This window comes from Oryctolagus cuniculus, chromosome 13 (genome assembly GCF_964237555.1).
Source record: "Oryctolagus cuniculus chromosome 13, mOryCun1.1, whole genome shotgun sequence".
In the NCBI taxonomy this organism is placed as follows: domain Eukaryota; kingdom Metazoa; phylum Chordata; class Mammalia; order Lagomorpha; family Leporidae; genus Oryctolagus; species Oryctolagus cuniculus.
Genome location: NC_091444.1, coordinates 26,671,995 through 26,743,077, shown reverse-complemented (window position 1 = coordinate 26,743,077; position 71,083 = coordinate 26,671,995). Strand labels below are relative to the sequence as shown.

At 48.5% G+C, this 71,083-nt stretch overlaps 1 protein-coding gene and 1 long non-coding RNA gene across 4 annotated transcripts; both read left to right on the top strand.

Moving 5' to 3' along the window:
- The first annotated feature begins 25,519 nt into the window (after positions 1-25,519).
- On the top strand, positions 25,520-31,546 carry LOC138844942 (uncharacterized). The gene is made up of 3 exons (XR_011381427.1): positions 25,520-25,965; positions 26,952-27,165; positions 31,390-31,546. It is a non-coding gene; the product is annotated as an uncharacterized lncRNA (long non-coding RNA).
- Positions 31,547-39,341: 7,795 nt separating this feature from the next.
- Positions 39,342-46,776, top strand: LOC100338675 (heterogeneous nuclear ribonucleoprotein A1). Of its 3 annotated transcripts, none has more exons than XR_001794915.3 (3): positions 39,342-39,599; positions 40,698-40,901; positions 42,962-44,965. XR_001794915.3 is itself a non-coding variant. In XM_070055256.1 (2 exons), the coding sequence occupies exon 2, from the start codon at positions 45,305-45,307 to the stop codon at positions 46,418-46,420; it is 1,116 nt and encodes a 371-aa protein (XP_069911357.1). In that variant the 5' UTR covers positions 39,394-39,599; positions 44,974-45,304; the 3' UTR covers positions 46,421-46,776. The 3 variants fall into 3 exon arrangements, 1 of the variants encoding a protein (XP_069911357.1); XR_007909900.2 differs by having other exon boundaries at positions 42,736-44,965; XM_070055256.1 differs by lacking the exons at positions 40,698-40,901; positions 42,962-44,965 and adding an exon at positions 44,974-46,776 and having other exon boundaries at positions 39,394-39,599.
- Positions 46,777-71,083: the final 24,307 nt, after the last annotated feature.

Here is a 71,083-nt window from a genome sequence, read left to right as displayed (position 1 = left end):
TTTCCCAGACCTGAGAGAGGAAGGAAGCCTTCCTGGTGTGGTTCCCAGCACCACTGTCCCTGGATCCAGGTAGCTGAGGCACAACCCCCTGGAGCCAGACAGCCTGGCTTTGAGTCCTACCTCTGTCACTTCCTGCCCATTTGGTCTTTGGGTGGTGCCTTTATCACTGTGTTCCCGAGTTTCCTAACCTGAAAAAGAGGATATCAACACCCAGTACATAAGGTTGCTATGAAGGTGAAATGAAATAATATCAGCGCCTTTAAGAGTGCCTAGTAAAGGCTGGCGCCGCGGCTCACTAGGCTAATCCTCTGCCTTGCGGCGCCGGCACATCGGGTTCTAGTCCCAGTCGGGGCGCAGGATTCTGTCCAGGTTGCCCCTCTTCCAGACCAGCTCTCTGCTGTGGCCAGGGAGTGCAGTGGAGGATGGCCCAAGTGCTTGGGCCCTGCACCCCATGGGAGACCAGGATAAGTACCTGACTCCTGCCTTCGGATCAGCGTGGTGCGCCAGCCACGGCGGCCATTGGAGGGTGAACCAACAGCAAAGGAAGACCTTTCTCTCTATCTCTCTCTCTCTCCCTGTCCACTCTGCCTGTCAAAAAAAAAAAAAAAAAAAAAAAAAGATAAAAAAAGAATGCCTAGTATACAGAAGGTATTCTTATGACCCTGCTATGAAAGTTTGTGCCACCTGGAGTCTCAGGACTTTGGAGCCTTCAGGTCACTGACATCTGCAAGGACAAACCGATGACTTCAGATATCCTGCTATTATTAGTTCCCTCTGGAAGTGTTTCTGTTTCCTCCCCAGGTGAGTTCCCTGAGGCCATGGGCACTGTGCCTTGCACAGGGGAAGCCATCAGTCTGTGGCTGATTCTGCTGATTGGTGAAGGTATCTTTTCCCTGCAGGCCTGGTTTGGACCAATGTCATGGACAGCTGGGCCAGCAGCCTAGCTCCCTCCCCTGTAGCGAAATTCCCGAAGCTGTTCTCCCTGGAGAACAAAGCCCCAGCAGCCCTCCCTGGCAAGTGGAAGCCGTGTGTTTTATCCAGAGCCAAATGCTGGGGACTGGAGCCTGTTGTCTTCCACTGTGGTTTGCAGACTTAGAAAAGCATTCTGTGGTGCAGCCGGTAAAGCCACCGTCTGCAGCACCAGCAACCCATGTGGGGCTGGTTTGAGTCTCAACTGCTCCACTTCTGATCCAGCTTCCTGCTATTGCACCTGGGAAAGCAGTGGAAGATGGCCCAACTGCTTGGGCTCTTGTACCTACATAGGAAACCTGGAAGAAGCTCCTGGCTTCAGCCTGGCACAGCTGTGACCATTGTGCCATTTGGGGAGTGAACCAGGGATGGAAAATATTCTCTCTTTCCCCTGCCCCCATAACTCTGCCTTTCAAATAAATAAAACAAATCTTAAAAAAAAAGAAAAGAAAAACATTCCCATAGAAGCTAACCCAGAGCCTCCTTTATTTATACCAGAAATGACAGATGCAGAGGTGCAATCTATTTTGGGGACTCCTCCCTCCTGGAAGGCAAGACACCTGCCTATTTCCTGAGATGCCTCCAAGTGGTACACTCTGGCTTCCCTCTTGGACTTGTTGCTGAGGCTAAAACCCCAGACAAACAATGGGCAGAGAGCAGTGGAAGCTGTTGGCCCCTCTCACCCCTTCTGTCTCCTCTGGACCCTCTTGCTGACCCACCTGTGCCACCACCTATGGGCCCCGGACGTCTGACTGTTCAGCAGACCAAGACTCTGATTTATGTGAGCCAGAGAGAGCTCAGTTAAATAGGACCCTGGGCCAGGCAGAGTTCCAGGGCACCTGCAGCAAGATTAGAGCTAAAGGTGTCAGGGCACAAGGATGCAGTGTGTTTGCTGTTGTTTTCTTTTTTAGCAGTGCTGTGTACCAGGCAACATAGATGGTGTGTTCACACTAGTAATGGTAGCAGTTGAGATACAGCACATGCCAACAATTGCCACGCCAAGCATTGTACACATCATAACTTGGGTTAATTATTATCAAAACCATTGAAGTAGGTACTACTGTTATCTCCTCCTTACAAATGGGGCAATTGAGGCATGGGAACTCTACTGAAGTTCTTGTATTGACATGCTTCAACATTCACATAACCTCTGCTCAAAAGCTTTTCAATTGAGAGTTTATTTTTTAAATATTTATTTATTTGAAAGGAAGTGAGAGAGAGAAAGGGAGAGAGAGAGAGAGAGAGAGAGAGAGAGAGAGAGATAAGACAGAGAGATCTTCTATTGGCTGGTTCACTCGCCAAATGTCCACAACAGCTGTGGCTAGCCCAGGTCAAAGCTGTGAGCTAGGTACTCCACCTTGGTCTCTAACATGGGAGGCAGGAATCTAGGTACTTGGGCCGTCATCTACTGTTTCCCAGGATGCATCAGCAGGACACTGGATCAGAAGCAGTGTAGCACTCCGATATGGGATATGGCTGTCCCAAGCGGTGTCTTAACCTGCTGAGCCACAACATCTACCCCTCATTGAAGTTTAAATACAATCATGTGTGCAGGAACATCTTTAATTCTCACAGTAAGTACAAGCTAGGTTAATGTGGTCCCATTTTATGGATGAGGGCACCGAAACTCAAAGACATTAAGTTCTCTTATGTTCAAGTTGCATAACTGGCAAGTGGTAGGTTTTGTGCCAGGCCCTCTGTTCCACCACACCCTGACACAGAGAGAAGCCCTTGCAAAGGGATGGGAAACACTTAGTGGACTTAGAAAAGGAGGCCCTTGGAAGGCCACACAACTGGGGAATGGGCAAATCAGGTTTGCCAGAGGTAGCACCTGGGCACTGCAGGGGGCAGAGGCTTAGGAGTCAAACCTCTGCTTACCTGCCCCATTGCTGCTCTCAAATCACACCATTTAGCCAGGCTGGTGAACTGACTGAAATCTGTGTGGAAAGTTTCAATATGCCTTTTAGAAAGGTGAGCCCTGCAATGCTTTTCAATGCCTCTAAATGCAGCCAAATCTCAAACAGAAACCTCTCAAGGCAGCTCTCTTCCTCTCTGCTCAGCTTCCCAAGTTTTGTTTGTTCTTTCCTCCTCTCCTCTGGTGCCCTAGCCCAGGGGATTTTCAGGCCAGCTTGAAACAATCTTCAGCTCAGGACAGTTAAGATCTTAGAATTACAGATCTGGAAGGGATCTCTGAGATGATCCAGTGCCCCTCTGTCTGCTTTTAAGTTACCTCTCTTTGAATATTTAAACTTTTGCTCCCTGACTAAAGGAAGCTTTCCCTTGCTAGTGGGACCACGTGATCAGATAGTGGCTGAGCTATTTTAGACACAGCCTGGAATCACACAATGGAAGCTGATGATACCTCCTTAAAGATGGATTTGGGGGTGGGTATTTGGCGCTGTGGCTAAGACACTGCTTGGAATGCCTGTATACCATATTGGAATGCCTGGGTTCGAATCCTGGCTCCACTTCCAATTCCAACTTTCTGCTAATGTTCACCCTGGGAGGCAGGAGATGATGGCTCAAGTTCTTGGGTCCCTGCCACCTACATGGAAGACCTAGGTTGAGTTCCAGGCTCCTGGCTTTGGCTGGGCCAAGCCCTGATTGTTGTAGGTGCTTGAAGGAGTGAATGGTGGATAGATCTGTTTCTCCATCTTTCAAATAGTAATACTTTTAAAAAGATAGATTTAGGAGGGCCAGCCCTGTGGCATAGTAGTTTAAACCACCTGTGATGCCAGTATCCCATATGGGTGCTGGTTTGAGTCTTGGCTGTTCAACTTCCAAACCAGCTCCCTGCTGATGTGCCTGAGAAAGCAGGGGAATGGAGGATGGTCCAAGTGCTTGGGCCCCTGTCAGCCATGTGGGAGACCCAGAGGAAGCTCCTAGCTCTTGGCTTCAGGCTGGCCCAGTTCCAGCAGCTGAAGCCATTTGGGGAGTGAGCCACCAGATGGAAGATCTTTCTCTGTGTCTCTCCCTCTCTCTGTGTAACTCTGCCTTTCAAATAAACAAATAAATCCTTAAAAAAGAGAAACCCCTTAAATAAGAAAGATGGAGAGGTAGATATAGATTTGTCTGCCAACTCACTCATGCTATCACCAGCACTCAGGTCATCATTAGGCACTGCCACAGGGTCTAGAGTCTGCCTTTTTTTTTTTTTTTTTTAAGATTTATTTATTTGCTTGAAAGGCAGAGTTACAGAGAGGCAGAGAGAGAGAAGGAGAGAGAGAATCTTCCATCTGCTGGTTCACTCCCCAAATGGTTGCAACAGCTGTAGCTGGGCAGATCCGAAGCCAGGAGCTAGGAGCCTCCTCTGGGTCTCGCAAGGACTTGGGCCATCTTCTACTGCTTTCCAAGGCTTGTATAGCAAAGATCGGGATCAGAAGTGGAGCAACTGGGACTCAAACCAGTGCCCATGTGGGATGCCGGTGCTTCAGGCCAGGGCTTTAACCCACAGCACCACAGTACAGGCCCCTAGCTTTTGCCTTTTCCAAACCTGAATGGGCTCTTGGAAGGGTCACCAGGAATACAAAACGAAGTCTTTGTGGGGAGCAACCCAGACTGGACTGAGTTACTGGAATTAAGACTTATTCTATGCATCTGCTCTCCCACAATATGGCGCTGGGAGAGCAGAAAACAGCTTCTACGCAGCTGCCTCTTGCCAACTTGAGTGCTGACCTCCAGGAGGTCAGCTGATCCTGCTCCTGATAGGAGGAGAGCAGCGTACTCGGCGTGTGGGCAGCCGAGTTGGGATTGGCGGAGGAGGACTATAAAGGAGGAGAGAGACAACATGCACCAGGAACATCTAAGGGGAACATCTGAGGGAACACCTGTGCAGCCCCCGAGAGAGCCGGCCGGTGGTGTGCCACTCCCCTGCGGAAGTGGGCAATGTGGCAGGGGGAACCGCCCTTCCACGGAGGTGGAAGGGTCAGTAGCCAACCCGGGAAGAACCAGCAGCAAACCCGGGGAGGGCCGAGCAGACGAAAGAACAATGCAGGGTCCTGTGTCGTTCCTCCACGAAGAGGGGGAGCGACAGTCTTCATTCAGGAACACACATGCAGATAATACCAGGAGAGAGGTCAACAGACACTGGTAAGGCATTTTATGTGAGCCTGTAGGGATCCAGAAACCCCATGGAGGAGGAGACCTTGGGAAGGGAAACAGGATAGGGCATCAGAAGGTTTGCAATCTGCCCCTCCCCCTGCTAGTCATGGGACTACAACTAATGACACCCCTTGGCATTCCCAATTTATTTTCATTGTACAATTGTCTAATGGGGAGGTTCCCATGCGAAAGAGGAAATGAATGTTGCCTGTGAAATTGAATTGTGCTTTAGACAGCTCTTTATCGTCATCACCACCACCCTGAAGCAGTAATTGATTACACAGCGCCTCGCAGATCGGGCGAGTGGGATTTCCCCAGTGGAGTGGAGGCCCATGCAGAGCGCAGCAGCTCCAGACCAATCCTGCTGTAGCTAAGCGTCCAGCTGTGGTGTTGTGGAGACCCTAGGCTCCCAGGGTGAAGACTCGACAGTCACACCAATGATTTTAGTGCCACACCAATTGTTTTCCACAGAATCTAACAGCTAACATTAACTATTGACTAGGAGCTAGGCACCCTGATGAGTGCTGGCTGTACATTAGCCAATGAATCAGGTGCACTGTTTTCTGTACCTTTAAAAAGAGGAAATGGCTCGATAAGAGATTAAATCAGGCACCAAGTTCCCCCTGTGGAGCTGTGAACTCCGTGGGAGTAGGGACTGTCTTATTATTATTTTAAAGATTTATTTATTTATTTGAAAGGCAGAGTTACACAGAGAGCAGGAGAGGCAGAGAGAGAAAGACAGAGAGAGGTCTTCCATCTGCTGGTTCACTTCCTAATTGGCTACAACAGCCGGAGCTGCGTTGCTCCAAAGCCAGGAGCCAGGACCTTCTTCCAGGTCTCCCAGATGGGTGCAGTGGCCCAAGGACTTGGGCCATCTTCTACTGTTTCCCAGGCCATAGCAGAAAGCTGGATCGGAAGTGGAGCAGCTGGGTCTTGAACCGGCGCCCATACGGGATGCCAGCACTGCAGGCGGCAGCTTTACTCACTAGGTCACAGCGCTGGCCCCGAACTGTCTTATTATTGAGGCCTCCCTTGGACCTGGAACAGGACGGGACACAGGAAGGTATTTCAACAAAATCTTCTTGAACGGATGAACAAACAGGTACTAAATGGCCAAGCAAAAAGGAAGTCTCCAGAAAAAGAAATGAAAATGGGAAGCAGAGGGAAATGCATGCCCAGGAAACTAGAAGAACTAACCATCTACAGCTCTTTGAACCTATCCGTCCCCTTGGATTTCTCCCATTGTGTGCTTCCAGGAAGTGTCGAGCTGGCCTGTGGGAGTACCTGGCTGCTTCCTAATCTTGGATTCCTTGTGAATCCTGGGACCAAAGTCATGACCAAGACTGGTGAGTCACCCTCCCACACAGAGCACCCTACACCCTGGTGTCAGGAGAAGCCCGAAGTCACCATCTCATTGCCGGCTCTGGCTGGTTTATTTTACCATTGAAAATGCTGGAGGAAGTGTGGGCTCGGGGAAACAGCACCTCTGGATACTCTTGGGCTTCTGGAAGCTGCAAACGACACAGGCTAGCCCAGTGGTCTCCTCTGGGGTGCTTTGCTTTCTCCTGGACGGCTCCAAGTCCCTCGTCGGAATATCACTGAGAGTCTAGCAGTAGCAGCACCTTTTTAATGGTAGGCACCAGCCACTGAACCCCACTGTGACTTTCTAGAGAGCACATAAAAGAACCTGTCACTAGGTGACCAGTAAGCCTCTTGAAAAAAAGAACAAATCTCATTCTATACCCAGAAAGAAAGGTTGAAGGATACAAGAGCCCTTCAAAGAGGAAGCACGATGATTTAAAGTCACACAGAGGTACAAAGATCTGATAGCAAACCTGCTGGAGCAGGAAGAAAGCAGAGCGTGCAGAGGGACTAACAGAGAGGTGGAAGGGGCTTGGCTCCTGTTACAGACTATGGGGCACTTAAAACACAACCTCGGACTCTCATTCACCGTGTGGGTTGTTCGTCTCCTTTGCTTGGCCACACTCCGTGGCAGAATCCTGCTTCTAAGTCTCCTGACCTGGGGACTTAGAAGAGCCCGCACCAGGTGCTGTTCCCTGTGAGCGACGCTCTGATCCCACTCTGGAAAGGCGAGTGATGATGCTAAAGGCTCCCCGGGGATTTCCCACCTCTCTCCACGTGTGCCTGTCATAATTCTGCCGCCCCTTTTATGATAGAGCAGAGAGCGATTGCACGTGGCCGTGGGAGGAGGTTCAGGTTGGTTGAACGTCCCCAACACCGATTCTTCAGCCCCAAATGTCCCAATAGCTTCATTCCTCTTGACTGAACTGGATAACACAGGCATAGGAACAGAGGGAGAAACCGTGCTTTTAACAACAGAACTGACTTGGTCGTCTTTAAGTAACCGAGGATTACGATAAGGCAGGGCGCTGTTTGGAGTCTCCTCTCCACGGAGAGCAGCACTTGACAAAAGGGCCTAAGGGCCTTGGGCTTGCCAAGTCAGAACTTCTTAAAGGGCAGACATGTGCTGAGCCGCAGGGCGTGCCCCGTGCAGCAGGAGGGCTCTGTTGGACTGCGATGGTCTCTGAGCCTTCGCCAGTTCGGATGGAGAGGGGGAGGGGACGACATCCCCATTCAACGTGTGGCCCCCAGACCAGGGGTCGGGGCCACAGCTGGGAGCTTGTTAAAAGTACAGAGCCTGGGGCTCCACCGCCACCAACTGAATCAGAATCTCCTCTTAACACGGTTCCTAGGGAAAGGACTGGGTGAAATGACCTCTGGGATTCCTCCTACTTGAGGGCCTCACAAGCCACCCCTGGCTGAGACCTGGCTGCCCAGGAAGTCTCAGGCACGCTGGTCTCTCCTCGCAGGCGGCAAGTCTCGGGTTATAGGACACCTTTCTCCCCACCCCCAAGCTTGCTGCGGCTGCAGTTCCTCTGAGCGCACACCAGGCTCCCTGTGGCAAGATCCTGGGGGCACACAGCATGTTAGACATGGCGGGAGTCTCCCTCAGAGCCCTGGGCGGCTCCCAGAGCAGGGAGGGGTCGGCAGTCCAGGGTGGGCTCTGCGAGATTCCCAGCTCCCCTCTCTGTTGTGAGAACCACCTGCAAACTTTCCTGCTCAAGCATCCAGGGGCAAGCGATGGCAGGGAGCCCCCCAACTTCTCAGCTGCTGAAGAAGCAGATATTTTTGCTAGAAGTTTTTAAAAAATCATTGTTGCATAGATTTATAAATACTGATGAGAAAAATAACACCTAAATCTAACACAGACTGAGACCTCTGAAGAGCTGCTTAGCAACCCTCTGAGGGAAGATTAGTCCACAAGCACATAGACGGGTAGAGGGCAAGTTCACCCAGCTGCTGCTGTTGCTACCATCTTGGCCAGTTTGGGCTGCTGTAACAAGACGCCATAGACTCCATGGCTGAAACAACAGATATTTAGAGGCGAGCCTTGTGGCACCGTGAGTTAAGCCACCAATCCAGATGCTCACGTTGCATATTGAAGTTCCTGGTCCAGGTTTTGCCTACACCATGCTTCCGATCCTGCTTCCTGCTAACGTGCGCCCTGGGAGCCAGCAGGTGATGGTTCAAGGACTTGTGTCTCTGCCACCCACACGGGAGACCCAGATGGAGTTTTCAGCTCCTGGCTTGGGCCTGGTCTAGCCCTGGCTGTTGGGTTCATTTAGGGGAGTGAATCAGTAGCTGGAAGATCCTTGTTATCTGCCCCCCACCCCCGTCACTCTGCCTTTCAAATCAATAAAACAACAACAGCAACAACAACAAAAAAACCATGTATTTCTCTTCTCATAGTTCTGGAGGCTAGAAATCTGAGATCAAGGTGCTGGCAAATTCACTTCTTGATGAGGGCTCTCCTCCTGGCGTGCGGATGGACATCTTCTCGCTGCCTCTTCATATGGCCTTTCTTCAGTGCATGCCCGTGGAGAGAGAAAGCGAGCTCTGGTCCCTGTGCCCTGCTCAGCAGGACACTAATTCCATCACAAGGTCTGCACCCTCAAGGTCTCCTCCCAACCTAATTACTTCCCAACATCCCTACTCCAAACACTATCACGTTGGAGATTAGGACTTGAACATATGTATTTTAAAAGAACATAAATATCTGGCTAAAAAAAAAACTATTGGGGTAATCAACTTCAGAGAGCCTGTTTTCTAGTCCATATTTTTCTCCTGAAATTGTTTGTTCTTGGCTAATGTTAATAGGAAAAGCTTTTAATTTTGCAACCTCATAACAAGTAGTAGTGCTATAGAAATTCAGTTTATATTTCTATAAAGTCTCTCCATTTTGTGGTCAGTGGGTCCAAGGGGAGCACCCCTGAATATTTATGCACCCTAAGGATGGCAGTTGAGATCAGGGGATCTAAAGTGAGAAGGATTCCACAGCTTGCCACCTGTGATCTTTTCAAAGTTTGATTTCCCCATCTATAAAAGGGGAGAATTACAGTGTCTTCTCTGATTATATATCATGGTATGAGGATACTTCAAAAAGAGCCTGGGAAAATGCAATAAAAAGATGAGTTTCTTTTGGTTCAAAAAATGTTTGAAATCCATGCACAGTTTTTTTTCATTATGCAAATTTTCCTGAAGACCCCCTCATAAGAATGTAGTCATTGTGGGGGTTCATTTGAATAAAGCATAGGAAGCTACAGAGGAGACGCTAAATACACTGTGGCTATTACTATTGTTGCAGTTGATATTATCAGACTTGCTACTTACGTCTTCACTTCCTATGTGCAATTTCTACTAGGAGGCTGGCGCCTCCAAGGAGCAGAGATTAAACTTCCCATAAGTGACGGTCTCACCTTCCTGAGATCATAATATGTCTCCTCCTCTATCCCAGGCAGCAGCCTGTGGTCAAAGAATGCCTCTGGAGCCCCGCGCTCCCAGAAAAACTTGAAGCACAAGTTAGGCCTTGTTGTTAGAGGCCAGGAGTCCTCCTCCATCTCCCCAGCCCTCACTGCTCAGCCTGGTGAGCACTAATCTTTACTCACAGCCCAGGGTCACCCCTGCCCTGGGGTCCCCTGCTCACCCCTGGGTACACACTGGCCTTCAAGGGTGATGTCTCTTTCCTTCACTTGAGCTTTCTTTTTTTTTTTTTTTTTTTTTTTTTGACAGGCAGAGTGGACAGTGAGAGAGAGAGACAGAGAGAAAGGTCTTCCTTTTTGCCGTTGGTTCACCCTCCAATGGCCGCCGCTGCAGCCGGCGCACCGCGCTGATCCGAAGGCAGGAGCCAGGATCCAGGTGCTTTTCCTGGTCTCCCATGGGGTGCAGGGCCCAAGCACCTGGGCCATCCTCCACTGCACTCCCTGGCCATAGCAGAGGGCTGGCCTGGAAGAGGGGCAACCGGGACAGAATCCGGCGCCCCAACCGGGACTAGAACCCGGTGTGCCGGCGCCGAACTTGAGCTTTCATTTGTTAGGATTATCCAGCTAAGCAGACACCTTAGAATATTCCCGGTATTTTAAGGGTGGGTCACCTGTATTTTGCCAGAGTAGAAGGAGCCTCATTCCCATCCTGCTCCTGTCATGCTAGTCATACCTAGTGACATGGAGCTCTCTTGTCATCCATCTGTGTGAGAGCCACGTCCCCAGAGTCCTTCCTTTTATTCAGTCCTCTCATACTACATGAGTAGTTAGGCCAGGTGGAGGCCTTGGCCCGGCCGCACTCCCAGCTCCACCCTCAATCAATCACCCAATTATCTCTTCTAGGAAGTTTCCTCCCTTCTCTCTCAAGCCAAGCTGGATTAGGGGCCCCTCCAATGGCTCCTGTATAGCACCTGTGCTTATCTCTATCCTTACCCAGTGTATTGGAGCAATCTGTCTCCTTCTGCCTCCCACGCTGAAGTGAGTTGCAGAGCTGAGTCCTGGGTAATTCATCTCTGTATCCCTAGGACTTAGCACTGTGCCTAATACAAAGGCACTTCAAAGAGTTCATGGAAAATGTAATTAAGAGTTTATTTGGATGCAAAAAAAAAATTCAAATCCATGCACAATTTTTTCATCGTATGTATTTTCCCATGGACTTTTTAGAAACCTACCATTCACAGGAAGTGTGCAATGCATATTGAAAGAAAGAACAAGGAGGAGAAAGGAGGGAATAGAAAGCAAGAAAAGAAGGGAGAAAAAAAGGAAGGAAGAATAAGCAAAGAACGACAGCCCTAGAAGAAAGGAAAGAGTGGGGTAGGCTGAATCTAATCCTGCAGACAGGTTCCCAAGGACCCTGGGCAGTGAAGCTGAAACCCATTCTCCTGTAGATCTAATCTTCCAATTGACTCCTCCCTGTGATAACATAAAAATAGAATGTTTATAAGGACTCATTAAAATCATTGGCTAAATAACCATGATGCTTGTTGGGGCCCTGGGTCGTCAGCAAGGCCTATGAAGTTTTCCCTGCTGACAGCAGGGTATAAAACCATCATCAAACACTAACACCGAACTTTTTCCCGGTCACGGATCCGTGCACCACTTAATGGCCAAGGGCAGTCACTTCTTCTTGTGTACATGAGCCCTCCACATCTGGCAAACATTTCCACACAGATCCAAGGAGAAGGGGAGAGTGACCAAAATGCTTTTAGGAATTCGCTGGTGATTTATCACTGACTGCATTGGTATCTCCAAAAACGGAGAGGGGCACTGGCCCAGAAAGGTGAAGAACAAAACAAAACAGCCAGGTAAGCAAGAAAGTTCCCATGTGTGGACACACACACATGCTCCACATTGTAACTTCCCTAATAATGTTTTTGCTCAGATTAATAATTAAATGGCCTTATGCACTTTGAATGTAAGCCAACTGCTCAGCAAGGAGAGGTGACACAGAGGCATATCAACAAGGCTAGCCTAGAATGAAAAGTAGCCAGTCCACCATGCAGACAATCTAGAATTTCTTGCATTCATTCCTTCTATCTTTCAAAAATATTTAACTTAAAACTTCATCAAACTTAAACTTTGAGAAATGAGGTATGGAGAAAATTCACTACACAAACTTCAATCTATTCTAGCCAATTCAGCCATTGTTCTCCCTCTACCAAATGGAAGCTGTAGTTTGATGCCTGAACCAAACTTTGTTAGCTGTGTTTGGAAGGCAGTTCCCCTTGGCTTTGAAAGCTAACCTTCAAGTCTCTTCTGCCTTCAGCCGTGTGTGCCCCCTTACAGGTACCATGCCACCTCTCTTCACAAAGAGCACATATTCTCTATGATCCACTCTGTGGTCGGGAATTTCAGTACAGAAGGTGGAAATCACTGGGAAAAGGAGTGTGGTTGCAGGAGAAGATTCCTTTTAAAATCATGTCACATGTCAGTCTTGTCTCCGGGGCAAGAGACAGAAGACTGAAGTTAGCAGAGGGGCTGCGGGAGACCATGCGATGCCCAAGCAAGCAAGGTGGGAAACAGGAAAAGGAGCCTGTGACGGAAGAAGGCATATTTTAGCAAGACGCACGCTGTAGTACGGGACATTCTCCCTGCATCAAAGGACGGTGGGTGCTTCTGAAGAGGGCAGGGTGCCCCGCTCCTGGCACCCACCAGGCCTGGAAGTAGGTGCTGGCTCCTGCCGACCTCCTCCCCACCCTTTCTCTCTCTTCCTCTTTCCCTCCCTGCCTCCTCTCCTTCCATCGACTTTCATCTACCTGTGCAGGTGATAGGAATATAAAGATCATAGAAAAGTCCTTGAATTCAAATAAGTAAGTAGGAAAGCTAGCAACCAACCAGGTCAACAAGCCACACTATGCAACCATACCACAGCACCTGTGTAATGAACGTGGCCACACCACGTAGACCTCAGTAATGGCCACAACCGTTTTTGCTTGGCATCCCATGGTGGAAGCAGCTGATTGCAGGAGCAATGTGACCCTCAAAAATCTCTCCACATCTGCTGCTTAGAGAGCCAAGAGACATGACTACTAAAGGCAATGTAAGAATTTTGATTGAGTCTTTTTTGGGGAAAATATCTGTTAGCAGATATATTAGGGAATTATTTTGGAAAATTTTATATGGATTGAGAATTAGATGATATTTATTATCATTGCTTCGCTTTTTAAAAAAGACATTTATTTGAAAGCAGAGTGAGAGGGAGAGGGGAGAGACAGATCAAAAAAATCTTCCATCTGCTGAGTCACTCTCCAAATGATCACAATGGCCAGAGCTTTGTCAGTTGAAGCTAGGAGACTGGAACTCCATCCACACCTAAGTACTTGGGCCACCATTAGTAGGGAACTGGATCAGAAGTGGAGCAGCTGGTACTCGAACTGGTGCTCATGTAGGATACCAGTGTTACAGGTGGCAGCTTAACCTGCTGTACCACAATGCCAGCCCCCATTGATTTTTTTTAAGTGTAGTAAAGTTTATTGTGGGCCCGCGCTGCGGCTCACTAAGCTAATCCTCCGCCTTGCAGCGCCGGCACACCGGGTTCTAGTCCCGGTCGGGGCGCCGGATTCTGTCCCGGTTGCCCCTCTTCCAGGCCAGCTCTCTGCTGTGGCCAGGGAGTGCAGTGGAGGATGGCCCAAGTGCTTGGACCCTGCACCCCATGGGAGACCAGGATAAGTACCTGGCTCCTGCCATCGGATCAGCGCAGTGCGCCGGCCGCAGCGCGCCAGCCACGGCGGCCATTGGAGGGTGAACCAACGGCAAAGGAAGACCTTCCTCTCTGTCTCTCTCTCTCCCTGTCCACTCTGCCTGTCAAAAAATAAAATAAAATAAAAAAATAAAAAAAAGAAGTGGAGCAGCTGGTACTCGAACTGGTGCTCATATAGGATACCAGTGTTACAGGTGGCAGCTTAACCTGCTGTACCACAATGCCAGCCCCCAATGATTTTTTTTTAAGTGTAGTAAAGGTTATTGTGAATATGTAGGATGATGTCTTATTTTGAAGATGTGTGTGTTGAAATATACAGGGATGATGCTTACATCTTACGGTGAAATCATTAAGAAAAAAACACACATGCATGTGTGCATTTGTGTGTGTGTAAATGTAAACAATTACTATACATAGTAGAACAATATTCAAACCATAGGGCAGAGATTTGAGTGTCAACTATACATTCAACTCTTTTATATGTTAGAAAATTTTTATAGTAAAATAATTGGCATAAAATCTCTCTCTTTTTTAAAGATCTATTTATTTATTTGAAAGGCAGAGTTGTAGAAAGGCTGAGGCAGAGAGAGAGAGAGGTCTTCCATCTGCTGGTTCACTCCCCAAATGGCTACAACAGCCAGAGCTGCGCTGATCCAAAGTTAGGAGCCAGAAGCTTCTTCTGGGTCTCCCACATGGGTTCAGCTTGGACCATCTTCTACTGGTTTCCCAGGCCATAGCAGAGAGCTGGATTGGAAGAGGAGCAGCAGGGACTCAAACCAGCGCCCATATGGGATACTGATACAGTAGGTGGCGGCCTTATCAGCTACACCACAGTGCCCGCCCCCAGAAAATCTCTTTACTTGTCTGTCAGCTATTGTACTAAGATCTTCAGCAGAATAAAACCTTTTGCATGCCAATTAACTAATCAATAACTATCAGGGCCGGTGTTGTGGCACTGCTGGTTAAATTGCCACCTGCAACATCAGCATCACTTAAGGGCACAGTTTGAGTACCGGTCGTCCCACTGCTGATCCAGCTTCCTGCTAATGCACCCAGGAAAGCGACAGAGGATGGCCCAAATGCCTGGGACCCTGCCACCCATGTGAGAGACCCTGATGGAGTTCCAGGCTCCTCGCTTTCGCCTGGCCCAGCCTTGGCTGTTGTAGCCCTTCGGGGAGTGAACCAGTGGATGGAAGCACTCTCTCTTTCTCCCTCTCTCTAACTCTGCCTTTCAAATACATAAATCTTCTCAAAGAAAGAAAGAATGATTGCCAACACTTATCATGCGCCAGGCAACATCAAGAGCTAACATGCATTTTCTCCTTCAGTCCTCACAGTCTCCCTGGCTTGTTCACTTTACAGAGAGGAAAATGCAGGCTTAGCAGGCCAAAGTACTTAGCCTGAGTCACACGGCTCATAACTCTCAGTCTGGCTTTGATCTGGTTCTAGACTACCTGCTCTTACCTGCCAGCCTCTGTTTTCAGCCTCCCAAGAAGAACCTGGAAATGCAAGGTCTGGTTGAAGTCATGGTGACAGAAGTAAGTCATTGCTTTGAAGGGCAGTCTGCCCAGCTGCAAATACAAGCCACGATTAGAAGAGCTTTCCTACTTTGATAGTGAGAAAAGCCGGCAGGAGCCGCCATGGGAGAAGAGGCCATTGGTGAGCACAGCAAAGCGTGCAGAAGGAGGATGCCGGGAAGGGAAACATGGCCTTGCCCCAGGGACCCACACTCGTCTGAGAGCAAATGGAAACTAAGGCTGGTGTTTTGGATGGAAGTAGCCGACGAATGTTTTCTGCTTAGGAGAAAAGTTACTACAATCAAAGCTTTCCCACTCAGGAAGACTGGAAAAAAATCACAGTGGAAAAGTGTAATGGCATTTTCCTCCCAGAGGGTTGCTTAACCAAGGTTGCTTTGTATCTGAAGCTCGTATGACCAACCCATCATTTAGGACACACAGTGCAATTGAAGACAGTGGGCTGGGTTGCACTGAACCATCCCTATCCTCTGGCCCCAACCCCTTTATGACCCTGGCCACTGAGAGCAAAGGACAAGGCGTGCCCCGTCAATCAGCCGCCATCGGAATCTCAACCTTGATCTCAACCTTATTTGTCTTCTGCTCCAGTATCCTGACCAACCAGCCTATGAACATGGCACCGCCTGAGTTCCACAGCCAGCCCACCAGGCCCGCAGTGAGATAATCCAGGGTCAAGTTGTATTTTGCTCTTGTTGTATGAAATGTTAGAGTTGAAGCAATCATGTCAGCACTGGGGAGGGTACAAACACGCCAAGCAGCAGTCCCCAGGGACCTGGCATTAGAACAAAAGGCACTTCCGTCAGTGCCCTTTCTGGAAGGTCCAGATTCCGCTGCGAGGACAGCGCTACCTCCCACACCTCCACACACCCGGCTGTGGGGAGGAAGTGAGGCCCCACCATGCCGCAGTGGGCCAGAGGGTCTGTCCCCTTGTGGGGGCTGCCCCCGGGGATGTGAGATTGTTTTGCTCTTTAAACAGCCACAGTTGTGCCCGCTGACTTCAGCACATATTTCTGGAAGACACCAAGCACTGTGACCATCAGAGACACTTGCTCCAGCCACGGGCTAGAGGCAGCCGGCTCTGAAGCTGCTCGCGGCTCACCGGAAAGTGGAAGTCAATGCTGATGACTCCTGCCAAGCAGATCCCTTTTTACCAAAAGGACGAGGGAATTGTTCCCCAAGCGTCAGAAAGCGACAGGACGGCTGTGTCAGCGATCCCCCAGTGAAAGGTGTTTTGGGGGCGGGGAGTGGAGCCATGGGAAAGTAGTTGTTAAAATATAACAGCTTCTACAAGCAGAGTCCCCTAAAGGGCTGCCTAGCCCCAAATGGAAATCCACCCTAATCTATCTTATGTACCGCGCGGCTTGGGGCGCCAGCCTCAGTGCCCCCACCCTACCCCACAACTGGTCTCCCTTCCTAAGGCTTAACAGGTAAGACCCCCTGCTCCCAGCAAGGATTCTTCTGTTTGAGAGCCAGAGTTGGCTCTCCAACTCCTATGGAAAGAAAAGTACACGCTTCTAATTTGGCACATAAGGCCCTCACGACCCTTGTCCTGCCTTGAGGCCCCAGCTCCTGCCCCCTGCACACACCCTTTGTCCAGTCAATTCTCACCGCGCTTGAGTGTGTGGTATCTGTCCACGCCTTTCCACCTGCGTTACCCGGGCTAGAACACCCTCCTCCAGGCCTGTAGAGGAAGCTGCGAGACAGCCCAAATGCTGCATCCTCAGCAGAGCCCATCCAGCACTTTCTCACTCCACACATACCATGCAACTCACACCTACTTACCTGTGCCACACACAGTCACAAGCAAACACGCCACCTCCAAACGTAACACACACCACACACACACAGCACAGCACACGTGTAGCATACCACAACATACACACAACACAACCAAGCACGCCACACATATACCACAAACACACAGTCACACCAGTTGCACAACACACAAGTATAACACACACACCATACACATACAGTACAGCACACAGCGTATACACACACACACCACACAAACACACCAAAAACATCACACGCACCATTCACATCAACCACACATATACCACATACACACACACACCACACACACATGCTACATACCACACACATCACAGACAAGTGCACCACACACACATACAATCACAACCAAACCACCCACATACCTTACCCACAACACACCTACATAACACAGCACACATATACCTCCCCCACACCACAAGCATACACAATCACAACCAAACACACCACACAAATATCATACCCATGCCATACATATACAATACGGTGCACACACCACAAACACCACATACACACTCACACAAACACACGTATACATACCACATACCACAAATCACATAGACAAACACACATACACACACCACACAATAAAGACCATACATACACATGACACAACCATGCACCACACACACACACACACACACACACACACAGAACCACAGAGGATCACATCTTTTTGCAGGACGCTGCTCTGCCCTCTGTTCCCACTGGACCGTGGGCACTGCCGTAAGCAGGGAGCCTGTGGGGTTCTCACTTTGGTCCCCAGTCCCTAGCGCAGAGCCTGGCACCCGGGATGTGTTTCATAATCTGAATTCCCCCAACCAGCAAGCCCAGGCTCAAATGCTGGATTTTGTGAGTCTTCCCTGATGCTCCATGGGAAAAACTTCCGCTAACACAGAGCAGTGTGTCCTACACGGCCTGTAAATCAGTACTCTCTCTTCCTGGATTATTTTTACTTAATGTTGTAGGGCTTTAAAACTTGTCCCTATTGTAAACTACAATACGCTTTCAGGAAGTCATACTTTCACCCTCCCCCTCCCCTCTAAGGCCTTTGGTTATTGCTTAGGAGATGGTGTTGATTGTTCATTTGTTGACTGCTCCTTTAAGATACCAACATCAATTGTTTCAAAACCTCTTAGTTTAGAGTAAATAACCTTAGCCTAAAGACTGACTCATTTGTCCCCCACTCAGGAAGTCACAGGGATGTGATAATAGGATAAAGAGTCCTGGCCTGGAGTTCTGGCCACCATCCTCTTTGTCCATCCTCCCTGGGCCTGTGCCCAGCTGGGCTCTGGTCTCTGTTCCCAGGGCCAAAGGATTCAGAGGCAACCCCGGATTTACACGTGGAGTCTTCTCCGGCATGCGTGGTGTCACCCTTGTGGGGTCTGGTGCATGGCTGTTCTGATAATACTTCATTGGGGCACCTGCTGCCTGACCCCTAACTCACCATGATTTGGTGCCCATAAGCGGGGGTGGGGGGAATGAATAAGATTGCTTGTTTAAAAGTGAGCTTGGGAAAATTGCTTCCCCCACTGTCACCATTTCAGAAGCTCTCAAGTGCAGCTCTAGGGAGGAAGAAGGATGCATAAAAAGAAGAAAAAAATAAACAAAACAACTTGGCTTCCACCTGCTACTTCGCTTGGTCACGAGGTACCTGAGTAGTCCAGCTGCCCTCAGGTCTTCTGCCGGGGAGGTGGTGTGTAGACTGTGTACAGCTACAGGGCCGCAGTCAAAATGGCCTCTGGGTTGGAGCCAGCCAAGGGGACAGCAGCTGGTGTCCATAGCCGCCACCCTCCCTGCACCTCTGTGACACTGCCTCATCCTCTCGGGGCCATCCTGCCATAAGTTACCCCCTCAAAGGCCTTGGCAGATGGCCAAGGCAGGTTTTTTTTTTTTTAGTAGAAGGGAAACAGTCTGGTTTCAATGTCAGACACATGCATGGAGGTTCCCACAGCCTCCCCGGCCTGTTTCTTTCAGCTCCCAGGCTGCCGTGTGGCTGAGGCAGGAATTTAAATCCATTTGGCTGCATAATGTCAAGCGCTGGCCAGGTGTTACAGACGTGCAGGGAGGTGAGGGATGAGTTCCTGGAGGGGTGGACGCTCGTGGGCCCAGGCCACCCTGGGAAGGTCAATGAGACGCAGCTGCTGTCGAGCAAGGGGGGGCAGGGGGCAAACCCAGCCCAAGATCCTGAAAGCGTCGCTAATAAAACTGTCGGATCGCAAGGGGGAACACTGAATTACTGAAAGGCAGGGACTTGATGAAAACAGAACATCACAAGGCACACTGACGACAGGAAGTCAGCACAGTGACGTGAAAGCATGCTCACTGGATGCAGCGCTGCCTTGCTGGTGGGCCACAGGCCCAAGATGCCCTTCTTCCTGCCTGGATCCAGGCTTGGCCGAGACCCAGGCAGGACCACACTTGCAGATGGAGCCCCCCTTGCACTAGGTGTTCAGCACCAAGAAGCTCAAGAACCATGCCAAGCTTACTCTCCCCTTCTGCAGGTACCCAGCACACAGCACTCACTGCAGAGTGACTGGCCATGGTATAAGTGGGCAGCAGGATCAGGATGCCAAGGGCAGCCTCTCTCCACTGAAGGAGCAGAGTCCGTCTCTGTTCTGCAGGTACCCACCCTCCCCAGTTATCTGTCTGAACCCTTAGAGCTCTAGCCTCTGGATTTACTTTGCTTTGACAGACCCATGTGGTGATTGCCATGTGCCACAAACATCTCAGTCACTCGAGACAGGTACATTTATCCATCCCATTTACTACATGAGAAAATAAGCACAGAGAGGTCAAGTGAGTGACCAAGGTCACACAGTAAATGAGAGAGCCTGGATTTGAAGCTGACCTTTCTGGCTCTGGAACCTGTGCTCACATAGACCAGCGCGAAGGCGAGAAGGTCCAGGCCCACTACTATCTGTGGCTGAGAACTATGGTTCTGCAGAAGCCACTGACCACCCCTAGGCACCCTGACAAATCTGAGATGCTGCTGGTGGCTACCAGAAGTGGAAGTAATTCCCTGTGCCTTTGCACGGCTCTGAGATGCAAAAGAGACACACATCAGTAAAGCTACCAGGATAACTCCCTGGGGCCGCTGGATTGAGCCACCATGGCACAGGGCCAGCTCCGTGGCTGGGCATGTCACTTGTGCAGTTACACAGGTCTCTGCACATGCTTGGGTACTGATCTGTGGTTGCCATGTTGAAATTCCTAATAATTTCTGAACCGGGCTCTGGGATTCTTATTTTGCATCGGGCCCTGCGTGTTAGACAGCTGCTCCTGCCTTGGCTTGTGTGTCGTCGTCCATCGTAGGCATCCTGCCTGCCTTTCTCTGGCCCTCCTGCTCTTGCTTACAGGAATCAGCCTCTTATAACCCCAGTAAATTCTTGTCATTCTTAGGTGTTAGGAGAGCGTGCAGGTCAACTCCAGTTCTTAAGAGCCTCTTATTCTACTCTGCTTCCCCTGCCGCCCATTAGGAATTCCTTTCTGCAAGATCTGAGGACTTTGATACCCACTCCATCCCTCCCACCCTCTCCCCTTGTTGACTTCACTCCTAATCTCTCAGCTCGCTGCCAATGGAAGGTGGAGATAAGAACCGGGAGGGCTGAGAAGCCCCAACTCAAAGACAACATCCCCAGTCCAGATTAAAAGGGATTTAAGAGCCACGTCAAGTTAATTCATGGGCGGACTTTGTTTAGATCCTAATTCAAATAAACCAACTGTAAAAAGGCAATTTTTTTTTTTTTAGACAAGCACAAATGTTGAATGTGGATTGGGCATTAGATAATATTAAGGAAGTATGCTTATCTTGTGAGTGTGAAAAAGCTATTATGGTTATGTAAGAAAATGCACTTATGTCCTTCGGAGATGCAGATGGAAATATTTAAGAGTGTTATGACATGATATCTGGGATTTACTGTAAAATGCGTTAGCAAAAAAAAGAGAGGCAGGATAGGGGAGGGAGCGAGATTAAATAAGCATGCTTGTTAAAGATAGCGATGGGCTGCTCGTACCTTTTTCTGTGTGTGCTTGGACGTTCTTGTAATAGTTAAATAGAGAGAAGGAGAGCAGCGCGAGCGAGCATCCAGACCACAGTGTTCGCAGAAGAGCAGACGCGGATGCAGGCCTCTGAATGAGCTGGTTTACGCCTGGCCTCGCCATCTCTTCCGAGACAGGGTCTTCCCGAGCTGTTTCCGGGAGGGTCAGGACGGCTCTGTGGAGCCATCGCCCGCTCAGCCTGCTGCCTGCTCTCTTGTCTGACAGGAGCTCGGCAGGAGCTACAGAGGATCAGCCCCTGACCTTGACGCATCAGCCTCCGTCCCCAGTCCCCTGGCATCCAGCTCCTGTCCCTCTCTGGACACGGCTCACACATGACCGCCTTTTGAAGCCTCCGCTGACTCCTTGGCCCAGCTCGATCCCTCCTTCCTGATCTCCTATGGCGCTCACAGTGCAGCGACTGGGATTTCAGTCTCTGTGGTCTGAGCTATTCTGGAATCATTCTGGGAACCCAGTCTTCCCTTCCCAACAAATTGCTGTTCCCCACGCCTTCTACTCTGACAGGTTTCTGAACAGGCCATTCATTCCTACGTTCATTCATTTCTCCCTCCAACACTGATGCTGGATGCTGGGAATTCAGCGACGACAAAGGTAGACCAGTCTCCACCCTGGAGCTCTTTCAACTGGGGCGGGGAGTGGGGAGGGAGAGAGAGAGAGATTGAGAGAGACCAATACGGAACAAGGAGCTGCATAACCAAGTAACCTGTGACTGGGCCGTGGGTGCCGTAGAAGCAGCATCCGTCTGTGTGTTCAACAGGAGCCCTGGCCTGGCCCCAAGAGGCAGGAAGCCTTCCCTACGGAAGTGACTTCAGGAAGGGGCTGAAAGGAAATGCAATCATTAGCCTGGCAAGGAGAGGGGAGGGGCATTCCAAGCAGAGCAAACAGCAGGGGAGAGCCCCCCCCCCAACCTCAGCAAGGGAGCTTGGCGTATCAGCAGAAGGGCAGTATAACTGGAGGCAGAGAGTGGGGCTGCAAATAAGCATACTTCTAAAATGAAGATGAATTTTGAAACTTGTAAGCCTGTTGGAAGCGGGATTCTCCTTATCGTCTGTGTGAGGCTGCTGCGCTAACCACCCTCAATTTGCTCTCGTCTCTGAATGCATGCCCCTGTGCAACGTGATTTCGTCCGTATCCCTAACAGGGGGTAGGTCTGTTTCTGTATGCAGTGAATCTGGGCTTGGCTAGATGACCGTCTTGGGTGGGTGGGATAGCAGCAAATGGGACACAGGCAGAGGCTCCTGCTGCCGGGAATCCTCCTGCCACCGCGTGAGCAAGCCTGGTCCTGTCCTCTGGATGCTGAGAGCAGTGCGGCTCCAGCCGTCCACACCTCCCCAGAATTCCACGTGGGGCCCCAGACACGTGAGTGAGGCCATCCTAGACCATCCAGCCACAACCAACCAAACCAGTTCAGACCAGAAGAGCAGCCCCAGCAGCACGCAGACTCATGGATGATAACATCAGTGTTATTGTTACGGATCAAGCGCTGTGTCTTCCTGCCCTGCCCAGTGACTGTGTTGAAACTCTGCTTCTTAATGGGGTGGTATTAGGAGGCGGGGCCTTTGGGAGTTACTTAGGAATGGATGAGGTGGTGAGGGTGGTGTCCTCACAGATGGGATTGGTGCCCTTACAAAACAGGTCCCAGGGAGCCTGTTGGTCCCTTTTACCACGTGAGCACTCAGCCAGAGGGCGCCATCCGTGAGGCAGAATACCCTTACGTCACACCAAGTCCACCAGCGTCTTGACCTGGGACCTCTCAGCCTCCACACCTGGGAGGAATCAGTGTCTGTTGTTTAGGCTACTCAGTAGATGCTATTTTTTTGTTTGTTTTGTTTTTATTTGACAGGTAGAGATATAGACAGTGAGAGAGAGAGAGAGAGAGACAGAGAAAGGTCTTCCTTCCATTGGTTCACCCCCTAAATGGCCGCCACAACTGGTGCTGCGCTGATCCAAAGCCAGGAGCCAGGTGCCTCCTCCTGGTCTCCCATACGGGTGCCGGGCCCAAGCACTTGGGCCATCCTCCACTGCCTTCCTGGGCCATAGCAGAGAGCTGGACTGGAAGGGGAGGAACTGGGACTAGAACCCGGCGCCCATATGGGATGCTGACGCCACAGGTGGAGGATTAACCAAGTGAGCCACGGCCCCCAGTAGATGCTATTCTGTTAAAGCAGTCTGAGCTGACTAAGTCTTTAAAGATTTACTTGTTTATGTGAAATGGGGAAAGAGAGAGGGAGGGAGGGATGGAGAGAGGGAGGAAGGGAGAGAGAGAGTGAAGCTTCCAACCTCTGGTTCACTTTCCAAACGCTGCAACAGTCAGGAGCCAGGAACTCCATCCTGGTCTCCCACGTGAGTGGTAGGGGCCCAAGTACTTGGGCCAGCTGCTATTGCCTTCCCATCTCATTAGCAGGAAGTTGGACTGGAAGAACACTAGCCAGGGCTCAAACTGGCACCGTGATGTGGGGTGCTGGCCTCACAAGCTGCAGCTTAACCTGCTGTGCCACAACACCAGCCCTGAGAACTGATTTTAAGCCAATAATTTTGGGGTGGTTTGTTTTGAAAAGCACACATCAGCATAGCCTTACCCATGACCTAAGTGCAAAGCACTGGTTAGGCAGTAGGGATACAATGATAAGGAAGAACTCAAAGCTTACAATCTAGTTGGGGAAATACCTTATCTGTAAAGAGATTTGTAACACTGCAGCTCACAATGATAAGATGAACTTAGTTCTACCAACAGTGCTAGGGGAACTGAGGGGAAGACAGCATCCCCAGGGCAGAGAACACTCCCCCAGGAGCTGGCAGGCCTACCAGGTCTAGAATGGCATTGATTTAATCTGTGCAAGGAGAAATGGAGGTGGAGTAGGGGGAGGTCAAGGCCATTGGGAGCAGGGGCCCTCGGGTTAGATCCACCAGGCTTCACTTCAGGAGGAAAATCCTGTACCTTGGAGTCTGAGCTCCTTGGATAACTTCCTATTCTCAGCAGCACAGCAGAAACATTTAAGGTTCATGAATTTCAAAGGAGAAGCACAGGGCACTCAGATGTTTCCTTCCACATCCCGGGGACCAGAACCTGGAGGATCTATGGACACAGAGGTAGAGCGTCCTCACGAGATCCCTGGCCACATAAGGAGAAGAAGCCACTGTTGGGAAGCAGGTTGTTCAAAAGAATTTTCTGTGACCTAAAGCAAGGCTGTCTTGTTGTGATTAAAAAAAAAAGAAACGAAAAGAATTACCAATTTTAGCAAAGAAAAATACAGAATATTTAGCAAAAACTGGAACATATTTATACTAAAAAAGTTTGTTGCTTGTATGAAATTCATATTGAACTGTACTTGTAAGTCCTGTTTTTTTATCCGGCAACTCTAGTTAGAGCAGCAAACTCCAATGCCTACAGGAGGTCAAGAGATAAAATAAATGAGTCATGGGGGCAGGGTGTAAGGCGTGCGAGAGAGGTGGGGACCAGGGCAGACCAGGACAACACTTGTTCCACCTAAAGGAGCAGCCCGACTTTGTTCCGGTCAATTGTCACCATGGGAAAATGTGGGCTGGCTTTTTCTAGCTCTTCTAATTTTTCAAGAGAAACTAGAATCTGGGTTATTATATGAAATCTCCTAGTTAGTTAATATAATTGAATATTTCAGTATTTTTAAATCCTATGTGGGCCAAAAAAAACATGTCTGTATTTAGCCTAAGGACTGCCAGCTTTCAGTCCCTATCTTGGGGTTCTAAATGCTGGATAAAACATTTTTAAACACGCTGATATATGCCTATAAAAAGAACCAAATCCCAGAGAATGAAGGTGGGCATGGAGGTTGCCCTCCCCTGGCCTCTGCTGACCTCTTTCCTGGGGGGTAGCCCTGTCCATAGCCTGGGCACACATGGTATCTGGAGGCCAGAGCAAACCCAGGATGTGCACATTCTAGATGCATATTCTACTGCACCTTTCACATCCACGCACATCCATACACACGCATATACATATACACACAGAGGTATGTGTATAAGGAAATCCGTGTGTACAAGAATTTTCTTTGCCCTGAGACATTAGAAATAGCCTAATGGTCATTTTAGAGACCTACATGAATAATGGTGGTATAATCATGTGACAAGATATTAAATAACCAACCATTCAGCTGGATGAATTACATATTTATGTATTTTCAAAAACACCAGGTGAGTGTAGGAAACATGTAAAACTATTTTGTCTGCTTCTATGTATCTGTCTAGTCCAGGCATTAAAAACATGGACTAGAGGGGAATTCACCCGTCATGGAACTGGTTGGCTACTGCTGCCGTCACACACATGTGGTCGCTGGAAACAACACAGGTGTTGTGTGGCAATCTCTAGGTCTGTTGAGCTCCTTCTGGAGGCTGGGGAAGAATCACTGCCTTTCCCACCTTCTAGAAGCTGCGTTCCTTGGCTCTTGGCCACTGCTATGATGTGAGTGTGTCCCCCTAAGCCGTGCATTGGCAAGGTCAGGTGTTGAGAGGCAGGAGCTGTAGGAGATGAGGTCATGAGTCCCTGCTGTTACTGCAGGCTGCGCTGTGACTGCCAGAGTGGGTGCCTCAGAAAGGGATCAGCTCGACCCCCTTCTCTCTCTCTCTCTCTCTCTTCTGCGCCTGCCTGTTCTCTCACGGGGCGATGCCCTCCACTGTGGGGTGACTCACAAGAAGGCCCTCAGCAGACGCAAGCCCCTCGATCCTGGGCTTTTCAGCTTCCAGAATGCCAAGAAATAAATTCCCGTTCTTCATACACTGCCCAAGTCCCAGGGGTTCTGTTGCAGCAGCAGCAGCAGCGAGGCCAAGGCAGCCGCATCGCCCCAGCCTCTGCTTCCTCATCACCAGCCTCGTGCCACATCATCACACCCTCCCGCCCCACCCCAGGAAAGACCCTCGTGATCACTGGGATAACCTGGGATAATCTCTCCACCTAAGTCCTGTATCCCATCTGCAAACTCCGCCGAGCCAGGTAAGGCAGCACACGCACAAGTACCAGGGGCTCAGACTTGAATGCCTCTCCTGCATTATCATTTAGCCCCGGCAGTGTTCCCCCAGGGAGAGGAGGAGGGGGGTGGGATGAGGAGGTGAGCTAAGAGAACTTCATCTTTATCTGCCAGGGTTTATTTCGTGACTTTTTAAAAAAAAGTTATCAGAGATAAATATGTCAAGTTGTAATTTTCTGATTGTGGATGGTAGGTGTTAGCTGTATTATTCCCTGGGCTGCTCTCTATTGAATATTTTTTTTTCACCAAAATTACAGAAAAAGAGAAACGGGGTTAGAAAGGGAATGCTTGTCCTCCTGCTGCCAGTCTCTGGAAGGGGTGCCCTTCTGTTGTGTGATCCACAAGAGATGAAAACTTTGGGAAAGTAAGAGCAGGTATGACGTTTTTAGATCTGAAAGGACCGCAGACAACAGCTGGGCCAATGGTGGTCAAGGTGCCCTGGAAGCCGTGGGCTGCGTGGGACAGCAGAGGCTGCTCGGGCCAACAGCGGGAGCTTTAAAGTCTCTGCTGTCTTAGGCTTTGCTGCTATAGCAGAATACCCACGGCGTGAAACTTGTCAGCTGTTCAAGTTTATTCAGCTCACGGTTCAGAGACTGGGAAATCCACCATCGGGGAGCTGTGTGCGGTGGCAGCATCCTGCAGAATCAGAACCTGGTAGCAGGGCAAGTGAGCAGGCACAGCACGGAGAGACACGGCCAGAAGCAGCTGAACTTGGAACAAACCCAGTCTTGAGATAACCAACCGATCGACCCCCGCGCGGGTGCAAGGGATCCATTCCCAGGGCGGGCAGAGGTCTCCTGATCTACTGCTCACCTCTAAGTGCTGCTAACAAGGGCGATCCCATCGCAACGTGTGTGCGAGGGACCTGGGAACTACAGCTTCCTCCTTCTCTACCTCTTTCCTCTCCCCCTCTTCCTTCCTTTACTTCCACTGTTTCCTGCTTTGTGTGCAGGAATGTGGGCTGCACGTAGCACACCATCCTTCGGAGTGATGAGCTGTTGTGTAAGTAAATGGGCACCCACACCATGAACCCTGCTGGCCGCTGACCCAGCCCCACTCCCTCACTGCGTGCAAGAGGAATCGGAACGGAGCCAGCCGGAGGGAGTCGCCCCCGCGATGAGATGACACAAAAGCAGTTACTGCCACCCAGAGAAGCGCTTGCGTGGGTAGGTCAGAGGCCGCCCTGTTGTAAACCCACAGAGGAAAGCCGTGAGGTTTTCCAGTAACTGGAATTGCTTCATCTGAAAACATTTCCTGGAGTCCGGTTTCCGAGGGCAGGGGTGCGGAGGTGAGGAGGGAGGGGTGTTTCTTGAGGAGGAAGGATCCTGTTGTTCATCCTCCGGCCTCACAGGAGAAAGGACTGTGGGAAAGGGCGCCGTGAGGACAGGGACCATAAAGGAACGGATCTTTGCGTTTGCAAAATAGCTCCGCAGAGTTCCAGGAGACCCAGGGATGCTCCCCTTGCTGTCTTGCTTTCTGAGTCTGTTCCTGTCTGCCTCTTGTTTCACTTGCGTATTTATCACATTTCATCTGCAATGAAAGGATGGGGCTGGGCGTTATCCCTCCCCCGGCGTGGGGTGCGTGTGGGCTTGGTCTCAGAGGAGATCGGTCAGTTGTGGGCTGAAGGCTGAACTGAAAGCAGCACTGGGAATTCACCAACACGCAAGCAAGGAATGTCAGATCCTTAGGGCCTCAATGCACAAGGACCAACCAGCCGACCCATCTCCTCGCAAAATACCCGCGTGGTAATGTCTGATGGGGTGTGACGGGCAGGTGCTGTAAAGAGCCAGCATCCACTTCTGGAGAACACCAATCTGAAGTCATCTCATCCGCGCCTGCTAAGTGACTGATTTCCAAGTGAAGAGTTGCAAGGAGGTGTTGCTCTTGAACCAGTTTGTGCAGGGTTAGCTTGGGTGTAACTCCGAGATCTGATGACCAATCTGTCTTGCACATGCACTTGTTAGATGGTGATCTTTGCACAGGGCACTTGCCCACTGTAGTGGAAACAATCGGTATCTTTCTCAACTTCTATATCTCCCTTCTTCCTGGGTAACAGAACCCCAATATTATTTCTCTGTCCTTTCCTTTCAAAGGTCAGAGAAAGGTGACTCTCACCCCCGTTCCAAAGCTAAGTATCGCTTAGCCCAGGCCAATCTGAGTATTTCCACTCCTTTTGCCAAGGATTGGTTTAGGAAAGGTCACATAACATCTCTGGCCGATGAAGCATGAAGGAGTCTTGAGGGCTTGGAGGCAGCTCTGGGAAAGAGACACAGGAAGACAGCATTCTTCCTGGGCTTGGTGTCCACCTGAGATTCCTGCGATCATCCTGTTGTCAGCCCGAGGATGAATGTCTGCCCAGAACAGGGCAGTGCCCAGAGTCCTGAGACTCTTCCCTCGAACTGGGCATACCTATGGACTTGCTAGTATATGATGGGATTCTTTCTTATTGCTCGGAGCATATTAACTTGGGAGTCCTGTTACTTGCTTCTGAAATCACCTGGGTATCCATAGGTTGTCTCATTCAATGTTAACCACTGTCTGTGTAGTATCTGTATCCTTTATATAGGTTAGGAAATACTTTTGGGACTGGCACCCTAGCGTAGGAGGTTAAGCCTCCACCTGCAGCACCAGTGTTCCATATGGGCACCAGTTTGAGTCCTGGCTGCTCCACTTTCAACCCAGTTCCCTGCTAATGAGCTTGGGAAAGCAGTAGAAGATGGCCCAAGTGCTTGGGCCCCTGCACCCACATGGGAGACCTGGAAGAAGCTCCTGGCTGCTGGCTTTGGCCCAGCCCAGCCCTGGCTGTTGTGGCCATTTGGGGAGTGAACCAGCAGATGGAAGACTTCTCTCTGTGTGTCTCTTCCTCTCTCTAATTCTGCATTTTAAATCAACAAAATATCTATTAAGGTACATTTAACATAGTATAATCCGAATTCAATCCAGTTCTGTCTTCCAGGAAATGGAATCAGGTCCTTTCCCTCGAGGTAAGAGCAGAATTTTGCTCAGCACAGTCTCATGCAGTGCCCAACACATAGTAGCTGTTTAAAAGGAATGAGCAGGGCCTGGTGCTGTGGCATAGCGGGTGAAGCCTCTGCCTGTGGTGCCAGCATTCCATATGGCTTACATTTTAAGTCCCAGCTGCTCTACTTCCAATCCAGCTCTCTGCTGTGGCCTGGGAAAGCAGTGGAAGATGGCCCAGGTCTTTAGGCCCCTGCACCCATGTAGGGGACCCAGAAGGAGCTCCTGGCTCCTGGTTTCGGGTTGGCCCAGCTCTGGCTATTGCAGCCATTTGGGGAGTGAACCAGCAGATGGAAGACCTCTCTCTCTTTCTCTTTCTGCCTCTGCCTTTCAAGTAAATAAATCTTTATTTTTATGTTTTAAAAAGATTTATTTATTTATTTGAAAGTCAGAGCTACACACAGAGAAAGGAGAGGCAGAGAGAGAGAGAGAGAGAGAGAGAGAGAGAGAGAGAGAGAAAGAGAAAGAGAGAGAGGTTTTCCATTCGCCAGTTCACTCTCCAATTGGCCGCAATGGCCAGACTGCACCCATCCAAAGCCAGGAGTCAGGAGCTTCTTCTGGGTCTCCCACACAGGTGCCTGGGCCCAAGGACTTGGGCCATCTTCTACTGCATTCCCAGGCCATAGCAGAGAGCTGGATAAGAAGTGGAGCAGCCAGATCTGAAACCAGCAACCTCATGGGATGCGCGGCACCGCAGATGGCGGCCTCACTTGCTATGCCACAGCGCCAGCCCCTAAATGAATAAATCTTTAAAAAAAATAAATAAAAGGAATGAGTTTAAATCCCAGGCTTATTCTTTATTCCATGTAACCACTTCAGAGATTACAGTTTACTCATATTTCTAGTAATATGAAGATCAGATATTGTGAAAATTCCTCTCACTACCAAATACCTAGAAATACTTGAAAAAACATTTAAAAACTTGAAAAAATGTATTCCTGAGCTTCCCCTAAAAGGTTGAAAAAGTCATGCAATAGCCCACATCTAGAGAAGCAAGTCAACGCTGAAGCCAGAGGTATCCTGGAGGGGGCTTCTGCCCCACTCCAGTGACCACATGGCCCACAGAAGAGGAAGGGTCTGATCAGAGACCCCAGCTCAAGGCTGGGACCGCTGAAGGGCCGAGCTGCCGCGGGAGTGGGGAACCTCACAGAGGGACTTAAGAGAGGGATTGGCTTGCCTGGGCTCTCAGCTTTAAGAGAGAGGGAAAAACAATCAAAAAGATTCTCTAAGATAGGTGGGAGCAAAAGCCAACCCTTAACTCGAGTTTGGAGTCCAAATTCATTCTATGTGCATAATCTGAAAATATCAAGAATTTCACTGAAATTGGTCTTGACTGTATGCTATTCTGGTGCCTAAAGGAAGTAAGTCCTGTCTGGATGAACACACCACCCTCAGCCAAGCCTCAAAATCCCAACAGTAAAAACCCAGTGAAGACTGTAGGAGAGGGAAACGGTTCTTCCATCCTCTTCAGTTCAGTGGCTGGGCCTATGATTAAATGGACTGAAGACATATAAATGGCAGAGTTCATTTATGTGTGCAACACATACACACATGGGAAAACTCAGCAATGAGTAACGCAGAAGGAAAGGCTAGAATTTGGGGCTTATATGAGGGTATTTCAGAAAGTTCATGGAAAATGAAATTAAAAGATGTTTATTTTGGTGCAAAAATTTTTTTTAGATACTGTCTTCTAGTTTTCTTTTTCTTTTCTTTTTTTCAAAGATTTGTTTTATTTATTTGAAAGAGAGTCACAGAGAGAGAGAGGTAGAGACAGAGAGAGAGGTCTTCCATCCACTGGCTCACTCCCCAAATGGCTGCAATGGCCAGGGCTGGGCCAGGTTATTTGACATCCATGCTTAGTTTTTTCACAATATACATTTTCCTTAAAATTAAAGAAAATATTTATTTCGGGGCGGGGGGGGGGGAGAGAAAGAGAGTAATCCATCATCTGACCACCTAGGTACTGGTTCCCTCCCCAAATTCTCACAACAGCTAAGGCTGGGTGCAGCCAAAGCTGGGAGCCAGGAACATGGTCTAGGTATTCCATGCAAGTGGCAGGAACTCAATTATTTGAGCCATTGCTACTGCCTCCCAGAGTCTGCATTAGCAGGAAGCTAGATTCCGGTGCCAGAGCCAGGGACTGAACCCAGAACTGTGATATGGGACGTGGGTGTCTCAACCACTAGGTTAAATGCTGGTTCCTCCATGAATTTTGGAAATCCTTCAAATACTATCTTAGCAGGTGGTGGGGAGGGGAGAAAGGCACTTACAGGAACAATGGCTATTTGGAATTATAACTGGGTTTTTAGAAGAGCAAACAGGAGATAAGGAAGTTATGATAATAACATGAGTGGGCTTTCTTTTCCTTTCAGGGCCATCAAACTCCCCTGGAGAAGGGATTTGGGGTAGGTTTTAGACACATTCGCCCTTCTTGGAGGAGCTCTGTCCTGAAGAATTTATAGCAGCCATATTTCCAGAAGTTGCTGCTGTTAGTACAATAAAGGAAACTCCAAGAAAGCTTTTTCCCTGCATCTGTTGACTCTCGAATGTCTTCAACTAAACATGAGCTTCATATCAACTGAGGAGTTGCACATCGTTCCCCACTATATACACACTCTGCCTTAGGGAGTGTCTCATCAGTACGACAGACACCTGCGAGGAGCGACGTGGGAAGAAGGCAGGTTGATTTAGGGCTCAGAGTTTTGGAGGTTGACAGTCTGAGATCAGTACCTTCGGTCTGGGGTCGAGTGAGGGCTCGGGGTGGCAGTGGTGAGCGTGTGCAGAGACACAACACATGGCAAGCCAGCACAGAGACAGGGACAGGTAGCACAGGTAGGCCTGGGACCTCTGCTTACAAACTCAGCATGGAAGGCTCCATGCTCACAACCCAACCCAGTCTATTACTTCCCACAACCTCATCTTCAGATAGCACAGTTAGACTAAGTTCCATCCTTAGGGCACTGACATAGACTCTGCGGATCAAGCCCCCCACCCATGTGCCTTTGGGGGACACCCAAACAATCATACACTCTCACTAGATGAAATAAAAAATAGAAACTTTACTTCTCAATCTAAGCTCCATCACATTCAAGACAAATCTGTGAGCAAAGCTACCGGCCAGTTTCTACCTCCCTAAATGGCTGAGGGTCCTGGGAGTTTAACCATGTTGGTGCAGCTCTGACATTATCAACCAAAGAAAAATGGGTACCCTTTAGAGACTTTTTTTTTTGACATCTTTATTTGCAAGTAGCAAAGACAGAATATGAATATAAATTTCCAAAGTACAGAATATGGATTACAATGGCTTCCCCCCCATAACGTCCCTCCAACCCGCAACCCTCCCCTTATCCACTCCCTCTCCCCTTCCATTCACATCAAGATTCATTTTCTATTCTCTTTATATACAGAAGATCAGTTTAGCATACATTAAGTAAAGATTTCAACAGTTTGCTCCCACACAGAAACATAAAGTGAAAACTACTGTTTGAGTACTAGTTATAGCATTAAATCTCAATGTACAGCACACTAAGGACAAAGATCCTACATGAGGAGTAAAGCACAGTGACTCCTGTTGTTGACTTAACAAATTGACACTCTTGTTTATGGCATCAGTAATCACCCTAGGCTCTTGTCATGAGCTGCCAAGGCTATGGAAGCCCCCTGAGTTCACTGAGTCTGATCATATTTAGACAAGGCCATGGTCAAAGTGGAAGTTCTCTCCTCCCTTCAGAGAAAGGTACCTCCTTCTTTGATGACCCATTCTTTCCACTGGGATCTCACTCGTGGAGATCTTTCATTTAGGCTTTTTTTTCCCCCCAGAGTGTCTTGACTTTCCATGCCTGAAATACTCTCGTGGGCATTTCAGCTAGATCCGCATGCCTTAAGGGCTGATTATGAGGCCAGAGTGCTGTTAGGACATTTGCCATTCTATGGGTCTGCTGTGTATCTCACTTCCCATGTTGGATCATTCTCTCCCTTTTTGATTCTATCAGCTAGTATTTGCAGACACTATTCTTGTTTATGTGATCCCTTTGGTTCTTAGTCCTATCATTACGATCAATTGTGAACAGAAATTGATCACTGGGACTAGTGAGATAGCATTGGTACATGCCACTTCGATGGGATTGAATTCGAATCCCCTGGTATGTTTCTAACTCTACCATTTGAGGTAAGTCAGCTTGAGCATGTCCCGAATTGCACATCTTTTCCCTCTCTTATTCCCACTCTTATATTTAACAGCGATCACTTTTCAGTTAAGTTTCAGCACTTAAGAAGAATTGTGTATTGATTATAGTATTCAACCAAAAGTATTAAGTAGAACAAACAAACAAAAAATACTAAGAGGGATAACATATTAAGCTGCTCAACAACAGTCAGGGTGAGGGCTGATCAAGTCACCGTTTCTCATAGTGTTCATTTCACTTTAACAGGTTTCCTTTTTGGTGCTCAGTTAGTTGTCACCTATCAAGGAGAACAAGTGGTATTTGTCCCTTTGGGATTGGCTTATTTCACTCAACATAATGTTTTCCAAATTCCTAAAAGGGATCACTTTTCAGTTAAAATTTAAACACCTAAGGATAATTGTGTGTTAATTACAGAGTTCAACCAATGGTACTAGAACAAAAAAAAATACTAAAATGGATAAAGTATTACATTGTACATCAACCGTCAGGACAAGAGCTGATCAAGTCACTGTTTCTCATAGTGTCCATTTCACTTCAACAAGTTTCCCCTTTGGTGCTCAGTTAGTTGTTGCCAATCAGGGAGAACATATGATATTTGTCCCTTTGGGACTGGCTTAATTCACTCAGCATGATGTTTTCCAAATTCCTCCATCTTGTTGCAAATGACTGGGTTTCATTGTTTTTGACTGCTGTATAGTATTCTATAGAGTACATGTCCCATAATTTCTTTATCCAGTCTACTGTTGATGGGCATTTGGGTTGGTTCCAGGTCTTAGCTATTGTGAATTGAGCTGCAATAAACATTAATGTGCAGACTGCTTTTTTGTTTGCCAATTTCATTTCTTTTGAGTAAATTCCAAGGAGTGGGATGGCTGGGTTGAATGGTAGGGTTATATTCAGGTTTCGGAGGAATCTCCAGACTGACTTCCATAGTGGCTTAACCAGTCTGCATTCCCACCAACAGTGGGTTAGTGTCCCTTTTTCCCCACATCCTCTCCAACATCTGTTGTTGGTAGATTTCTGAATGTGAGCCATTCTAACTGGGGTGAAGTGGAACCTCATTGTGGTTTTGATTTGCATTTCCCTGATTGCTAGTGATCTTGAACATTTTTTCATGTGTCTGTTGGCCATTTGGATTTCCTCTTTTGAAAAATGTCTATTAAGGTCCTTGGCCCATCTCTTAAGTGGGTTGTTTGTTTTGATCTTGTGGAGTTTCTTGATTTCTTTGTAGATTCTGGTTATCAAGCCTTTGTCAGTTGCATAGTTTGCAAATATATTTTCCCATTCTATCGGTTGTCTCTTCACTTTCCTGACTGTTTCTTTTGAAGTACAGAAACTTCTCAATTTGATGCAATCCCAAATGTTAATTTTGGCTTTGACTGCCTGTGCTTCTGGGGTGTTTTCCAAGAAGTCATTGCCGGTACCTATATCTTGCAGGGTTTTTCCAATGCTCTCTAATAATTTGATGGTGTCAGGTCGTAGATTTAAGTCTTTAATCCATGTTGAGTGGATTTTTGTGTAAGGTGAAAGGTAGGGGTCTTGCTTCATGATTCTGCACGTGGAAATCCAATTTTCCCAGCACCATTCATTGAATAGACTGTCCTTACTCCAGGGATTGGTTTTGGATCCTGGATCAAATATGAGTTGGCTGTAGATGTTTGGATTGATTTCTGGTGTTTCAATTCTGTTCCATTGGTCTATCCATCTGTTTCTGTACCAGTACCATGCTGTTTTGATAACAACTGCCCTGTAGTATGTCCTGAAATCTGGTATTGTGATGCCTCCAGCTTTGTTTTTGTTGTACAAGATTGCTTTAGCTATTCAAGGTCTCCTGTGTCTCCATATAAATTTCAGCATCATTTTTTCCAGATCTGAGAAGAAGGTCTTCGGTATCTTGATTGGTATTGCATTGAATCTATAAATTGCTTTTGGGAGAATGGACATTTTGATGATATTGATTCTTCCAATCCATGAGCATGGAAGATTTTTCCATTTCTTGGTATCCTCTTCTATTTCTTTCTTTAAGGTTTTGTAATTTTCATTGTAGAGATCTTTAACGTCCTTGGTTAAGTTTATTCCAAGGTATTTGATTGTTTTTGTAGCTATTGTGAATGGGATTGATCCTAGAAGTTCTTCCTCAGCCATGGCATTGTCTGTGTATACAAAGGCTGTTGATTTTTGTGCATTGATTTTATACCCTGCTACTTTGCCAAAATCTTCTATGAGTTCCAATAGTCTCTTAGTAGAGTCCTTTGGGTCCCCTAAATAAAGAATCATATCATCTGCAAAGAGGGATAGTTTGAGTTCTTACTTCCCAATTTGTATCCCTTTAATTTCTTTTTCTTGCCTAATAGCTCTGGCTAGAACTTCCAGAACTATATTGAATAGCAGTGGTGAGAGTGGGCATCCCTGTCTGGTACCAGATCTCAGTGGAAATGCTTCCAACTTTTCCCCATTCAATAGGATGTTGGCTGTGGGTTTTTCATAGATTGCTTTGATTGTATTGAGGAATGTTCCTTCCAAACCCAGTTTGCTTAGAGTTTTCATCATGAATGGGTGTTGTATTTTATCAAATGCTTTCTCGGCATCTATTGAGATAATCATATGGTTTTTCTTCTGCAGTCTGTTAATGTGGTGTATCACATTGATTGTTTTGAACACATTAAACCATCCCTGCATACCAGGGATAAATCCCACTTGGTCTGGGTGGATGATCTTTCTGATGTGTTGTTGCATTCTATTGGCGAGAATTTTATTGAGTATTTTTGCATCTATGTTCATCAGGGATATTGGTCTGTAATTCTCTTTCAATGCTGCATCTTTTTCTGGTTTAGGAATTAAGGTGATGCTGGCTTCATAGAAAGAATTTGGGAGGACTCCCTCTTTTTCAATTGTTCTGAATAGTTTGAGAAGAATTGGAGTCAGTTCTTCTTTAAATGTCTGGTAGAATTCAGCAGTGAATCCATCTGGTCCTGAGCTTTTCTTTGTTGGGAGGGCCTTTATTACTGTTTCAATTTCTGTCTCAGTTATGGGTCTGTTTAGGTTTTTGATGTCTTCATGGTTCAATGTAGGTAGGTTGCATGTGTCCAGGAATCTATCCATTTCTGATAGGTTTCCCTGTTTGCTGGCATACAAGTCCTTGTAGTAATTTCTGATGATTCTTTTTATTTCTGTGGTGTCTGTTGTTATGTTTCCTTTTTCATCTCTGATTTTTTTGATTTGGGTCTTTTCTCTTCTTTTTTTAGTTAGTTGGGCCAATGGGGTGTCGATTTTGTTTATTTTTTCAAAAAACCAGCTCCTCGTTTGGCTGATTTTTTGTAATGTTTTTTTGGATTCAATCCTGTTGATTTCTTCTCTGATTTTAATGATTTCTCTTTTCCAACTAGATTTGGGTCTGGTTTGCTGTAGGTTTTCTAGATCCTTGAGGTGAATTGAAAGCTCATCTATTTGGTGCCTTTCCAATTTCTTGATGTAGGCACCTATTGATATAAACTTTCCTCTTAACACTGCTTTTGCTGCGTCCCATAAGTTTTGGTATGTTGTGATGTTATCCTCATTTACTTCCAGAAAATTTTTGATTTCTCTTTTAATTTCTTCTATGACCCATTGTTCATTCAGGAGCATGTTGTTCAATCTCCATGTGTTTGCGTATGCTCTAGGGATTCCTGAGTTGCTAATTTCCAACTTCATTCCTTTATGGTCTGAGAAGCTGCATGGTATGATTCTAATTCTTTTGAATTTGCTGAGCCTTGCTTTATGGCCTAGTATGTGGTCAATCCTAGAGAAGGTTCCATGTACTGCTGAGAAGAATGTAAAATCTTTAGCTGTAGGATTGAAAGTTCTGTATATATCTGTTAGATCCATTTGGGCTATAGTGTCATTTAAATCTGCTGTATCCTTGTTGATCTTCTGTCCTGTTGATCTGTCTATTTCTGAGAGTGGAGTATTGAAGTCCCCTAGTACTATTGTATTGGGGTCTAAGTCTCCCTTTAAGTCCCTTAACAAATCTTTTAGATAAACTGGTGCCCTGTAGTTAGGTGCATATACATTGATAATTGTTATATATCTTCTTGTTGAATTGATCCCTTAATCATTATATAGTGTCCCTCTTTGTCTCTCTTAACAGTTTTTGTGGTAAAGTTTATGTTGTCTGATATTAAGATGGCTACGCCTGCTCTTTTTTCATTTCTGTTGGCATGGATTATCAGGAGCCATCTGAGGGGCAGGCAGGTGGACGTGTAGTGATTTCCCATGGAACTCATGCGATTGGGCTCCTCTGGTGAGAGGGACGAGTGGGGGCATTGTCAGGGTTGGGGAGACTTTCCCAGCAGCTTTGGCCACTTTTTTCCATTCTTTTTTTTTAAGTATTATTTTATTTATTTGAAAGACAGAGTTACAGAGAGAGGTACAGCCAGAGAGAGAGAGAGGTCCGTCTTCCATTCTGCTGGTTCACTCCCCAAATGACCGCAATGGCCAGAGCTGAGCTGACCCGAAGCCAGGAGCCAGGAGTTTCCTCTGGGTCTCCCATGCAGGTGCAGGGGCCCAAGGACTTGAGCCATCTTCTACTGCCTTCCCAGGCCACAGCAGAGAGCTGGATTCAGAAGAGGAGCAGCCAAGACTGGAACCAGCGCCCAGATGGGATGCTGGCACTGCAGGTGGTGGCTTTACCCACTACACCGCAGCGACAGTGCCGGCCCCCCAGACATTCTCTTAATAAACACATGTTACTGTTCCTTGGTCTTCCAGGAAGTCAACAAGCGAAATGCCTTAAGCACCCCCATAAACTGTTGCCTTCATCTTGGCTCTGGAGCGGCTACATGTTTTCTTTGAACCACTTCCACCACTTGGTAGTAACTGCTTTGATTATGCTTTGTCCTCAAGATCACACTGGGAAAGCCATGTTTTATCCGTTACTGTTCTTCCAAGAAATGCTCAGGATTTTAATCCCCCTTGTTTAAGATTTCCATTGAAAGCGCCTCTCTTGTCTTCAGCTGAGCCAGATGCAAGCATTTTGGCACTCTTCAAGACAAAAGTTCGCTCAAATTTAATTTTCAATCACAGTTATGCAAGCTGAACCAATGGAGACGTCTTCAGTGTTGGCTGTTGCTTTTGCGGTTAATCATTGGTCCTTTTCAATCAGGCCATGAGCTAGATCAACTGTTTCCGGGAAAATTGAGATGGATGATCCGGTGGGGTGGGCTTCATTCATAACATTGTCTCACCCCTTTCTAAAACAAGTTATCCATTGCAAACTGCTGATTTCTTTGAGGGCCCTGTCCCCATAAACTCTCTGTAAAGCATCAAGGATTTTACCATCCTTCCAACAAGAGCGTCACCGTAAATCTGATGTTTGTTCTTGCTTCAATTTTCGCAGAATTCATGTTGCTCTAATAAGGCAGCTCTTTTTCTTTCTTTTACATAAATCTAAGCAGATTACTTTCCTGTTTTTAAAGCCTTCAATGGCTTCCAGAACCTATAGACTATCATTCCACACATCTTTTAAAAAAATTTATTTTGTTTATTTGAAAGGCAGAGTTACAGAGAGAAAAAAGGAGAGACAGTGAGTCTTTCATCCACTGGTTCACTCCCCAAATGACTACAACAGCCAGGCCTGGGCCAAGTCCAAGCCAGTAGCTTCTTCCAGGTCTCCTACGTGGGTGCAGGGGCCCAAGCACTTGGGCCATCCTCCACTGCTTTTCCAGGTGCATTAGCAGGGAGCTGGATCGGAAGTGGTGCAGCCAGGACTTAAATCTCCACCCATTTAGGATGGTGTTTCGGGAGGCGCCTTTACCAGCTACACCACAATGCTGGTCCCAGGGGAGCTCTTTTCAAACTGATATTTTATTCTTCTTAGTGCCTCAAACTAGTTGCTGTTCAGACATATTATAACTAGTTAATACCAGTTCATCGTGGTGCAAAAAAAAAAAAAAAATTGAAATCCAAGCATAGTTTTTTCATAATATGCATTTCCTATGAACTTTTTGAAGACCCCTTGTATCTGAGGAAGGTGAGTTTACTTTTTGTTTAAAAAGTTGTCCTTTAATAAGCAGTGTAATGAAATAGAATCAAGAGGAAGGAGGTTTTCCTTCTGAACTCTTGGGTAACTGCTGGTGACCTCGTATACTTGCAGGCCAGCTGGGGAACAGGTGGTGATCAATGAGAGGTCATTCAGAGGTCATGCTATTGCTGGGCACTACTGCCCTCCCACTGGGCAGAGTTCAAGGGCAGTCCCAGAAGCTGCTCTCGAGGGCGGCAGCAATGCCCAGTGTTCTCTGGCGCAAGACCACGGGAGTTGAAAACATGGCTTCATCACGCAGATCTGAGAAGCTTGTGGCAAATTACCTAAACCTTCTGTGTCTCAGTTCCTCGTCTGTGAAGTGAGCAATGTAACCTGCTTGGTGAGTTCTTGTAAACGTTAATTCATAATGTTAATTATTTAATTAAATTAATTCATAATGAGAGGGGGAGGGGAGAGGGAGGGGGAGGGAGAGAGGGAGAGGAAGGGGAGAGGGGGAGAGGGAGAGGGAGGGAGAGGGGAAGAAGGGGGGTAGGAGAGACGAAGGGGGAGAGGGACCTAGGTCTCCCTTAGGGGTGGTAGGGACCCAACTATTTAAGCCACCACCTGCTGCCTCCCAGGTGCCCTTCACCAGGAGGAAGCTGGAACTGGGTAGAACAGGGTTGTCTTAACTGCTGTACAAATGCCCACTCCTAAGCAGCTGGGTGCCAGGTTCTGTGATGACTGCTGGGGGTGGAAAGAGAATGAAGACAGCTGAGGACCTACATCAGGGTACAGCAGAGAGGGGGTGGCCTGTGTGCTCTTGGAAACTGGGCAAGGGTGGCCATGGCCAGCATAGAGGCAAGAAGGTGGGAAGATCTCAAAAATGAGGAGGGTTACAGTAAGAATAAAAAAACCATAAATGTGAAGACAACTGGATTTGACTTCCAAGCCTCTCACCTCGACTCTGTTCTCGAAAGGTCTTGGTGCAATCTGGCCACACCTTAAGCTTAATGACCTCAAGAGCAGCAGGAAGATTCTCCCTTCGAGGGCTTCCTGGACAGTCTGGAAGCTACAGCTGGGTGTTGGGGGCTGAGTAAGGGGAGCCGGATGGGCAGAGTCTCTGTGCTTGTCATCTCTGTAGGCTGGGCCCCAAAACCTCTCCCGCTTGGCTTGGGATCATTAGTTTTGTTTCAGAATGTGCGTGATTCTGTTGTGCATTTAGTGCAAGAATCGGCTCACTCCATCCCAAGAGCATAAATCAGGGAATGAACGGCGGGGATGCCAGGGAGACTTCCCCATCAGCCCCTCGGCTCCAATCCTGGAGCTCTCTTGTCCAACGAGCTCAGCCCAGGTGGGATGTTCGTGTTCCTCTGGCAGGGAGGGAACACCCCTGAGGCTAACACAAAGGCTCCTAACTCCCAGATGCGGACAGGGGTTGATTTACTAGTAAGGAAGAAACAAACGGAGCTGTCCCCGCTGCCTCTCTGCCCCTCATCAGCTCCACATGACTGACATCTCTGAGCCAGCGCCAATCCCCGGGGACCCACCAGCGACCTGGCAGCTGTTCTTCCTGCACAGAATTCAGTTCCGCTCACTGCCAGCTGCGTGGCTGGACAGCTCAATGCTGCCACGGGCGCTCCCAGGACCTCCACGTCCCAGGTCCTCTGAGGGCTCCCTCCTGACCACGCTGGCCGACCTCCAGGTACTGCTGGGCCTACACTAATCCTTTCCGAAAGCTTAAAGAAGAGCAGCTGGCGCTGTGGTGCGGTGGGTTAAGCCGCCTCCTGCCATGCTGGCGTGCCATATGGGTACCAGTTTGAGTCCTGGCTGCTCCACTTCCGGTCCAGCTCCCTGCTAACGTGCCTGGGAAAACAGAAGGCAGCCCAACTGCTTGGGCCCCTGCACCCACGTGGGAGACTTAGAAGAAGCTCCTGGCTCCTGGCTTTCGTCTGGTCCAGCCCTGGCCATTGTGGCCATTTGGGGAGTGAACCAATGGATCAAAGATCTGTCTCTGTCTCTTCCTTTTTCTGTAACTCTGCCTTTCAAATAAATAAAATAAATCATATATATATACATATATATAAATTGAATGAGCACATGTAAAAGGAAAATATTTTTTTTTTGACAGGCAGAGTGGACAGCAAGAGAGAGAGACAGAGAGAAAGGTCTTCCTTTTTCCATTGGTTCACCCCACAATGGCCACTGTGGCCGGTCTGCTGTGGCTGGTGCACCACGCTGATCCAAAGCCAGGAGCCAGGTGCTTCTCCTGGTCTCCCATGGGGTGCAGGGCCCAAGCACTTGGGCCATCCTCCACTGCACTCCCTGGCCACAGCAGAGAGCTGGCCTAGAAGAGGGGAAACTGGGACAGAATCCGGTGCCCCGACTGGGACTAGAACCCGGTGTGCCGGTGCCACAGATGGAGGATTAGCCTATTGAGCCGCGGCGCTGGCCAAAAGGAAAATATTTTAAAAAGAAAGAAAAGAAAGAGATCATGATCCCTGTCACACAGAGGCTTGGAGGGCGGAAGCGCCTGCTCCAAGGTGCAGAGCCAGCTGGTGACCGGGCCTAAGCTTCATCACAGACCTGTGTCTGATTTCCTCACTACCCGGCTTGGTCGGGTGGTATTTTTGGCCCCACAAGGATGAGGGCTTAATATTCCAGTACACCATTGCCAGTCAAAGCAGAAGACAATGGTGACTTGTTTGTGACCCTGTACCCTCTTGGGAAAACAAATCTGCTTGATCCCCAGGGCTGCCCATTCCGTGCAAGGCCTGGGTCCTTGTATTTTAATGAACTCTTCCAGTGATTCTGACATGAGATCCTGGTGCAAGGCTGGGGTGTTTGGGGGTTGAGTATGGGGAGCAGGATGGGCAGAATCTCTGTGCTTGTCATCTCTGTAGGCTGGGCTACAAAACCTCGCCCAGCTCAGTTCGAGATCATTAGTTTTGTATCAGAATGTGTGTGGATTCCCGGGTGCTAACTCTCCAGGCCCTCATAGTCCTCATCTTATTCAATCCTCCCAAAAAGCCCTATTGGGTAAAACTATTTTTATGTCTAGGTTTAAAAATATATGTGTTCATTTATTTTTATTTGAAGGGCAGAGAGAGGAGAGACAGATCTGTTATCCATTAGCTCACTTCCCAAATACCCACAACAGCCAGGGGCCAGGCCAAAGTCAGGAGGCCCGAACTCAGTCTGAGTCTCCCACATGAGTGGCAGGGACGCCAGCACTTGAGCCATCACCTGCTGCCTCCCAGGGTGTGCATTAGGAGGAAGCTGGCATTTGCAGCAGAGCCAGGACTCAAACCAGGCTCTCCGATAGGAGATGCTGGCGTCTTAAACCCCGAGTCAAATACCTACCCCTATGTTCAGTTTTTAATGAAGACTGAGGCAGAGAAGTTTCTGTAAGCTGCGCAGGTGTCCTAGCTGACATGCAGCTGGCCAGGCCATCAAACACAGGTGATTCAGCGCCAAAGATGGCAGCCATGGCTGCTACTCCACCTGGCCCCCAGATTAGCCTTGCTTCATGTTTCCAGGGTTTTCTGGAGAAAGCACCTTCCCTCTGGTGAAATGAATTACCTGGTGGGAATACATCACCAACCACAGGACAGAGGTGGAGGGGACAGCGAATTTTGCAAGTGACACAATCGCTGGCGCTTCCCTGCTGTTCCACCCCGAATCCGGCGGCGCAGACACCAGTTCCCGTGCAGCCAGCCTGCCCCGCTCACCCCGGCATTCGTGTCTCCCATTGCCCTGTCCCAGGCTTGCTCCCAGGAATGCACCAGAAATCGTGAGTGGGTAAGAAGGAACGGCAACGAGAAAGATTAAGAGGCAACCACTGTCTTGGGGAGCAGTGATACTCCCTGAGGTCGCCATTTGCCTGAAAACAGAGCATGGAGTCATGCAGACAGTGACACGTTACCTGGAAACACCAAGCCCTCGTGCACATTGTGTGCGAAAGTCTAGGTGCCCTTTGCGCTATTTGGAGAAGGTGCGAAGACGCCCTCCCGAGCCCAGTGGTTAGGAATCAGGTACCAAAGTCCAGCAGACCAGGGTGGGCTGCACTTGATCTACTGATTCCCAATGACATGACCCGAGACCAGTACGTGACCTCCTCGTACCTCCACTGTCTCCTCTAGAAATGAGAATAGTGTAGTCCTTGCCTCATGAAGGGCTCTAAGGACCAAGAAGCGGAAGGCTGAACCCTTCACAGCGGCTCTGGAGGGAAGCGGTAACCCCCTAGAGAGACCCATGTCTGTCTCGGTTCTGCCATCCCCCTGGCAATGACTTATCTCCTTCCCTCCCACACAAGGACACCTGATTCCCTACAGACTCTTCCCCCTGCCAGGCATCCATCCCAGAGGACTTGCCTCCCCTCCTGCCTCGTTCTTGGCTGTGTTCTTGGCTTTGAGACAGGTTTCTTAAATTGTTTTCCGGAGTTGCAAGTGACTCAGCCGTTGCTTAGGGATTTAATTAACTGGCAATCTGAGGCTTGAAAGAGACAAGCCTCTGGGGACTTCTCCCTTCCTTGGTTGGTTGGGAGCAGGGTGAGAATGGAATGAGAAATCCTCTAGAACTACACTGTCCAGTGTGGGAGCCACTGCACACGTGGCCACTGAGAACTTGAACTGTGCAACCTAAAGAAAGATGTGCTTTATGTACCATGTAGGTGCAGAGGACCCAAGCACTTGGGCCACCCTCGGCTGCTTTCTCAGGCACATTGCTAGGGAGCTGGATCAGCAGTGGAGCAGCCAGGACTCGAACCATTGCCCATATGGGATGGCAGCACTGCAGACAGCAGCTTAACTGGTTGAGCCACAATGCTGCCTCAATAATTTTTAATTTATTATAAGTTGAAATAATATTTTTGATTTATTGGTTTCACTTTTTAAAATGTGGCTACTAGGCCATTTAAAAGTACCTCTGTGACTGTGGATGGTAGTGTTCTAGAACATTCATAATTTAATAATTTAATAACTCACCAACACTTCTTGGAAGTGACTTTAATGTAGGTCTATCTCAGTCCATTTTGTGCTGCTATAAAAAATACTTAGGGGCTGGTGCTGCGGTATAGCGGGTAAAGCCACCGCCTGCAGTGCTGGCATCCCATTGTTAGACCCTCGGAGTGAGGATGCTAACACGTCGAGAGGCACACCCCAAAGACTCAGAGTCCAGATCAGCTGATGCAAAAGCAAGAGGATTTATTTGGCGTCTGCAAAGACGGACCTCCTGAACTCGGGAGTCCAGAGAGCGCCCCCAGCACAAAGCCACACAGTTTATATACCCGCAGCGACCAATCAAAAGCACTATAGAGTCCATGCACACAGCAGTCCAATCTGCGAGCTGATCACGTGAAGGGCATGCGTCTTCTATCCAATCAGCTACGGGATCACATGGGAGGCATGCACCTCGTTGCCATTTTGTTGTTTACTTCTTTAGTAGTTCCTTTCCCTGCCAGCCCATCTTGTTCACCCTGAGGGGGACGACGTCTCGCTCCCTTTGTTCCCCTGGTGGGAGAGCGGTGTCCGCTTCCCACACCGTTATTTGAGTATTAGGAGGCATACAAACTGGGTTAGGTCTTAGCACAGCCAGGCACAAGTGTCGCAGCTAGCTAAGCATAGGGTCCCTTATTTTTATAGCTGTGCCTAATTTTAGCTTTGGGGGAAAAAGTTTAGGGCTGTAATTTTTAAACTTTAATTTTATTTGGGGCAAAGGTAACTTCTTGTTTTTAATGGTATTGGCTTAGGTCACTCCATCTTGGTTTGATTTTTAAGGTTCTTCACCATATGGGCACTGGTTTCAGTCCCCGCTGCTCCTCTTCCAATCCAGCTCTCTGCTATGGCCTGGGAAACAGTAGAAGGTAGCCTAAGTCCTTGGGCTCCTGTGTTCATGTGGGAGACCTGGAAGAAACTTCTGGCTCCTGGCTTTGGGTTGGCTCAGCTCCAGCCATTGGGGAGTGAACCAGCAGATGGAAGACCTCTCCATCTCTACCTCTCTCTGTAACTCTTTCAAATAAATAAAATAAATCTTAAAAAAATAATATCTCTTTCTGCCTGCGGACGCCGCTGAGGAAGCATCGTCGAGTTCTCTCTTCCCACCGCCGTCATGTCGAAGTCAGAGTCGCCCAAGGAGCCCGAGCAGCTGCGGAAGCTCTTCATCGGAGGGCTGAGCTTTGAGACGACCGATGAGAGCCTGAGGAGCCATTTTGAGCAGTGGGGCACGCTCACGGACTGCGTGGTAATGAGAGACCCGAACACCAAGCGCTCCAGGGGCTTTGGGTTTGTCACCTACGCCACCGTGGAGGAGGTGGATGCGGCCATGAACGCAAGGCCACACAAAGTGGATGGAAGAGTTGTGGAACCAAAGAGGGCTGTGTCGAGAGAAGATTCCCAAAGACCAGGTGCCCACCTCACTGTGAAAAAGATCTTCGTGGGTGGCATTAAAGAAGACACTGAAGAGCATCACCTCCGAGATTACTTTGAGCAGTACGGGAAAATCGAGGTGATTGAGATCATGACTGACCGAGGCAGTGGCAAGAAGAGGGGCTTTGCTTTTGTGACCTTCGATGACCATGACTCCGTGGATAAGATTGTCATTCAGAAATACCACACTGTGAACGGCCACAACTGTGAAGTGAGGAAGGCCCTGTCGAAGCAGGAGATGGCCAGCGCTTCGTCCACCCCGAGAGGTCGAAGTGGTTCTGGAAACTTTGGTGGTGGTCGTGGAGGTGGTTTTGGTGGCAATGACAACTTTGGTCGTGGAGGAAACTTCAGTGGTTGTGGTGGCTTCGGCGGCAGCCGCGGTGGAGGTGGTTATAGTGGCAGTGGGGATGGTTACAATGGATTTGGTAATGACGGTGGTTATGGAGGAGGCGGCCCTGGTTACTCTGGAGGAAGCAGAGGCTATGGAAGTGGTGGACAGGGTTATGGAAACCAGGGCAGTGGCTATGGCGGGAGTGGCAGCTATGACAGCTATAACAACGGCGGAGGCGGCTTTGGCGGTGGTAGTGGAAGCAATTTTGGAGGCAGCGGAGGCTACAATGATTTTGGCAATTACAACAATCAATCTTCAAATTTTGGACCCATGAAGGGAGGAAATTTTGGAGGCAGAAGCTCTGGCCCCTATGGTGGTGGCGGCCAATATTTTGCCAAACCACGAAATCAAGGTGGCTATGGTGGTTCTAGCAGCAGCAGCAGCTATGGCAGTGGCAGAAGGTTTTAATAACTGCCAGGAAACAAAGCTTAGCAGGAGAGGAGAGCCAGAGAAGTGACAGGGAAGCTACAGGTTACAACAGATTTGTGAACTCAGCCAAGCACAGTGGTGGCAGGGCCTAGCTGCTACAAAGAAGACATGTTTTAGACAATACTCATGTGTATGGGCAAAAAAACTCGAGGACTGTATTTGTGACTAATTGTATAACAGGTTATTTTAGTTTCTGTTCTGTGGAAAGTGTAAAGCATTCCAACAAAGGGTTTTAATGTAGTTTTTTCTTTTTTTTTCTTTTGCACCCATGCTGTTGATTGCTAAATGTAATAGTCTGATCATGACGCTGAATAAATGTGTCTTTTTTAAAAAAATAATAATAATAATATCTGAGACTGAGTAACTTACAAAGAATGAAAATTTATATTCTAGTCCTGGAGGCTGGAGGTTCAAGAGCAAGGCACTCGCAAGGTCAAAGGCTCTGCTGCTGGGTCCTCACAAGGCAGAGGGGGGAGGGCAAGAGATGGAGGAGGGGTGAGGGGACTGAGCCCACTTCCGAGAGTGTTCTACAATAAAGGCATTAAATGCCTCCTGTTAGACCCCATCTCCCAACACTGTTGGATTGGGGATTAAGCTTCCAACCCCTAACTTTCTGGGGGCTGCATTCAAACCACAGTAATCTTCTTTTACCTCTTTGAAGTAGGAATGGTTATAAACAAGTTTCAATTAAGACCAGCGTCTGGGCATTCAGTAGGTTTGCTTGGCTGCAGCAGATCTGAACTGGGAGATGATCAGATGGAAGAACACTCACTTGGGAAGCAAGAAACTGGACTTGTCAGCCTTGCCACTCCATGAAGTAGCTGTGTGACCGTGGGAAAATCACTGCCCGTCTCTGGACATCAGAGTCTTCACTTAGAAAACAGAGATTTGTTGGGCCAGAATCCAAGAGTGGGAAATTAGTAGCCTGTGGGCCAAACATAGCCATAGATTTGTGTTTTACTACGTATTTAATTCCATACTTCTGGGTAGGAGACAGGCACCCTCCTATTGACTGTTGCTCCCAGCATTTCACACACTTACATGACCAAAATCTTGGAGGTATTTGAGTTTGCAAACTTCAGCCGTAAATTTTATTATATTCTTAAGACTAAAGGGTATTGGCCGGCGCCGCGGCTCACTAGGCTAATCCTCCGCCTTGCGGCGCCGGCACATCAGGTTCTAGTCCCGGTCGGGGCACCGGATTCTGTCCTGGTTGCCCCTCTTCCAGGCCAGCTCTCTGCTGTGGCCAGGGAGTGCAGTGGAGGATGGCCCAGGTGCTTGGGCCCTGCACCCCATGGGAGACCAGGATAAGTACCTGGCTCCTGCCATCGGATCAGCATGGTGCGCCGGCCGCAGCACGCCAGCCGCGGCGGCCATTGCAGGGTGAACCAACGGCAGAGGAAGACCTTTCTCTCTGTCTCTCTCTCTCACTGTCCACTCTGCCTGTCAAAAAAATAAAATAATAATAATAATAAAAAAGACTGAAGAGTATGTGTCCAAATTAAGCATTTAAAATTTTTTATTTAAAACAGTTTTCTTTTAATTTGAGAGGAAGAAGTGGGGAGAGAAGGAGGGAGGAGAGAGAGAGAGAGAGAGAGAGAGAGAGAGATACCATCTACCAATTCACTCCCCAAATGCCCATGATGGCCAGCACTGAGCTGGGTAGAAGATGGGGGCTGGAAACTCAATCCAGGTCTCCCACGTGGTTGGCATGGCACAGACCCAACTACTTGAACCATCACCACTGCTTCCCACAGTCTGTGTTAGCAGGAAGCTGGAGTCGATAGCCAGAGCTGGGAATCCAACATAGGCACTCAGGTCTGGGGAGTCCTAACAGCTGGACTAAGCACCCACCCCTGGCTGCAGATTTGAAACTTCAGGCAGACAGAGAGCACTGGCTGATTACTTCCATTCATGCTAATGCTGACAATTCTTAGAGTTGGTCCGGACCGGGGGGGGGGGGGGGGGGGGGGAGTGGTCTCTAATCTCCAGCCCCAAATTTTTGTTTCTCCTTCTAATCCTCTTTTTATATCATGTTACATCTTGAATTTCCAACAAAAAGAGCACATGGCCTCCTGTAGAACCACAGAATATTAAACTAGAAGGTGCCTTAAAAAATAATCCATTTCATTTTACAGATGAGGAAACCCAAAACAAATTGAGAGCATACATTGCTTTTATACCTGTATATGTCAGTGATTTTATTCATCTTAGATTAAAAATAAGCTAAAATATAATTATTCTTTATTCATATCCAGTGCTTACTTGAAATTCCTTTACATGAATTTTTCCCCCATCCAGGCAGTATTTTTTTTTTTTACAAAATTTCAATGGGATGACTAGTTAGCGAAAGAAACAGTAGTTTCCTTGTGATTATACTACATAAAACTTGCAACAAAAAATAGGTAAATGTAGCCCATGCAATGAAAGTAAATAGCTCAAGGATTTTGTAGCACTGAAAGGAGTCTTTTTTGCAGGGATAATAGCAACTGGGGTATGAGCTACGGCTTCTGCATATTAAGCACACGGCTTTGTCTCCTTCACCTCAGTAATGGGAGAGAGCAAAATCTGATTTGATGGGGCAAAGGAAAAGACCATAAATAAGGGGTGTGTTGTTTCCTGGGGGACAATCTTCCTCATGGCTGTCTGCCCAGGAGCCCTTTCTTCTCGGGGAAACCACACAGCCAAGATAAGGTGAGGAACCAGAAGAACCAGAGACCCCAGAGGCTGAGAGGGAGCAGAGATGAGCTGTGCCTCCAGGGTCCAGGCGGCGGCCAATGTCAATGCTGAATCCACCCAGCCAGGGAAGCTGCATTTGTGCTCTCTTTCTGGGGAAACTCAAGGTCAGGGATAGGGGAGGTCTCCCTCCCGCAAAGTTAGCTGGTCACAGGCACCCCAGAACTATCCAAAGATCTGATCACAGCCAAACACTGCTCCCATGCTAACCTTGGCTACAAGGAGTAACTCCTGGTGTGGCTCCCAGCTGCACTACCCATCACAGCCGGGACCTCCACCCTTAGAAAGCCAATGCCCCAGAGGAGAAAAGACTGCTCTGCCCTCACACACAGAAGCACCAAAAAGGTAAATGTTCGAGCTTGCCGGAGGCAGCAACGTGACAGAAACCCATCTCCCCATCGAGAGTTTAGAAGATGATGAGAATGAAGAGTGACACAGATTGAGCGATACAGATTTTCCCTGCAGGAAGGGTTCGTTCCTTCTTGGCGCACGAAGGTTCTAGCAACAGGGTCTGTGTCGCCCTCTGTGTCTCCAGTGATCTAGCTGCTTCTGCAGGTGCACCCAGAACGCTGCTTCTCCCAGGAAGTCTTCTCTAAGCTTCCGCTCACCAGATTTCCTCTTTGATTTGTATCATTCGTTTGCGATGCCCTTAAATCTGCCCTGGAACTGCTGTCTGATATACTTATCCAGGTGTTCCGTAGCGACAGCTAAGACAACACTGCTTCCAACAAGAGCCTAGGGAAGCAGGCTCTGCAGCGTCCAGGGCCCTGTGCCTCTCAGCTTCCCCCCCCCCCCCCCACCGCATGCCCTGGGCCTCCCAGCCCCCACCCCCACCCCCACCTCCTGCCTGGCTCCCTCTGGCAACAACAGTATTTGTGTGGCTCCTGCCTTTGCCAAGGGCTGAGAGCACCAGAGATGTTTTTTATACCAAAGATAAGCAGAATGTGTTATCAGTTGTCTGGGGAGGTTTATGACAGCAATTACCATTACCTAGATTATTGGGATTTTCTTAGAAAATGAAACCTTCTCCTGTTGAACAGAGCCAAGCCACTTAAAAGGAAAATTAAAAAAATAGCAAAGAAAAACTTTCCATAGGCGCCCTCTGGGTGTACTTACCAGGCATCTAAGGACTTTTTCTTTTTAAAAATAAGTCTGCATATATTATGCTCCCATCACCCACAAGCTAAGTGCAGGTAAGTCTACAAAACAAGCATTTACAATAAAAACACAGTGCCTACTGAATGGGACACTTACAGATGACTAGGAGGGTAACTGGGACAGGGTATGTATTTCATCACAAGTGAAAATTTTAAGAAATAAATTCGTGGGGCCGGTGCTGTGGTACAGCAGGTTAACAACCTGGCCTGAAGTGCCAGCATCCCATATGGGCAACGGTTTGACTCCTGGTTACTTTCACTTCCAATCCAGCTCTCTGCTATGGCCTGGGAAAGCAGTAGAGGATGGCCCAAGTCCTTGGGCCTCTGAACTCACGTGGGAAATCAGGAAGAAGCTCCTGGCTCCTGGCTTCAGATCGGCACAGCTCTGGCTGTTACAGCCAATTGGGGAGTGAACCATCAAATGGAAGACTTCTCTCTCTCTCTCTCTCTCTCTCTCTCTCTCTGTGTAACTCTGACTTTCAAATAAATAAATCTTTAAAAAGAAAGAAATTTGTGTGTGGGAGCAAGCATTGAAATAGGGTAGCAAGTTGAACAAGAGGATGGGCTAAGCTGTTTTAGCCTAATTGAAAGGAGGGGCCAAAGACTGTGATATGCCACAAGTCACAGAGGGAGTAAATCCACCACTAAAACTAATCATGGAATGAAGGCAGGCATTTGTTAAGAAATTAACATTGCACTTGGAATTCAAATGGAATTGAATGTGCAACTAATGTTGTGTTTATTAGATGTCTGCTTTTATTTATATATTCTTTGCCTCTAAAAAGAATATGAGGTGGGATGAAGAACTATAATAATATCATATAGTTGAATATGTAATCTCATCCTTTTTCCCTAAGAGAAAAGTCAATACATGCCAGCACATAAAATTCTAGCCAGACAAATGAGGCAGGGAACAAAGGAAGGAAATGGCCAGCTTTGGCTGGGTGTTGCTGATGGGCACATCTGCAGAGAAAATAAAACACTGGCGGCAGATCCGCCCTGTTCAAGCCCTTTTTAAAAAATGTCACCACTGGTTGTTGCAGTGTTACGCAAACATTTTGGAATTTAGAACACTTTCTACATACAACTGGACCTTGGGATCCATGGGCTTGATTTCTTGACAGCCTGCAGATACCCAAATCTGCAGATGCTCATATATCATAGAAAAGTGGTATGGTTTTTGCACATAATCTATGCTCATAGTCTTGTATACTTATTTATACTTATTTATCATTTGAGAGACAGAAAGAGAACTTCCATCTGCTAACTCACTTCTTTTTATTTATTTTTATTTTTTTGTCAGGCAGAGTGGACAGTGAGAGAGAGAGAGAGAGACAGAGAGAAAGGTCTTCCTTTGCCATTGGTTCACCCTCCAATGGCCGCCGCAGCCGGCGCACGGTGCCGATCCGATGGCAGGAGCCAGGTACTTATCCTGGTCTCCTGTGGGGTGCAGGGCCCAAGCACTTGGGCCATCCTCCACTGCACTCCCTGGCCACAGCAGAGAGCTAGCCTGGAAGAGGGGCAACTGGGACAGAATGCGGCGCCCCGACCGGGACTAGAACCCGGTGTGCCGGCGCCGCTAGGCGGAGGATTAGCCTAGTGAGCTGCGGCGCCGGCCTCCATCTGCTAACTCACTTCTAAAATGCCAGGAAGCCAGGAAATCTATCCAGGTCTTCCACATGGACGCCAGGGACCCAACCACTTGAGCTACCTCCCCAGATGCACATTAGCAGGAAGTTGGAACTGGGAGTGGAAAAGGGGCTCGAACCCAGGCACTCTATTACGGGATACAGGTATCCCAAGTGCATCCTAACTGATATGCCACATGCCTGCCTCCCATATACTTCAAATCAACTCTAGATTATGTAACAGTTGTCGCACTGTATTGCTTCAGGAATGACAAGAAAAAAGTACAGACATACTTTATTTTTAAAAAAATTTTCCATCCTTGGTTGGTTGAATTTATGGATGCAGAACCCACGATACAGAGGACCAACTGTGTATGTGCACACACTGATATCAGTAGAAGCTCATGAATGACGTCAATGATGACAGAAGCAGGTGCACTCTGACACACACCCACACTGTTCTAAGAACGTTAGATACATGGCCACACTGACTCCTCAGAGCAACCTGCGGGGCAGGCATGGTTAGTATTCCCCACTTCACAGACGAGGAAACAGAAGCACAGCCAGGCACAGAGGAAATTGTTCAAGGTCACCGAGCTAGCAAGGAACACAGTCGGGATTTGATCAAGCCCAGGAACTCTCACCAAGGTTACCGCTGAATGTTTGTGTCCCTCCAACATCCACACGTGGAAGGGCTAAGCCCCAGTGAGACAGTCTGTAGAGATGGGGACTTTGGAAGGTACTGGGGTCAGATGAGGTCATGGGGGTGAGGGCCTCATGATGAGCTTTGTGCCCCTCTGAGAAGACACACCTCAGAGCGCTCCCCAACCCCTGCACGTGTGCTCAAAGAAGAGGTTGTGTGAGCACACAGCAGGAGGGCAGGCTTCCCATAAGCCAAGAGGAGAGGACTCACAGTGCCGCTGACCTTGTCCACACCTTGATCTGACAGGTCCCAGTCTCTGGAACAGCAAGGAATTAATTTGTTTGTTAAGCCCATTCAGCCTGTGGTATTTAGCTGTGGCAACCCAAGTGGACCGAAAGCACCATTATGCCACATGTTCTTTCTGCCCACCATAGGATTTCAGGGGATGGGTGTATGAGTGTTTAGGCTACACTTGGTACTGACTAGCATAACAGCATGTGCTAAAATCACACACCATGGTGCCTGATGAGAGACGGCCATTGACTGGCAAGTGCGCCCCCTGGCTTAAGGCCCCTCCCCGAAAACAAGCATGAGGTACACACCACTTCTAAAGGCCTTATACCCTGGAACACACATAAATGTGGTCAACCTCTTTATTTTTTAGAATAGTTTTAAATTTACAGAAAAATGGCAAAAGATAGGACAGAGAGTTCCCACATCCCCACACTCAGTCTTCCCTCATATTAGTTAGATTTGGGCTATTACCATGAAATATCTGAGGCAACTAACTTTATAAAGAAAAACTATCTTTTTGGCTCACAGTTTTGGAAGTTCAAATCCAAGGTTGGACAGCCCCATTGTTTTGGACTCTGAAGAGGGTGCCAGATGGTCATGGTGGAGGAAGATTCACATGGCAAGTCAGGATGCAGAGAGAGAGAAAGCGTGGGGGGTGTTGGGCCCAACTCAGGCTTTTATAACAAGCCACTGCTGAAAATGCAAGAGGTCAGATGAGAACTACCTCCAGGGGAAGGGTCCCAACGACCCAAGGACCTCCCACTGGCTTTACCTCTTAAGGGTTCCAGCAACTCCCAGTCACGCCACTCTGGGGACAAAGCCTTTATCACCCTGGCCTTTGGGGGCACTTAAACTAATATCCAAACCACACTATCCCTAGCATTAGCATGTCACATTAGTGTGGGGCATTTGCTATAATTAACAGACCAACATTGTTCTTAACTAGCGTCCACATTCAATCCAGATATCCTTAGCTTTTCCTAGTGTCCTTTTAGCTCTCCTAGGACCTCATCCAAACCCCACAATACATTTAGCTTTGCATCTGCTTAGGCTCCTCTTGACTGGAGTTTTCCAGACTTTCCTTGCTTTTGATGATCTTGACAATTTTGAGGAGTACCGGCCTGGTATTTTGTAGAAAGTCTCTCCATTGGGATTTACCTGCTATTTTACTCATTATTAATCTGATCTTTTTCTCAGGATTATCTAGGAGAAAGGTCACATTTTCAGACATCATATCAAGAGTATATATTATCACTGGTGCTGGGGTTCACTAGGCTAATCCTCCACCTGCTGCACCGGCACCCTGGGTTCTAGTCCCGGTTGGGGCGCCGGATTCTGTCCTGGTTGCTCCTCTTCCAGTCCAGCTCTCTGCTGTGGCCTGGGAGTGCAATGGAGGATGGCCCAGGTCCTTGGGCCCTGCACCTGCTTGGGAGACCAGGAGGAAGCACCTGGTTCCTGGCTTCGAATCGGCACAGCGCACCGGCTGCAACGTGCCAGCCATATGGCCACTTGGGGGGTGAACCAATGGAAAAAGGAAGACCTTTCTCTGTCTCTGTCTCTGTCTCTCTCTCTCTCTCACTAACTCTGCCTGTCCAAAAAAAAAAAAAAAAAAGAGTATATACTATGGACAGGATCCATCAATCACTGTTGATGCTTTGATCATCTGACTGTGGCGGTGTCTGTCCGCTGTCTCCACCATAAAAGTCCTCCCTTTGCCCCTTTCCATGCTAGATTCTTTAGACAGACATCACCACGCACAGCCTAGTCTTAAGGCGGGGGGATTTGTGCTTTGCTTCATTGAGAGTGGAGCATCTACATGAATTATTTAGAATTCATCTACATGGGGGACTTGTGGATATTTTATTCAGAAAATATTTGAGGAGGGTTTTCTTCAATAGATTTTCAGTAACCTTCTGTTTCCCATTTTTTATTTCTTTGAAAGGAAGATAAACAGAATCAGACAGAGAGATCTCTTTTTTGTACTGGTTCACTCCCCAAATGCCCACCATAGCCGGGGCTGGACCAGACTGAAGCTGGGAGTGGGGAGCTCAGTTTGGGTGTTCTCCGTGGATGCCAGGGACCCAAGTACTTGAGCCGTCTTCGCCTGCCGCCTCCTGGAGTGCACATTTGTAGAAAGCTGGATTTGGAAATTGAGCTGGAATTGAACCCAGGCCCTCTGATTTGTGAGGTGGTTGTCTCAAAGGGGCATCTGACTCACTGTGCCAAATGCCTGCCCCGATGTTACTCTTTGGAGCAGTTTTAGGTTCACAGCAACATTGAGCAAAAGGTACAGAGAGTTAGCAACAGAACAAAATAAGCAAACAAAAAAAAAAACCCACCACCAACAACAAAAACCCGAACAAATAATTCCATTAAGATGGGCAAAGGGCCTGAAGAGACATTTTTCAAAAAAAAAAAAAAAAGAGACATACTAATGGCTTACCAATGTAAGTCAAATCACAATGAAATATCACCTAGTCCCTTATAATATAATATAGAGGTATTATACAAAAGACAGAAAAGAGCAAGTGCAGGCAAGGAAAGAAAACCCTGAACATCGTTGGGAATGGAAGTTGGTGCAGCCACTGCAGGAAACAGCATGGCGTGCTCTCAAACAGTGAAACTCACAACTACCATATGATGCAGCCATTCCGGGTCTGGATAGCAATCCAAAGAAAATGAAACCAGGACCTCAAAGAGTTTATTGCAGTGCTATTCACAATGGCCAAGATCTAGAAACAATCTAAATGTGCTTCAGCTCACACATGAATGTTTTTTTAAAGATTTATTTATTTGGAAGTCAGAGTGATGGATAAAGAGAGGGAGGGAGGAAGGAGGGGGAGTGGGAGGGGAGAATATCTTCCATCTTCTGGGTCACTCCCGCCGCTCCCCAAATGGCTACAACTGCCAGATCTGAGCCAGGCCAAAGCCAAGAGTCAGGAACTCTATCCTGGTCTCCCCTGTGAGCAGGTGCTCAAGTACTCAGGCCATCATCTACTGCCTTCCCGGGTGCATTAGCTAGGAGCTGAATCAGAAATATAGCAGCCAGGACATGAACTAGCACTCTGATATAGGGTGCCAGAGTGGCAGGCAGTGGCTTAACCCGCTGTGCTATGACACCCGCCCCACATGGATTTTCTGACTCATCGCTTACTAAACTGTCCTTTGATATGCTTCACCACATCTCAGCACATTTCTTCTGGAGGTTTCTCCAGCATACCTCTTCAGGTCCTTTTGCCCTTGGCCCTCAGCCCTCAAGTCTGCTGGCCCCAGCTGGTGTTGGCCCCAGTCTCCCCTGTGCCGGTCCTGGGTGCCCTCCTGAAGCCTGCCTTATACCATGGGAGGGCATCTTCAGCGAAGCCCGTGTGGCAAGCGAAACTATTTATGCCTTTTGGAAACCTCATAATTTGGGCAGGAAGTGGCTATCCTCCTGGCCAAGAACATCTTCCCAAATGGGAAAGAGAGAAAACATACCTCTGACATACATTTGGTGCCCTCACGTTTAGCTGATCCTGCCCCGGCCCAGTGGCAGGACTCAAAGCTGAAGGGCCTCTGCTGGGAACAGAAGTCCACACGGTGTGACCCACTCAGGCTCGAGGCCTCGGCCGGAGTGGAGTGGAATTCCTGCCCCTGTGGATTCTTTCACGGGGCACTGCCAAGTATTCATGAGTACATAAAAATCCTTTTTTCTCCCTACAATCAAAGATTCAGAGGATGTCAGCATGCTGCTGCTTCTAGAAGAAGTAGTACGAGAAAGAGCCGGAGGGCACAAAAGATGGGAGATTTCTCTCTCTGCATTTCAAAAAAATAAATATATTTTAAAAAATTAAGATCCACCGCACTACTGCCCTACAAGATTTAGCGGGAGTAGCCCAAGGGCAAAGCTGCAACAGGACAGCTGATCCACAGCTGCTGCTTCCTGCTGCAGCCTCCTTGCCCACCATTGCCAGCTTTTCATGTCGGCGATGAACTCACTGCCCAGGTGCTCACTCATCCTCTAGGGCTGGTGGATCCAGAGTCCCGCTAATCGAATGCGCTAATGCGTGCTGGCATGTTGATGGGCCGCCCTCTGTTCAAAGAGTGTTCTCACGGTGGGCAGGGAAGGCCCCAGCCCTCTCCGCCCATGAGGGCAGAAGATGCTGGCCCCGGAAGCGAGCTTGGCTCGGGGGAGTTTTCCACCCAGGGACCTCCTGAGGGCTCTCGTTCTATCCTGGAACACTGGCTCTTCCCTTAAACCAAGCGGAGCCCCTCATTGCCAGCCAGGTGATAAACGAAGACCTGGCTGGTGCTGCAGCTCACTAGGCTAATCCTCTGCCTGTGGCGCCGGCACACCAAGTTCTAGTCCTGGTTGGGGCGCTGGATTCTGTCCTGGTTGCCACTCTTCCAGGCCAGCTCTCTGCTGTGGCCCAGGAGTGCAGTGGAGGATGGCCCAGGTGCTTGGGCCCTGCACCTACATGGGAGACCAGGAGAGGCACCTGGCCCCCAGCAGTATCATTTTTTTTTTTTTTTGACAGGCAGAGTGGACAGTGAGAGAGAGAGAGAGACAGAGAGAAAGGTCTTCCTTTTGCCATTGGTTCACCCTCCAATGGCCGCCGCGGCCGGCGCACTGCGCTGATCCGATGGCAGGAGCCAGGTACTTATCCTGGTCTCCCATGGGGTGCAGGGCCCAAGCACTTGGGCCATCCTCCACTGCACTCCCAGGCCACAGCAGAGAGCTGGCCTGGAAGAGGGGCAACTGGGACAGAATCCGGCGCCCCGACCGGGACTAGAACCCGGTGTGCCGGCGCCACAGGCGGGGGATTAGCCTAGTGAGCCACGGCGCCGGCCCAGCGGTATCACTCTTAAGATTTTTATTTTTTATCCTTGGTTTTCAGAAGCTTTATTTCTATGTGCCATGATATGTTTATATTTATTCTGTTTAGAGCTCTCTGATCTTCTTATAATTGTGAGTTTAGTTCTCACAAATTTTGGGGAAAGTTTACACATTACTTTTAAAAATTTTTTGTATCTTCCCCTTTTTCTTCTAGGACCCAAACTGCCCAGTGTTCCATTGCTTGGTACTGTCTCACAGGTAATGGAAGGGCCCCCACTCTCTCTCAGCATTTCTGCTTTGGACACTTTCTGTTGCTATGTCCTGAGTTCAGTGATCCTGTGCATTGAATTTGCTCTTAATCTCATTCAGTATATTTTTATTTCAAATATTAAGTTTTCCACCTCTGCAAGTTTCATTTGGATTTTTTTGTGCCTTGCATTTCTCCCTTCATTGTGCTTGTGTTTTCCTCTATCTTTCTCAGCATGTGGAGCACGCTTATGATAGCTATCTTCATGTTCTCTTCTAATCCCATCACTTCTGGGTCTGTTTCTGTTGACTGATTTTTCTCCTGGTTATGGATATTTTCCTATTTTTATTTATTTTTTATTTTTTTATTATTATTTTTTTTGACAGGCAGAGTGGACAGTGAGAGAGAGAGACAGAGAGAAAGGTCTTCCTTTGCCGTTGGTTCACCCTCCAATGGCCGCCGCGGCCGGCGCACTGCGGCCGGCGCACCGCGCTGATCCGATGGCAGGAGCCAGGAGCCAGGTGCTTTTCCTGGTCTCCCATGGGGTGCAGGGCCCAAGCACCTGGGCCATCCTCCACTGCACTCCCTGGCCACAGCAGAGGGCTGGCCTGGAAGAGGGGCAACCGGGACAGAATCCGGCGCCCCGACCGGGACTAGAACCCGGTGTGCCGGCGCCGCTAGGCGGAGGATTAGCCTATTGAGCCGTGGCGCCGGCCCGATATTTTCCTATTTTGATGCATGCCTGGCAAGCTTTGACTGATGGCTGACTGTTGTGGATTGTAGATTGCCAGGTATTGGATCTTGTTGTAATCCTTTACATAGTGCTCTACTTAGTTCCAGCCCGCAGTTCACTTCCTTTGAGTTAGCTGAGGTTTCAAGGCTTTTAAGATTTAGTTTTTTAAAGATGTATTTATTTATTTGAGAGGCAGAGTTACAGACAGAGAGATGGAGAGACAGAGAGAGAGGTCTTCGATCTGCTGCTTCATTCCCAAATAGCTGCAATGGCTGGAGCTGGGTCGATCTGAAGCCAGAAGCCAAGAACTTTTTCCAGGTCTCCCATGTGGGTGGAGGGGCCCAAGCATTGCTTTTCCAGGCCATTAGCAGGGAGCTGGATCAGAAGTGGAGCAGCCAAGACTCAAACTGGTGCCCATATGGGATGCCAGCTCCACAGGTGGAGGTTTAACCTACTATGCCACAATGCCAGCCTCAGATTTATTTATTTTTAAAGATTTATTTATTTGAAAGGCAGAGTTACAGAGAGGCAGAAAAAGAGAGAGAGAGAGAGAGAGAGAAAGAGTGTCTTCCATCCACTGGTTCACTGCCCAGATAGCCGCAATGGTGGGAGCTGAGCCAATCCGAAACCAGAAGCCAGGAGCTTCTTCCAGGTCTCCCACTTGGATGCAGGGGCCCAAGGACTTGGCCCATCTTCTACTGCTTTTGCAGGCCATATCAGAGAGCTGAGTTGGAAGTGGAGCAGCCGGGATTTGAAACAGTGCCCATACAGGATGCTGGCACTGCAGGTGGCAGCTTTACTCGCTAAGCCATAGCACCGGCCACGATTTATTTATTTTTTGAAAAGCATAGTTACAGAGAAGGAGAAACAGAGAGAAAGAGAGAGATCTTCCATCTACTTGTTCACTCCCAAATGGCCACAACAGCTGGGTCTGAAATAGACCAAAGCCAGGAGCCAAAGCCAGATTGCTTACATGGGTGGCAAGAGCCCAAGTACTTGGGCCATCTTGAACTGCTTTCCTTTCCCAAGCACATTAGCAGGGAGCTGGATTGAAAGTGGAGCTGCCAGGACTCGAACTGGCACTGACAAGGGATGCCAGCAACACAGAGGCTTCACCAGCTGTGCCCTTGCACCAGCCCCTTCAAGGCTTACTTTTAAACTTCATCCATGTGGGTCCACAGCAACAGGCTAGGCTAACTTTTTAAAAGATTTATTTATTTATTTGCAAGGCAGAGTTACAGAGAGGCAGAGAGAGAAAGAGAGAGAGAGAGAGAGAGAGGTCTTCCATCTGGTGGTTCACTCCCCAAATGGCTGCAATGGCTGGGACCGGGCCCATCTGAAGCCAGGAGCCTGGAGCTTCTTCTGTGTCTCTCATACAGTGCAGGGGCCCAAGGACTTGACCATCTTCTGGTGCTTTCCCAAGCCATAGCAGAGAGCTGGATTGGAAGTGGAGCAGCCAGGACTCAAACCAGTGTCCATATGGGATGTTGGCACTGCAGGTGGCAGCTTTACCTGCTACACTACAGTGCAGGCCCAGACTAGGGCTAATTTAGTCCCATATCTATGACCATAAACTTCCCAAGACTGTACTTAATGCTCTGTGGATTGTGAGGCCTTTCTACTTGGGCTATAGGTGACAGAATTCTTTGAGTTTAAGGAATTTTGTTTACTCTTACTTTCCATTGTTGTATCTACAAACACAAATCAGTGAATGCCAGAGTCTCAGACCACAGATCTTTGGACAGGTCCCTCCTCTCGGATAGGCTACCTCTAACGTTCTAGCCATCTGGGCTTCTCTGGACTCCACACTCTCCATTCAGTGGAGCCAACAGGCTGTCTGGGTTCCTCCTCCTCACCCTGCAATCTGGAAATAGTCTCCAAGCAGTAAGCTGAAGCCATCATAAGACTCACCCTGGGTGCCCCCCTCTCTCAGGGAATAATGCTATTGTCCAAGGTCTTAAACCAACGGGTCTTATAGTTTGTCCAGAGTTTTAGTTGTCCAAGGTAATGGGCTAAATCCCTGGAGCCTCTCTTATTCCCTCATAACCAGAAGTAGAAGTTCTCTCAATGCAGGTTTAAGTCTGCAACATCTGGCGTTTATTACACAATTTTGGTGAGCATCATTTTAAGCGAACTCATTCATTCACTCCTCAGACAGCCACCTCTTGAGCAGGTCCTGCACTCTAGGCACTGGATAAAGAACAAATAAAGGAGATGAGGTCTTGTTGGATAGAACTTTTCCTCTAGTTGAGAGAAGACAGGTAAGCTATAAGTAAACAAATGAGCAAAGCTGGGAGTGATAAGTTGTATCTTATGACCAGTGCTCTTGGAGGGGTAACATGTGACCTAAGTCCTGGATGACCGCTGAGAGCAGCCACCTGTGGATCTGGGAACAGAGTGGTCAGGCAGAAGGATCAGCAAGTGCCAGAAGCCCCAGGAAAGCAGCCAGCCTGGCACAGGCTAGGGGAACAGTGAGGGGGCCAATTTGGTTGGAGTGTGGCGAGCAAGCGGAAAGAGTGGTACCAGATGAAATCAGGGAGGGAGGGGCTGGTGTTGCAGCTCCGTGGGTCAAGCTCATGCCTGCAGCACCAGTATTCCGCATGTAGCCTGGTTCTAGCCCAGGCTGCTCCACTTCTGATCCAGCTCCCTGCTCATGCACCTGGGAAAGCAGCAGCAGATGGTCCGAAGCTTGGGCCTCTGCTCCCACGTGGGAGATCTGGAAGGAGTTACAGGCTCCTACCTCAGCTTGGCCCAGTTCCAGTAGCAGTCATCTGGGGAGTGAACCAACAGAGGGAAGATCATTCTCTCTGTCTCTCTCTAGCTCTTCCTTTCAAATAAATAATGAATCTTAAAAAAAAAAAATCAGGAAGAGACACAGGCCAGACTTTATGGAGCAAAGCATGTCATTCAAGTGTTTAGTGTATTTACTTAATTACACGGTACGTAATCAACTCATTTCTGTCCTATGGAAGTCTGAGATTTTTTGCATTGTGACAGAATTACAGGACTGGAATGGAGGGTTTGTAGCAGAGGCTGTTGGTGCTCCCCTGGGATTCCCTTTACAAAGTAGAGACTCCCAGGCTGGCACCTCGGCTCAATAGGCTAATCCTCCACCTGCAGCGCCGGCACACCAGGCTGCAGCATGCTGGCCGTAGTGGCCATTGTGGGATGAACCAACGGAAAAGGAAGACCTTTCTCTCTGTCTCTCTCTCTCCCTGTCCACTCTGCCTGTCAAAAAACAAAAACAAAAACAAAGTAGAGACTCCCACCTTGGACAACTGGAGGCACCTCCCCATGTACCTGGAAGGACGGCCCCCACGTGGCCTGCAACCAGTGACTGTGGGCTTCCATAACACCCACTGCCTTGCCTCAGTGCTCACTCTGCAGTGCCATCCATACCCAGAGGCCCTGAAAGGACCACACTGCAACTCCACTTCTCCTGCACCTGCAGCCACATCCTGGCTTAGCTCCTCTCCCCTCTCCCTGTCGGGGCCTTGCCGGGAGCTCCCCCACAAAATCTCTTGTACATGAATCTCAACATCAGTTCTGCCTCCAGGGAGCATACCTTAGACAGAATATGAAGGTTTTCAAAGATTTCTGATTTTTTAAATCCCTCTGCTTTTAGAAACGGTATGTCTACTACAGAGGACCAGAGAGAAGCACTTGAAGGTGTGGGAGGCAGCAGGCCAGCCGTTGGAGAACTCACGATCGCGAGGAGAAACAATTTGTAATGTCACAGACTGAGTGTTGGGGTTTCCCCCAAGCTCGTGGGTGGAAACCAAATCGCCGTGTGATGGCAGCAGGAGGTGGGGGCTCTGGGGGCTGATTAGGTAACGAAGGTGGTGCTCACATGGATGGCAGAGGCCTTTGCTCCTTCCGCCACAGGGGACACAGTAAAGGAGGCTGAATTTGCTGGGGTCTCCGTCTTACACGTCACAGTCTGCACAGCTGGGAGACACACATGTCTGCAGTGTGCAAGCCACTCGGCCTATAGTAGTTTCTTAGGCCAGCCCAAATGGACTAAGACGTAGCTGATGGCTATGTTAGAATGAGGATTGAGGCTCCATTTTTTTTTTAAGATTTATTTACTTATTTGAAAGTCAGAGTTATAGAGAAGCAGAGGCAGAGAGAGAAAGAGAGAGAGTGACCTTCCACCTGCTGGTTCACTCCCCAGATGGCTGCAACAGCTGGAGCTGCACTGATCTGAGGTTCTTCCGGGTCTCCCACATGGGTGCAGGGGCTCAAGGAACTTGGACCATCTTTCACTGCTTTTCCAGAGAGCTGGATTGGAAGTAGAGTAGCTAGTACTTGAACTGGTGCCCATATAGGATGCTGGCACTGCAGGCAGTGGCTTTACTTGCTACACCACAGTGCCGGCCCCATAGGTTCCACTGGGTTTGAATGGCTAGGAACCCAAGTTTGTGAAGACTGAGTCATACTAAAAAGCCCATGAGAGTATGTCAGGCATGGAAAGCCAAGACACTGTGGCAAAAAAATGACCTAAATGAAAGATCTCTGTGAGTGAGATCCCAGTGGAAAGAAGGGGCCATCAAAGAAGGAGGTACCTTTCTCTGAAAGGAGGAGAGAACTTCCACTTTCATTATGGCCTTGTCTAAATAAGGTCAGAGTTTGTGAACTCAAGAGCTTCCATAGCCTTGGCAGCACATGACAAGAGCCGCAGGTGATTATTGACATTGTAAATAGGAGTCAATTGTTAAATCAACAACAGGAGTCACTGGGCACATACTCTCCATGTAGGACCTCTGTCCTTAATGAGCTGTACCATGAGAATTAATGGTAAAAATAGGCTTCAAACAGTACTTTATACTTTGTGTGTCTGTGTGGGTGCAAACTGTTAAAATCTTCACTTAGTATAGAGTTGATCTTTTATATATAAAGATAATTAAACATGAGTCTTAATGAAGAATGGGATGGGATAGGGAGTAGGAGATGGGATGGTTTGTAGGTGGGAGGGTGATTATGGGGGAAGAGCCACTATAATCCATTAGTTGTACTTTCAAAATTTATACTTATTAAATAAAAGTTTTCTATAAAAAAAAAAAAAGAATGGAAAGACAGGGGTGGTATTGTGGTGCAGCAGGTTAACTAGAATCTTGAAATGCTGGCATCCCAAACTGGAGTGCTGGTTGGAGTCCTGGCTGCTCCACTTCTGTTCCAGCTCCCTGCCAATGTGCCTGGGAAAAGCAGAGAAAGATAGCTCAAGTGCTTGGGCCCCTGCACCCACATGGGAGACCCAGATGGAGTTCCTGGCTCCTGGTTCAGCCCCAGCTGTTGCAGTGTTTTGGGGCATGAACCAGTAGATGGAAGCTACTCAAATAAGAAAACAAATGTTGTCAAAATTGCACTGTATTAAACATATACACACTTAAAAACAAAAACAAAAAAAACCAAAAAAACAAACAAACAAAAAAACAAAGACTGAGGCATAGCCAGGCACAGCGTTAAACCAGGGTAGGCCATCTGACGTCATCAGGTGAATGGTTGCTTCTTTCGCTCAGCAGCAGTGAGAACCTGCAGGTTACCTCCCTGGTGCCAGAGCACGGATCTCACCCTCCTCTAAAGGAGGCTGCCGTGTGATCCTAGAGGCTGTGCCGAAAGTTCAGCCGTGAATCGCTGGAGGTCAGCGTGGCTCCTACACACACACACACACACACACACACACACCAGTACTCTTCCCTGCTCTTTGCCGCCCTCGTATCCCTGCCTTCTACCTGCGCTTTACAGATCTTAGAGATCTTAGAGAAGGGAGCCTGAGCATGGGGTCTGCGGTGCTCTCTCACTCCCAGCATGGGCAGATTGCAGCGTGGCATCCAAGGTAGACGGCAATTCTACTGCCAAGCATTTTGGAAGGTGCCAAGACCCAGGATCAGTAACAAATTCAACCCAATGTCAGGGCCATGGGAAAGGACCTTGTGCCGGAGGACAGTTGGTCTGCCTGAGTTCCGGTGCTACCTCCATCTGCGTCAGACTCAGAAGAGCAGTGATTGAGTCCACACCAGAATAAACCCCCTAGGTGCTGAAAACCGAGTCCTTCAAACTCCAGGGCGGCTCAACACAGGGAGGGCATGTCCTTTTTGTCCCTTTTCCAGGATCGTGGTTGGATCTTAGTGAGCTATGGTTATGGTAGTAAGTAACAATGGCACAAGATAGTACAGCTTCCAAAATAATAATAATAATAATGTTTTCTAGCTGACATTGGCTCTGTTTGGTCTGCTATCACTACATACCAGAGTCTAAGTAGCTTTTAAATAATTGAAATTGATTTCTCAGTCTCAAGACCAAGAAGTGCAAGATAAAGCCACTTACAGATTTGGTGCCTAGTGAGGGCTTCCTGGATCGCAGGTGGTGCCTTTCGGCTGGGCCCTCACGTGGTGGAAGGCATGAACAGTCTCCCTGGGCCTCTGTTATGAGGGCACTGGTGGCCTTCATGAGCGCTCTACCCTTATGACCTAACCACCACCCTGAAGCCCCTACCTTCTAATACCATCACTTTGGGGATTAAGATTTCAACATTGGAGTTGGCGCACAAACAGTCAGACTACAGCAGCCGCTCATCTGTAAGGTACTACTCTGAGTGCTGCTCTTGCTTTGGCTTTCCCCGATGAGTACACTGAGAGGCCGAACAATCAAATCACTCTCCCAAGACCCCACAGCCAAAGTGAGGCGATCCTTGTCTTCTGAGCCTAAATCCTATACAGCTCATACTCTGTCCACTGCTCACTGGAGCCTTCTTGCATTCTGATACTAAGGGTTGGGCATTCTAAGATCCTAAAATGCAGTAGGAGGTGGGCTATCCATCAGCTACAGTGGGACCTTCCTTCCCATACTTGCTGGAAGACAAACATTGCATCTCACCCTTTTTCGTTCTGGTTTCAATTTCCTGGACTCAGTAAGCACTCTCATCTGCTGACTTGCTCCTCCATTATCCAACATGGCAAGCCTCCCCGTACCCACACCAACAGGAAGGCGGCAAGATGTGTGGACCTTTCCTTCTGAGGACGAAAGCACCAAGCCCGTGTCCGCCCCAGGCACATGGAGACGGAGGGTGGGAATCTGCACTGTGAAAGCTGGTCCTGTGGTTTGCTAGCCCTGCCCGCTGATTCCCATCTCCTGCCTCCCCTCTGGAACTACCCATCTAACTCATCCGGGGTGATGGAATGCCATTTCTTTCTCTCATTACCCTGCATTATGTACAACCAGGCAGGTAAATGCTCTGCCTAAAACAAATAAATCACCTAACACATTCCAGAGACAAGCTTACATTATTTTTAGGTAATCTGTCCCTTTGGATTATCCAAGCCACTGCTGCTTCCCCTAGCAGGAACAATTGAGAACTGACACAAAAAGGAACTCACTCAAACCTAAGCCAAGTTGTAGACCAGGTAGGAAGCCTAGCATGAAAGAAAATCCATGGCGATAGCATTTGGAAGAATGTGTCAGCCCTAGGAACACAGGGGCGGTCGTTTCAACATTTGCAAGCTCTGATTCATCCATGGCATGCTCCTATGCTATGGGGATAGACCCAGCTCCAGGTTAGGCAGTTTCCCAGGGTAGAGTCACCCAACAGGCCTGAGAAGCTCATTAATCCTCATGGGGCGTGGTTACCGTGGCCAACCCAAGCCACTGGGAGCACAAATGCCCTGCTGAGACTCCCTGGCCGGGACGGGTTGGGGCAAGACTTGTGCAAAACTGGCTGCAGAAGAGTCTGGAGGCGGCACTCATCCCTCCCCTCCTAGGAATGGAGGCAGCTTAGACCAGAGAGGGAAGGGCACCAGGCTGGGCTGTGGCAGGGGGGCTGGGACCAGAGGCAGTGTAGGTGGCTTGATCCCAGCCTTGGCACCATGGAAGCAGGACGGAGCAGCCATGCCGGCACCTGCAGGTCTCCTGGCAAAACCACGAGGTCCTCTGCAGGTGACTGGAGCTAGAAGGCCCTGCCCCCACCCCCAGCAACATTGAACACTGACTCGGAGGGCCCCGTGTCTACTTTAGAGGCAAGCACACAAGGAAACAGAAGCAGCAGTCCCCTTGGGAACTGTGGCTGGAATGTAGGGGGAATTCCAGGCCAAAGGCCAAGGACGTTGGGGTGTCGGGGAACATGCTGTGGAGGTGCTCCGGGTTCCTCCCGTTCCTAACAGTCTGCAATTCCTGTTTAATACAGGAGCCTGGACAAACACGTCATGAGCATTACACATGCTAAGTGACAAGAAATGCTGTGATGGGTCAGGCCTTGACTCCCTGCCTGGAGCACGACCTCTATTGGTTGTGTTTGGCCCCCAGACCCCAGACTGTGGGAGCAGGGCTGAAGATCGGAAGGTGGCAAGGACTGGGCACGGGGGACGAAGGGCGTGGTGTAAGGAGAGACAGGGCTCCCAGCTGCAAGCTCAGTGAGCTGGTAATAAAAGACATTGGAATGGGGAAACGCTAGAATGATTTTTATACAAGCTTTATTTATTTGAAAGGCAGAGTTACAGAGAGAGAGAGAAGTAGAGACACAGAGAGAGAGACACACACAGAGAGAGATATCTTTCATTGGCTGGTTAATTTCCCAAATGACTGCATTGACTAGGGCTGGGCCAAGCCAAAGCCAGGAACCAGGAGCTTCTTCTGAAGATCCCATGTGGATGTAGGGCCCAGGAACTTGGGCCACCTTCTGCTGCTTTCCCAGGCACATTAGCAAGGAGCTGGATTGCAAGTGGAGCAGCCGAGACTTGAACTGATGTCCATATGAGATGCTGGCGCTGTGGTGCAGTGGGTTGAAGCCCCCAGTGAATTTTTTTAAGCAGAGGATGAAAATCTCTTCTTGGGTAAGGGAAATGATTTGAACTTTTTTTTTTTTTTGACAGGCAGAGTGGACAGTGAGAGAGAGAGAGAGAGAGAGAGAGAGAGAAAGGTCTTCCTTTTACCATTGGTTTACCCTCCAATGGCTGCTGCGACCAGCATGCTGCGGCCAGTGCACCGTGCTAATCCGAAGCCAGGAGCCAGGTGCTTCTCCTGGTCTCCCATGGGGTGCAGGGCCCAAGTACGTGGGCCATCCTCCACTGCACTCCCAGGCCACAGCAGAGAGCTGGCCTGGAAGAGGGGCAACCGGGACAGAATCCGGCACCCCGACCGGGACTAGAACCTGGTGTGCTGGTGCTGCAGGCGGAGGATTAGCCTATTGAGCCGTGGCTCTGGCCATTGAACTTTTTTTTTTTTTTTTAATTTTTTTATTCATTTATTTGAAGGACAGAGGGACAGAAAGAGAGGGAGACAGAGAAGGGGAGAGAAAGATCTCTCATTGGCTAGTTCACTTCCCAAATGGCCACAACAAGCAAGGCTGGGCCACGCTGAAGCCAGAGGCCAAAGATTTTATCCAGGTCTCCCTGTGGATGACCAGAACCCATCAGCTGCTGCCACCCAGGGTGTGCATTAGCAGGAAGCCGGATCAGAAGCCGAGGTGGGACTTAACCCCAAGCAGCTTAATCTAGTGCCACGATGTATGCTCCAAGGGAACCTCCTGAAAGCTGAGAAGACGGTTTGGTCTCCCGCCTGGAAAGAGTTAGTGGCAGACCCGGGACCCTGCCTTCTGCCCCCAGAACCTGTCTCCTCCCCTGGGGACGTGCAGGCAGTTGCCTTGAGGATGGGCTGTAGAGATTTCTGTGATGGTTCAGTGACCATCTCAAGGGAAAATCATTTGGAAAGTGAGCTAGGAAAGGGGAGAGGTAGGTAGGATGCTCTCAAGCTAAGCAGGTTTGGGCAAGGCTGGGAAGATGTTCTAGAAGAGGGGATGTCAATGTGCTCGGCCGAGGAAGGGAGCTGTCCTCTGACGCATGACCCACTAATGCATGGCCACGCGCCCTAACTTGACTGGCTGCGACCGTGCAACTCTTAAGCATTCAAATTCCTGACTTACCATGATGAATCAGAGTGGGCCCCCGGGGGTTTACAGAGTGCCGGCCACCTGGGGAGGCTGGGGAGTGCCTTGGAAAGTATCTTAAGTTCTGTTGCCAAGAGGAGTTGGGTGCAGGTCCTGCCTGGGCCACTTCTGAGTCACTTGTTCAGGCTCTCTGATCCCACAGGGTCCTTCGTTATAAAATGGAAACAGTCACTCACTTAGCAGGGTTGAATTGAGAATTAAACCTGGCTAAGGCTCAGAGGTGGTGCCTTGGCATTCATGATATGGGCTGAGAAGTGAAAAATGATTCATAGAGAGAAATAGTAGCTAAAAATCACATGAATCACCGGCACTGTGGCATAGCGGGTAAGCTGCTGTCTGCAGTGCCGGCATCCCATATGGGTGCCGGTTCAAGTCTCGGCTGCTTCACTTCCCATCCAGCTCTCTGCTATGGCCTGGGAAAGCAGTAGAAGATGGCCCAAGTCCTCGGGCCCCTGCACCTGTGTGGGAGACCTGGAAGAGGCTCCTGTCTCCTGGCTTTGGATTGGTGCAACTCTAGCTGTTGCAGCCATCTGGGGAGTGAACCAGTGGATGGAAGACCTCTCTCTCTGTCTCTACCTCTCCTTCTCTCTCTGTGTAACTCTCCTTTTCAAATAAACAAATAAATCTTTTTAAAAAAATCACATGAATCGCTGGTGCTGTGGCACAGTAGGTTAATCTTATGCCTGCAGCTCTGGCATCCCATATGGGTGCCAGTTCTGGTCCCGGCTGCTCCTCTTCAGATCCAGCTCTCTGCCATGGCCTGGGAAAGCAATAGAAGATGGCCCAAGTCCTTGGGCCCCTGTACCTGCGTGGGAGACCTGGAAGAAGCTCCTGGCTTCTGGCTTTGGATCAACACAGCTCCAGGCATTGTGTGGCCATTTGGGGAGTGAACCAGCAGATGGAAGACCTCTCTCTCTGTCTCTCCCTGTCACTGTAGAGAGATAACTCTACCTCTTAAATAACCTCTTTTTAAAAAAATAATATGAAGAAAACTTCCAGTAGATAAGCAGTTTCAATTTTCTTCTCCCTTTTCAGCGTTGTTTGTGGATGTTCTTGAGAGCAATCAGAATTCTGAGTTCCCTCTCTGGCTGTTATTAAGTGAGAGACCTTGGGCACATCCTCTGATCTACTGAACCTCGATGATCTCATCTGTTAAGTGGGGAGACCAGGACCTCTCTCAAAGGGTTGTGGTTAGGAGCAAATGAAATCATGAATGTAAAATCCCTGATGAACTGGCCGGCTGCAGGGGCAGGGCAGGGGAAATGAAAGAAATGGAAGCTGATTTTTGCCTGTGAAATGTCCAAGTCTGCCTGAAGCCTGGGTATTAGGTGGGTTGACTCCTAGGCTATCTAATTGATGTCTTCGTGGCTGATATCTGAGCCTGCATCTTCTCTGACCCTTCAATCCCCACCTCACCCCCTGGCCAGGTCAAAGGACTGAGACACTGGTGACCTCCTTGTGCCTGGGGCAGGTCAGAGGGTCCTGAACGCTCACTGAGGACTCTTAGGATGGGAGAATGATTGCAACCAGAGGAGTCTTTGCTTATCTTGCAAACCCCGTCAAGCACTCCTTCACTCTTTCCTCATCAAGTAATATTTTAAAGTAGCAAAAGAAAGAAAAAAAGACCCCTGGGACAGGGATGGAAGACTGCCTATTGTCACCTTCAAGTTGTCCCACCCACAAACTTGGTGTAAAACACCTAAATGCAGCAAAGAGAAATGGTAGTGTGTCAGGTACGCTCTCTGCTTTCCTCCCATGCACGCCCCTTTCAAACTCTGCAGAGAACAAAGCTATACCCGGCTGTGAATGGATTGTCACCTGCTCATCTGCTCATCGTGCTTGTGGATAATTTATAAAATTAAGAAAACAACCAAAAAAGCTACCAGACATCCCACTACTGCTATCATCTGAGATTTTTTGCAGTCACAAAATGTAGATTCTGTGTTTGTAGCTTTGTATATTTTTTCACTTAATGTTATGACATGAACAATTTTCCACAATGCTACATTGCTCAGACAAGATTGATTTTATTTTTAAAAGATTTATTTATTTATTTGAGAGGCAGAGTTACAGACAGAGAGTGGGAGAGACAGAGAGGTCTTCCATCTACTGGTTCACTCTCCAAATGGCTATAATAGCCGAAGCCAGGAGCTTCCTCCAGGTCTTCCATGTGGGTGAGGGGCCAAAGACTTGGGCCATCCTCTACTGCTTTCCCAGGCCATAGCAGAGAGCTAGATCAGGAGAGGAGCAGCCAGAACACGAACCTGTGCCCATATGGAATGCCTGCACCACAAGCGGAGGCTTAACCTAGTACGCCACAGCACTGGCCCCAAAACCATGGATTTTCATGGTGGCATATTGTTCATCATACAAATGAACCATAAATTATTTAACTGATTCTCCCTTGTTTCATATTTTAGTTGGCTATTTTTCTATTAACAATAACACTGCTAT

Excerpts from the sequence above, each read along its gene's own strand:
- LOC100338675 (XM_070055256.1), top strand. The coding sequence starts at position 45,305 with ATGTCGAAGTCAGAGTCGCCCAAGGAGCCCGAGCAGCTGCGGAAGCTC.